The sequence below is a fragment of the Osmerus eperlanus genome, chromosome 8 (assembly GCF_963692335.1).
Source record: "Osmerus eperlanus chromosome 8, fOsmEpe2.1, whole genome shotgun sequence".
Classification (NCBI taxonomy): domain Eukaryota; kingdom Metazoa; phylum Chordata; class Actinopteri; order Osmeriformes; family Osmeridae; genus Osmerus; species Osmerus eperlanus.
In genome coordinates, this window is record NC_085025.1 from 1,216,536 (window position 1) to 1,279,544 (window position 63,009).

The following is a 63,009-nucleotide window of genomic DNA, read 5'->3' on the forward strand; positions in this document are numbered from 1 at the left end:
CTTGAAGGTCTCGATGAAGCAGCTGGTGAAGTCCTGCTCCTCGGACTGGAACACGAAGCTCTGGTTCCTCAGCTTCTGGCAGAAGTTCAGGATCCAGGTCTGCGAGGCGGGGCTGGCGATGTTGAAGCCGCCGTCCAGGACCAGCCTGCCCTTGTTCTTGGGGTTCAGAGGGTCTCCGTTGTCCACAGGCGTCACGCCCCAGATGATGGTGATGGGCATGTGCAGGTCTTCCCCGTGGTGGACTCTCTCGAACATGAAGAGCTTCTTGAACTCAGCATCGTAGCGCTCAAAGGGGTGCGAGGACCTGAACACCTGGAACTCGGACAGCTCCAGCGAGGGCAGCTTCATCTTGGGGTCGACGCACACCACGTAGGCCCCCCCCACAGTGAAGGCCAGGAACCAGAAGAGCCACAGGTAGCGCAACTTGATGACAATGCACGGCAGCACCTTCTCGAAGAAGATCCGCGAGGCTTCGGACATGGTGAACAGGCAGCTGCTGGCCCGCTGGCAGAGCCCGTACCACAGGGAGTGGGTGGTCAGCGCCCCCTGTTGGGGGGGCTGGGAGCAGGGGAACAGGCTGGGGATGTAGCGCTCGTGGAGAACCACCACGGCGGGCAGCCAGGTGACCATCAGGATGTAGTTGACCAGGATTGCGGTGCCGGCGTAGACGCCGAAACAGCGGATGGCGGTGATGTTGCTGACGTAGTTGGCATAGAAGGCGGCGGCCGTGGTGAAGCTGGTGACGAACATGGAGAGGGCGGCGTGCTGGAGGGTGATGCTCACCGTCTCCGACAGCTCCTGGTTGGGCTTGTCGCATTTGGTGTAGTTCCAGATGTCGCAGAGGACGAAGGCGTCGTCCGCGCCGATCCCCACCAGGATGATCAGGGCCGTCAGGTTCATGAAGGGGAAGAACTCAAAGTCGAACACCATCCGGTACAGGAAGTAGGACACGATGAGGGAGCTGATGATGGCGATCATCGTCATGAAGGTGATGAAGACCGAGCGAGTGTACACGCACATGACCACCAGGACGATGACGATGGCGATGGCCGGATACACTGTGTCCGTCAGCAGGTAGTCCTGGAACAGGTCGTGTTTGATCCCAAACTCAATCCCTGTGACTGTGGTGACGCCATCCGAGGCGTTCCACTTCTCAAAGTTGTCCAGGTAGATCTTCATCATGGTCTCTCCCTTCTCCGTGGGAGAGAACAGCATGCTGTACTTGAGGAGGGGGGGCGCGTACTCCGCGGCCTTGGGGCTCAGGAAGTCCTTGTCGACCAGGAAGTGGAGGATCTGGTACACGGCGTTGAACTTGGTGCACTTCCTTGGGACGTTGGCACATTTGAGCTGGTCCTTCCTGCGGGTGGTGGCGTCCCAGCAGTCTGGGCCCAGCGTGGCGTTGTGGTAGAACTTGGAACAGGAGCGCAGGATCTTCAGGGTGTGGGAAACGTCGCGCTCCGTGATCTTCTGGCACGAGGACTTGTTGGTGAGGACGGCCACGTAGTTCCCCAGGGTCCAGCTGGGACAGCAGGATGCGTCGCTAGTGCGCTGGCACAGGCTCCAGTACTGGGGGTGGGAGCGCACCTGGGGGGGGGGGGGGGGCGGAGCAGGTCAGGTGAACTCATTAACTCATTATCCCTCATCATCATCATCATCAACATTCTTCTCATGTTCTCAATACATTTTATTAGATTATATTCAGGCTGCTGCTGCAAATCACAACCTGTTCTTAATTCACCAAGACAATAATGACAAGTAATTATACATTCCTAATTGACTTAAAACAAATCATTTGAGGCTACTAGTGTAAATTATGCTATAATCCCTACCCGTGTGTTGTCCAGATTGCACATTGACTTGATGGCTTGTATGTTCCACAGATTCTTCCCCTCCGTAGAGCTGAACACCAGCCTGGAATACCTGTCACCTGCAGACAGGGAAAACATAAACACAGTGAGGAAGTTGGAGAGGAGAGGGGGGGGGGGAGTGGAGAGAGAGAATGGGAGGAAAGGAGGGGAGGAGGGGGGGCTTGTACCTGGAACGTCACAGAAGAAGCTGTCTTTGCTGAAGTCCCACTCTGCCTGTCTTTTATCTCGGTCAAAGTGGTCCTCCGCCCAGCGGTCCTCCTGGTGACTGGGACCACACACACCATGAGCATGAATATATATACACATATATACAATTAATACATATATACCAACATACATATATATTGATATAAGTTAGTCTGCTCAAGGCACAAATTATCATTGGAAATGTTTATGCTAAAAACAAGGAGCCTACAAATGGTTCCCAATCAGGGGAGTAATGACTAATGACTATGAGTAATCATTGTATTATCGTTAAGATGATAACCAGACCAGAGAAACAGTTCTCAGGGAGGGAGGAGGAAAGGAGGGGTGGGAAGTTGGATGGGAGGAGGGAGGGTGGGAGTGAGCAGGAAGGGAGGGAGTGAGGAGGAAGGGAGGAGGAAGGGAGGAGGGTGGGAGTGAGGAGGAAGGAAGGGAGGAGGGAGAGACGATAAGGAGGAGTGCAGACAGGTCTTCAGAGGAAGCACATCCTCTACCAGAGACAGACAGGAAGCTGGTTTTTGTCAGAGGGCGTGGCCAGGGCGGTGACTGGCTGCTAGCATCCTCCCCCTCCCCTCCCTCCCCCTCCCTCCCTCCCCCTCCCTCCCTCCCTCCCTCCCTCCCCCCCCCTCCCTCCTTCCCCCTCCCTCCCCCCCCTCCCTCCTTCCCCCTCCCTCCCTCATCTAGCCCACGCTCTGAGCAACCATACACACATCCCTCATCTGGGACTAGATAAGGCTTGGCCTGCTTGTGAGTGTGTGTGTGTGTGTGAGAGTGTGTACGTGTGTGAGAGTGGCCGCGTGTGTGAGAGAGTGTGTGTGTGTGTGTTCACCTCTTGGCCTGCTCGTCAGCATATTTGAAGGGGTAGTTGGCCAGGGTGGCCTTGTAGCCAGTGTTCTTCACCATGTTGTTCCATGTGACCAGACGCTGGCCAATGGCAGTGCCTCTGGGCTCGAACCCCTAGACAACACACACATCAATAATTTTTCACAACAGACACACACACTCTCTCACTCACACATACAGGAAAGGTGGACATTCTCACCAGTAAGGGGTCAGAAAAGTCTGGCAGATCTGGGACCAGAACTCCCACCAGGGCACACACCACGATCAACACTGTACACACCCCCAGCACCACTACCGGCCAATCAGCTATCAGCTCTGCATAGCTGGGGAGGGAGGGAGGGAGGACAAGACACTAGTCAATCACACTGTCAATCAAACAAATCTACTGCTATAAGCCTGTACATTCATAACAATAAGTAATACAGTACACTGAATATAAATAATGATGAATTTATTAGAGCTGACCCACGGTAGTCAGGGGGGGGTTACTGTATTGTTACTGGGATATACATGTGTAAAGTGTTAGTGGCTCTCCAACTAGAAACAACAGCTAGGCCTGTTAGCATGCTGTTAGCATGTAGCAGCCCCAGGTGCTGGCCGGGGTGTTGATCTACTGAGGCCCCCGGGTGCCATGGTTATTATCCTGCTGGGGCTTGAGACGACACAAACACGTTCGAGCAGCAGAGAGGATTGTGGGAGTTTGGGGAAGGAGACATTCTCCACATTGGTAACTATGGTGACTCAGTGGAGAGGAATGACTCATCTGCTGGTGTCTGACAGACATGGGGAGGAGGAGGGGGAGGGGGGGGGAGGAGGAGGGGGAGGGGGGAGGAAGAGGAGGAGGGGGGAGGAAGAGGAGGAGGGGGGGGAGAGGGGGAGGAGGGGAGAGTATACACACAGAGTACACACACAGAGATAATGATTGTCAGATCTTACCTTTTGGGAAAGCGGAAAGGCCTTGCAGGGCTGAAAAACAGAAAGAAATCAATCAGGTTTACATTTACAAGTCAAAACCAGAGATTGGACCCCATCCCGTATCCGTGGGTAACCATGCGAGGAGAACATGTTTTTTCATTAAATCTTTCTTTCCTTTCTTCGTAAGTGGTTGTAAAAGCACACCATACAGAACCATCTATAACCATCACCACATAGAACCATCACCATACAGAACCATCTATAACCATCACCACATAGAACCATCACCATACAGAACCATCTAGAACAACCCAGTCCTGCTGGAGTCTGGAGAAATACATGAGTATCTCCAGTTGGTACATGCAGTTACATCAGTCTGATAACATGAGTATCTCCAGTTGGTACATGCAGTTACATCAGTCTGATAACATGAGTATCTCCAGTTGGTACATGCAGTTACATCAGTCTGATAACATGAGTATCTCCAGTTGGTACATGCAGTTACATCAGTCTGATAACATGAGTATCTCCAGTTGGTACATGCAGTTACATCAGTCTGATAACATGCTCCTATCTGCACAATCCACACCAAGGATGCTGTTTGATACGGTGGCCCTGAAGTGCAAATCACACCCACTAACATGAGTGCATCCCCCAAATGAAAACAATCCCCCTAAATACGAGTCAACTCCCCCCAAATAGGATGACGTGCTCACCTCCCCCAATACAAGGACACGCTCCCCCAAATGGGAAACAACATTACATTAACTCAAAAACACATTATATTAACTCAAAACGGAAAGGGTAGGTACAACACTTCGTCGCTGAATGGATGCAGTAACTAACAAGAAATAGATCGACAGAAGTACAAAATGCAATAGCCTGACAGAGTTACGTGCACCAGGACATTTCTTTCGCTATCGAAGCATGTAGCAAGTAGTAGGCTACTTATGCAAAAGTATAAATTGCATGTTAAACGTCAAAATCGATAGCGAAACAACCATCCTGGTCCACGTAACTCTGTCATTACCATGAAGTTGATCGTTTTGGTTGGAATAAAAGAAGAAACATTGTGTTAACAATTCAGAGTCATGACTTGCACTACACTTTATTTTAATCATGGACATTCCTATGAAATAATCTTAGATATGCTGTTAACGTTTCACAACATTAAAATAAGTAGCCTATGCGCACGCTAAAAACACAGTTAAAGGAAGTAGGACTTTTCAGAAAAAGAAAAAAAAAGTCCACAACAGAAGAACGAAATGCCACAATGACAGAGGATGACCAGGATAATTGTTTGGCTATCGATTTTGACGTTTAACACGCAATATATACTTTTGCATAAGTAGCCTACTATTTGCTACATGCTTCGATAGCCAAACAAATGTCCTGCACGTAACTCTGTCAGGCTATTGCATTTTGTACTTCTGTCGATCAATTTCTTGTTAGTTACTGCATCCATTCAGCGACGAAGTGTTGAACCTACCCTTTCCGTTTTGAGTTAATGTAATGTAGAGAGTCAGGTGAGTGGGAGTCAGGTGGCTGAGTGGTTAGGGAAGCGGGCTAGTAATCAGAAGGTTGCCAGTTCGATTCCCGGCCGTGCCAAATGACGTTGTGTCCTTGGGCAAGGCACTTCACCCTACTTGCCTCGGGGGAATGTCCCTGTACTTACTGTAAGTCACTCTGGATAAGAGTGTCCGCTAAATGACAAAATGTAATGTGTTTTTGAGTTAATGTAATGTCGTTTCCCATTTGGGGGAGCGTGTCCTTGTATTGGGGGGAGGTGAGAAAGTCATCCTATTTGGGGGAAGTTGAATCGTATTTGGGGGGAGTGTTTTCATTTGGGGGGATGCACTCATGTTAGTGGGTGTGATTTGCACTTCAGGGCCACCGTAGTTTGAGGCTGGGCACCAAACAACAAGGAAGTCAGGAAAGCCAAACAGGAAGTGAGCTCAAAGGCCCCCTCTACCACAGCCAATCAGGATGGACATCTCGCCTGTGATTGGAGCAATATGCCAGAGGAGGGCCAAAAGGTCATCTGTGCCCCCTCCCACCCCCCCCACCCCCCCCCCTTAAAAGGGAATCCGTGGAATGCCGTAATTGGGTGTGCTCAAGCCTTCGGCGAGAGCACACCACCTTTGTTCTCTCACATATATATTATTATTATTCTTTTTGCCCCCCTAAAACTCAGTCAATATTTGGCCTACATAGACAACCTAGGTGTCAAAAGTTTCGTCTTGGTAGCGATTGAGTTGCTTCTATTGGGATTTACGTTCCGTTGCATGGTTTAGGCTCAAGTTACGTTTTTGTGGCGAAAAGTGAAGCTAACGTGGCTAATTTGCTAGCCACAGTCACTGACGTTACTAACGTCACTAACGTCAGGAAAACACGCGTGACTACCTTTGGCAGAACATTCGTTTCGCATCTGTTAACTTGGGGGATAGCTAGGCTAACTATAGCTTTACTGCAAGGCAGCTGCAGAAACGCCACAATCAAAGAGGCCAGGGTGATAACTATTTACTCATTTTACTTTGTGATATGACACACAATTGTGATGTGTAATGTACAATATAAACTGATATTAAGGAAGTACATCTACTTTCGGAAACAGTAGTCTACTATTTCACTAAAGTATTAGCATCATGACATTAGCCTGTGTTGCCCGGGCAACACATACTACAGTGGTCTATGATGTAGCTATCTGTTTTCAATCGTTAAAATAAACATTCCTCACATATACATTTTCGTTGTAGGATTTATTCTGACATTAGTAAACGATTTGTTGGTGAAATTACCATTACCTGTGGTTTCAAACCAGTGTACTGTAGCTCACTGCAACGCTGTAGCCTACGCGAGACACTACACAAACATCTACACAACTGTTTAGGAAGTCAAACGGCGACAGAACATGTTCGGCACTCCCCTTACTTAAATCAAAAGTCTATCTAACTACTAACCTGAACTTCATTGCCACAGCCTAAACGTTGTCAATCTGTTCATGAAAATAATTAATTTCAGCCTAAACCGTACAACGGAACGTTAAATCCAATTCAACCAACGCAATCGCTACCAAGACGAACACAGCAGTAGACTAGTACTGTACCGTAGTAGTACAATTTACCGGGGCAGCTTCTCCACACAGGGCTATATCGCATTTTGCGTTGTTACTGACAATGATCGCTACCAGTGAGCTTTTTATGAATGAGCGAGTTTTGGGGGGCATATTTTCAGTTAGCAGATGGTACTGTTTGAATCGCGATTCCATCTTCTACTGCCGGGTAACGTCGTAGAATAATCTTCAAAGGGGTTCTTTATTAATGAATGAATGCAATGAGTAGGCTAAATGCCTGAAAATATCACGAGAAGGGAAAAACTTAAAATGACGTTTAAGTCATAGAGATTAGGTCAATTTTTACACCGGTCTGCCAAATGTATTCGTTTTGATTCAACGATGAGGCAGCCTCTTGCAGGGGAAATGAGAAGACATCTATTTCATTCTACACTTCACTCGTATTTTCAGTTGTAAATGAGCAGCAAAAAAAAATGCTTTTAAATCTATGTAATCTTTATAAATAATAAGTATGCATTTTTATATAAAATATACAGAAATATCAGTTGTAAAAATGTCATTCAAAAACGGACCCCTGTGCAACCGACGCAAGCAAGCACACCCTACAATTTCCCCAGAAATTGTACCCTCTCTAGTTAGAAGTTGCCACGGCAACGAAAGGCGCACACGAACAGAACCCATGCGACTGGAATGCTGATTTCTCCGGCCATGTTGACCAGATGTTGGGCCGCCGTGAGTCTTAAAAAAATGTGTGTACACAGAGACGCACGGCAGGGCTCATTAACACACCCGGAGACATAAGATGGAACAGTCGTAAACATGAACCTGAGATTCACCCTTTCATATCCGTTTGGCTCCTGCGCACCAACACTGACTGATGGAAAACACATTGGGTCATTATTTCTCTCCCTCTGTCTCTTCCTTTAACCAGGTATCGGTAGCCAAGGAAAAACTCCGTAAATTGATTTATGTCTGTTTTCTATTGCGTTTCCTTGTAAGGGGCGCGAGCGGAGGAATTTTGCTCGGAGACACGGTCCAACGTAAAGCCGCAGTTACAGAAAACGGTTGGACTGGATTCACGACACGTCTAGATTCTCTCTCACGTCAGAACAGAAGAAACTGACCATGTCTGCTTGCAGTGTTCTAGTATGTGATTATATTTTATAAATGCTGCTCAATCAGACAGAACGTGATTTGCGATGCACTCCCCGCTGGGTTCAGTGCAGAATATCTGAGGAGAAAAGAAAGGAACAATGCGGGTACTCGTCAGGTGACGTTATCCTCGACGGCTAAAAGTCGTTGTGAAATAACGGTTTTCACAGAGGAATGGTGCCGTTATCGCGTTGTGTCTGAAAGGGCCTTAAAGCTGAAATACGGTCCGCACTTTCAGAAACATCTGTTTTTATATTACGCAAAAGCACACAAACAATTTGATGTTCCAACATCATGCTCCCTGGAACTAGGCCACTGTACTTCACAAACCAAAAATTATTTCTGGTGAAACCATTATTGTCTACCAGAGAATGTGTACCAAATAGCCTACATGACAAGTACACTTGGAATACATAAACAAGCCGTCTTTGTTTTCAGCTAGAGCTGGTCTGTCAGTAGCAGGGTAGTAGGATGAAACAGTAATGTCCTTGAAGGAGGCAGACCGGGGAAGGAGGGCCAGAAGGCTCTGAGTGTGCATAGATCTGGGGGAGGGGAGGAGAGGAAGAGGGGAGGAAGAGGGAGGGTGTGTGAGCTGTGTTGACTGATGATCACACAATTTTCTAAATACAGCAGAACGACAACCAACAGAGTCAAGTTTCCTCCGCCTCCCTCCCTCCCTAACCTCCCCCTCCCTCCCTAACCTCCCTGCCCCTAGTCTCTGACCCCCCTCCGGACGTCCCTAGCTAAACTCACCACAGCTACAAGTGTCTGTTGGCTGTTATTCTGCTTGCTGTGGGGAGTCTCTGGATCGCTGGGTTAATGAGCAGCACAAACAGAGGAGCGGGCCAGCACACGCCATGGTCACACTGGAGGAGAGGGGGGAGGGGGGGAGGTCAGGAGTCAACGCGGGGGGGAAACTGCTAACAGATGCAGAGATATTCCTGGAATAAGGCGTTTGGAGTCGAGGCAGGAGCAATTACTGTCATCCCCGTCTGAACCCCTCCTGTGATGCAGCCAGGAACATTGCACACAATCAGACGCTCAGCCGAGCACACAGACCCTCTGACTGGAGCAGTCTGCTCAACTCAGACCAGGCCAACCCAGACTCAGACCATGGCCCTAGACTCAGACCATGGCCCTAGACTCAGACCATGGCCCTAGACTCAGACCATGGCCCTAGACCCAGATGAGGCCCCAGACCATGGCAATTTACAGGATATCACTTCTTACAAGCTTGTGACGTTGCTGAGTAAAACAGACTGGGTCTCTTAAAGATCCGCTTTAACAGGGAGCAGAGAGGACCAGTCCAAACTTAGACAAGATAAGCTCATACCATAGCTAACTCTGTCTGCAGGGGCATACTCCAAGCAGGTGTGTGAGAGAAAGAGAGAGGGAGGGGGGGTGTGTGGGAGAGAGAGGGAGACAGAGAGAGGGAAGGTGTGTGAGAGAGACAAAGAGAGTGTGTGTCTGAGAGAGAGAGAGAGAGAGAGAGAGAGGGTGTGTGTGTGTGAGAGAGAGAGAGAGAGGGGGGGGGTGTGTGTGAGAGAGAGAGAGAGAGCGAGCGAGCGAGCGAGCGAGAGCGCGAGAGAGAGAGAGAGAGAGGGGGGGGTATGGACAGCTACATCCTCCTGTTGGTCCAGACCCTGAGCTGCCATCTCCACATTCCTGCTGGTGAAAAACGACGGCGGACGGATTCCACACACACAGGCCGCATTTCAACACTGTAGCCGATAGTTACAAGCTGTCCCGGAGATGTCTTTATTATGGGATGGCCCTCTCCCTCTCCCAGCCTGCAGCAGGCAGCTGAACCCTGCCTGGCGAGTGAGGGGCTGTACAGTCGGCGGCGCTGGGATGCCAGGGGGATCAACTCCACCAGACATCTGTCAGCTACGCAGGATCAGGGTGCGTGTGTATGTGTGTATATATATATATATATATATATATAAAATAAAAAGTTTTATGGAGTGATAGTTACTATATAAAGCTGTCTAGCCAGCCAGCCAGCCAGTCAGTCAGCCAGCCATCCATACAGCCAGTCAGCCAGTCATCCATACAGTCTGTCAGCCAGCCATACAGTCAGCCAACCAGCCATCCATACAGTCAGTCAGTGAGCCAGTCAGCCATCCATAGTCAGTCAGTCAGTTAGCCATCCATACAGTCAGTCAGTGAGTCAGCCATCCATACAGTCAGTGAGTCAGCCAGTCAGCCATCCATACAGTCAGTGGGTCAGCCAGTCAGTCAGCCTGCTCCTGGCCAGCTGAAGCCCCTGCAGCCTGACAGAGGAAGAACCTGATGTGAGGTTATGACAGCGTGCTGCTCAGCCCAGCTTTGATCCTGCGCTCCAGGAGAGAGAGGCTTTCATCTGCCTGCTTGCACGGCCAGACGCTAGTCACAGTTTGGCTCCTCACCTCACATTCTCTCCTCTACCTCTCTCCTCCTCCCCCACCTCTCCCCTCCTTCCCCCTCTTAAAGTGCTAGTGAAACCAAGGAACCTCACCTGTTGAAATGTTTGCAGTTTAACAAGGTGTAACTCAGATCATTAAGTTAGTTTTCTACTGTAAAAGTGTGTGTAGAATCAACAGCAGCTTCTTCCAGTGCAGTTTAAGAGGCCCAGGTCGCCACCTTCTCTTCCAAATTAACTTACAGAGCAGCCATGTCCTCTGGGGCCTATTCCTCACCTTTTACAACCAGCAGAGGAGTCTCCCAGTGTCTCTCTCCCTCTCCCTCTATACATCTCTCTGCAACTCGCTCTCCCTTTCCCTCTCTCTATTTGTCTCTACAGCTCTTTCTTCCTCTCTCTCACCCTGCTCAAAGGGTCAACCCAGCCCAGCTCCAGTCAGGACACAGTGGGCGTTGCACACTTGTTATTCTTGATAACGCGCAAATCCTCGTCAAACTGCCCCCCTGAGAGCCACCGCCCCGGGGGGACCAGGCCGCTGGCGTGGTCGTGTGACAACGCAGCCCAAGCAAAACATTCCACACTTAAAGATCTGGATATATCATCAGATCATGATCAAAGTTGAACGTATCTAAACACATCTGTACGTAGAGTCAGTCAGACAAAGTGTTGTGTTTTCTTGAGTGTTCAGCTCCGGGCCATGTGAACCACCTGCCTCTCCTTCCAAACAGAGAGAAAAAAGAAAATCCAACTTGTCAGATTCAAAGCAGCGTGCAATAATAAGAGTGGACCTTTCTTTAGAGAGGAGGAATGCCTGCTATCTGAGGATCCATTGAAACCAATCCAAACCTGCGGCAGTCTAAACCAACAGGAATGCAGAGGCAGGGGAGGCAGGACAGGCAGGACAGGCAGGAGAGGCAGGGGAGGCAGGACAGGCAGGACAGGCAGGAGAGGCAGGGGAGGCAGGAGAGGCAGGACAGGCAGGAGAGGCAGGACAGGCAGGAGAGGCAGGAGAGGCAGGGGAGGCAGGAGAGGCAGGAGAGGCAGGACAGGCAGGAGAGGCAGGGGCCTGAGTCTGGTCTCCAAGCGAGAGCTGTGTGAGGAGGCCAGGTTTCCACGCTGCCCTGAGCCCAAACCCCTGAGGGTCCTGTGAGGTTGGGGAACCGTGCCGTCTCTGCCCCAGGCTGGCGCACGGTCTAGCGCCTGGGTCCTTGTTCTGGGTCTAGGGCCTGGGTCCTTGTTCTGGGTCTAGGGCCTGGGTCCTTGTTCTAGGCCCTGGGTCCTTGTTCTGGGTCTAGGGTGGGTCTGCCCCATGCTGTAACCTGCTCAGGTACATACAGGTAGAACCTATTGTGTCACCTGCTCAGGTAGATCAGATTTGTGTTCCTTCTTTCTTTTCTACCTTTCTCACCTAGAGCCAGGAATACACACACACAATGATTAAACACACACACACACACACACACACTTATGCAGACATACACTCACACACACACAATCTATGGTCACACACACACACACACACACGTGTGTGTAGTCCTAGCTGGTGAAGCTGACCCCAGGACTGTGACCTGCCCCCAGAGCTCAGCTGCTGACCCACAGTCAGGAGGAAATATGAAGCATCATCTTATCTTCCATACGTTTTCCTTTAGCACTGTTTTGATGTCTCTACCAGACAGAGGCAGGACACAGAGAGAGATACCAGACAGAGGCAGGAACACACAGAGATACCAGACAGAGGCAGGAAAACAGAGCGAGATACCAGACAGAGGCAGGAACACAGAGAGAGATACCAGACAGAGGCAGGAACACAGAGAGAGATACCAGACAGAGGCAGGAACACAGAGCGAGATACCAGACAGAGGCAGGAACACAGAGAGAGATAACAGACAGAGGCAGGAACACAGAGAGAGATACCAGACAGAGGCAGGAACACAGAGAGATACCAGACAGAGGCAGGAACACAGAGAGAGATAACAGACAGAGGCAGGAACACAGAGAGAGATACCAGACAGAGGCAGGAACACAGAGAGTAACCAGACAGAGGCAGGAACACAGAGAGAGATACCAGACAGAGGCAGGAACACAGAGAGAGATACCAGACAGAGGCAGGAACACAGAGAGAGATACCAGACAGAGGCAGGACACAGAGCGAGATACCAGACAGAGGCAGGACACAGAGAGAGATACCAGACAGAGGCAGGAACACAGAGAGATACCAGACAGAGGCAGGAACACAGAGAGAGATACCAGACAGAGGCAGGAACACAGAGAGAGATACCAGACAGAGGCAGGAACACAGAGAGAGATACCAGACAGAGGCAGGACACAGAGCGAGATACCAGACAGAGGCAGGACACGGAGAGAGATACCAGACAGAGGCAGGAACACAGAGAGAGATACCAGACAGAGGCAGGACACAGAGCGAGATACCAGACAAAGGCAGGACACAGAGCGAGATACCAGACAGAGGCAGGAACACACAGAGAGATACCAGACAGAGGCAGGAACACAGAGCGAGATACCAGACAGAGGCAGGACACAGAGAGAGATACCAGACAGAGGCAGGACACAGAGAGAGATACCAGACAGAGGCAGGACACAGAGATACCAGACAGAGGCAGGAACACAGAGAGATACCAGACAGAGGCAGGAACACAGAGAGAGATACCAGAGAGAGGCAGGACACAGAGCGAGATAACAGAGAGGCAGGAACACAGAGAGAGATACCAGACAGAGGCAGGAACACAGAGAGAGATCTGTCCTCAGCCTTTTACTACATCGTAGTAAAAGGCTTTTACTACATCGTAGTAAAAGGAAGAGGTTTAGCCTCTTCACTGTTCTGAGAGTCAAATATTTGGACTGAACCCCAAAATGGTCTGTTATTGCATCATTTTAAAAAATGATGCAAAAGAGCGTGAAAATCTGCGGTAAAAAAACAATCACAACCACAGAGAGCTAATGTTACATGAGGGGGGGGGGGCATATTGTGTGTATGTCTACATATAGTGTATATATGTATGTCGGTGTGTGTTCGCGAGTGGATACGTGTGTGTGAGTGTGTCTAAAGGAAAGCGTAACAGCCGAGGAGGCGAGCGCTGCGATCATGCCAGTAATCCCTGCCCTAATCTCCAGGATCACAGCCTTGCTGGGATCAAAACTGATATTTGACACAATCTTGTCTGACTTAGTTCCTTCAAATTACCAGGGCATTAACCCCACCTCCCCCCACCTCCCCCAGATCCAGTAGTTCGGACACGGTGGCACTGCAGTCACCATGCCAACCAACCCCCTTCCAGGAGAGGAGAGGGGAGGAAAGGAGGAGAGGGGAGGAGGAGAGGGGGAGAGGGGAGGAGAGGAAAGGGGAGGAGGAGAGGGAGGAGGAGAGGGAGGAGGAGAGGGGAAACAGAATCGTGGTCTCTGGTTCAGACAAGAGACGTATGTCTGGTAGCAAACAGAGATGATCCTCCCTTTTATCTGTCCATCTGAGGCTGTCCAGACACACAATACCAGCAGGAGGCCAGGGGGATGGGAGAGAGGCCAGGGAGAGGCCAGGGGGCTGAGGGAGAGGCCAGGGGGCTGGGAGAGAGGCCAGGGGGCTGGGAGAGAGGCCAGGGGGCTGGGAGAGAGGCCAGGGAGAGGCCAGGGGGCTGGGAGAGAGGCCAGGGAGAGGCCAGGGGGCTGGGAGAGAGGCCAGGTAGACGCCAGGGCGCTGGGAGAGAGGCCAGGGAGAGGCCAGGGGGCTGGGAGAGAGACCAGAGAGAGGCCGGGGTTAGGGTCAGACTCAGAGCTGGGGTACACGGTCTGTAATTGAAACCTGTCATCGGTGAACAAGAGCGACCTGTTTACTAAACAAGAGAGCGTTCTACAGGAGAGCCCACATCTGCTCCTTGTTCCCACCAGGAGGAGGAGGGGGAGGAGGAGGAGGGGAGGGGGGAGGGGGAGGAGGAGGAGGGGAGGGGGGAGGAGGAGGAGGGGAGGGGGGAGGGGGAGGAGGAGGAGGGGAGGGGGGAGGAGGAGGAGGGGAGGGGGAAGGAGGAGGAGGGGAGGGGGAAGGAGGAGGGGGGGGGGATCTCTGATCTAATGGGTGCAATGCTATCCCGCTCTCTCTCCTCTCCTCTATCCAACCAGCTACAGAGAGACTCTAGGTAACATGTCTGTGTCTGTGCGTGTGTTGGCAGTGCACCCTTCAGATCTGGCTACACAGATCTCTCCCCCACACTCACAGGGCAACACGGGATGTAGATGGAAAATTTCCATGTGAAGAACATCAGCAAAAATATCCAGATCGACCACAGTGCAACCACTCACAACCAGGAGGACGGACTGACACCAGGAAATAATTACCACCGCAAACATGACTTTTTTTCACTCTCTTTTTGCTTGCTCACTGAATCCCTGTGGAGATCATAAATAGAGGATTACGCAAATGATTATGCAGAGGATTTAACGGGTCCAGTTTCAGTTGAGGAGCCGTGCTGTGGTCTGGTGGTCCCACAGAAAAGTCCTTGCTAAATATGGCTCCCTTGAAAAAACTGTTTGCCAACAAATGAGTTCAATACCGCCGTCCCAAGTTTACTGGAGAACACGTGTGTGTGTGTATAGGTGTGTTCATGTATATGTGTGTAAGTGTGTGTATGTGAAAGAGAGAGAGAGAAACGCCTCCATGTGGTTTAATTAAAGGGCTCCAGCTATCAGCTCATGTGTTTGTGGACCAACATCCTTGGAGCCACTGAACACTGCAGCCACTAGGAGAGAAGAGCTGTCTGGGGCTGGGGGCTGGAGGCTGGGACCTGCATACATGTAGGAATTTGGCCCTGAGTATTGAAACTCTTCCCTGAGGGACCCGTCCAGCCTCCCTCCCTCTCTCCCTCTCTCCCTCCCTCCCTCCCTCTCTCCCTCCCAGCAAGACAGCCAGACAGCAGCAGAGATGATCTAGTCTGTCTGGCAGGCCTGTCTCCATGTTGATAATGTCTGTATTGTGTTTGCCCAGGAAGAGGACAGAGCGCTCATCAAACCATCACCACCTCTCACAGGAGCCCCATTCCCTGGAGAAGGCCAGGGGGAGGAGAGGAGGCCAGGGGGAGGGGAGGGGGAGAGGCCAGGAGGAGGAGAGGAGGCCAGGGGGAGGAGAGGGGGAGGAGAGGAGAGCAGCCCAGGGGGAGGAGAGGAGGCCAGGGGGAGGAGAGCAGGCCAGGGTGAGGAGAGGAGAGGGGGAGAGGCCAAGGGGAGGAGAGGGGGAGAGGCCAGGGGAGGAGAGGAGCTCCTCAGTGGTAGAGCAGTGGTCTACCACTGAGCTATACCCATCCCCATGCTCTACCACTGAGCTATACCCATCTCCTAAATGCATCAGGGATCGTGTAGCAACACGTATGCCAATGAAGAGAGCCTTGTTATAAAACTACTGTAGCCAGTAAATGTAGACATGCGTTCAGAATGTGCTGCATGTCTTGAACAGAAGGTTGGCATCATCTAGAGAGCAGCCCAGCCTCAGGCCAGGGTGATGGCTGGGGGAGGGGTGTGTTTGTGTGTGTGTGTGTGTGTGTGTGTGTGTGTATGAAAGGGGCTCTGTTGGAGCAGCAGGTGAACTGGCCTCTGTCTAGAGAGGGGCAGACTGCAGGGAACAGCTCTCTCAACGACACACAGGGGCACACACACACACAGGGTTATAGACATGGCAGCATACACACATACAGAGACGTATACAGACAGACAGGTAGACAGGCAGACAGGTTAAAGGACAGACATCAGTGAACTGTGTTACCTGATCCCAGCTCCGTGGTTCTGCAGGTGCTCCTGCCACTGATGCTGGAGACACAGCGAGGGGGGCGGAGTCGCCTGCACACAACAGGCACAGGGGGAGGGGCCAGGGTGGAGGGCGGGGCCAGGGTGGAGGGCGGGGCCAGGGTGGAGGGAGGGGCCAGGGTGGAGGGAGGGGCCAGGGTGGAGGGCGGGGCCAGGGGGTCCGGGGGCGTGGCCGTGGAAGACGAGACACTCCTGCTGGTTGCCGTGGCAGCAGAGAGGGGGGTGGAAGGGGCAGTGGTGACGGCAGGGGGGAGGGAGAGGAGGGGGGGAGGAGGAGGAGGAAGGGGGGAGGAGCTTGGCAAGCCTCTGAGAGTCAGCGAGGTGGGGGGCGGGTGTTGAGGAGGAGGCAGGAGGCCGGAGGGAACCGTTGTGTTTGAGCCCTCCGTTCTGGCTCCCTCGGGCCCGGCAGAGGAGCTCTCTGGCTGGGCTGGACGACGGCGGCTCCTGGGTCCAGGAGCTGCAGGGAGCCTCGCCCTGCTCCTCACCCCCCACCAGCAGGCCTCCACTGGGGGCGTCGGGGCTGGGGGAGGCTCTCAGGGGGTGGGGGAGCCCTCCATTGCTGAGGGTCAGGGGGTCGCCGCTGGGGTCGCTCAGGGCCATGGTCGTCTCCCGGCAACTAGCCTAGCGCCGAGTTGGCCACTCCTCTGAGAGGGAGAGAGAGAGCGGAGAGAGGGAGAGATAGAGAGAGAGAGCAGAGTGAGGGAGAGATAGAGAGAGAGAGCGGAGAGAGACGTTTTAGCTCAGCCATATTGACATTTTGTTGAACATTGACTCTATTCACAGAGCTGGTAGCTGGGCTGGGAAAGAAGAGCGAGGGAGAAATCTGACTCCACTTAGAGGGAGAGGTGAGAAGGAGGAGGAAGACATTACACTGAGTGAAAATCAGCTTCTCACAGAAGGCCTCAGGTGTAGCCATAGCTATACCTGAGAAGTTATACCTGAGACAGGTAGAACTTGTCTCAGGTAGAACCTCGATCTTCTCAGAAAGCTAGCTGAGTGATCTAGAGCAGAGCCAAGGGAGACTGTGGTCTTGCCACAATATGCTCAACATGATTCAAAAGCGGTGCATTGTGTTTCAAAGGTAATGGAGGGGTGTGTGTATGTGTGTGTGTGGGGGGGTGATGTTGGCACGGCGCCCGTACCTCGCCCCCACACCCTAGAACACAACTGTCCAGGTGTGAAGCCAGCTGGATGAGTAATACTTCACCTGGAGATTGCCCTGCACCGAACTCAGACAGAATCACACATCCTCGACGGAGAAACCATTCTTTGGAAGTTTTACACAGGGTGGAGGGTGTGTGTGTGACAGTGTGTGTGACAGTGTGTGTGTGTGTGTGTTAGAGCATGTGACAGGTGGGTTCTGGGATGCCTCAACATGACTGAGGGGGAAACATGAGAATGACAGCTAGGATCAGGGCAGAGAGAGAGAGTGTGTGTGTGTGTGTGTACACGCATGTGTGTGTGTACATCAGAATGTGTGTGAGTGGCGCAGTGTGAAGGGGACAGACAGACCACTGTGGAAAGAATTCCTCAGTATATCACACTGGACAAGGTCCAAAAAACAGACATTCAAGGGACAATAAACTGACAAGCTTACTTAAATGTAGACTTTTATCTTAAGATTCAAATGTAAAAAGTAAAGCTATACACATCTGTCTATCCACATCTATTGATATTCACCGTTGCTCCTTGGGCCAGAAGAATTCTGTGAAAGGCTATGTATGTGTGTATCTGAGTGTGTGTGTAGGGTGTGTGTTTGTGTATCTGTAAGTGTGTGTGTGCTCTGACCATGAGCCCTTACAAGTAGGTGAGACTTCTAGGGCATCTGCTCCAACACAAGAACCCTTCAGACAGACAACATCACCAACACTGTCTCACCAACTGATCATGAGGCCGGCTGAGAGGGACTCGAGTTTGGAGAAATGGATGCATCTGTCTGCACCCCTCCTCTCTCTCTCTTTTATGTCAAGTTGGTGATTATGGGGTAAGGCCCTTGGAAACTAGCAGGTACACGACAGAAGGTGAGCTACGCCAGCCCTTTAATTAAAGCTAATAGACCGTCATTATGAGGACTCTGTCAAGACGTTTAATAACTGTCGAGTGCCGACTAATAACAGAATTTCTGCTGTCAGTCGCCGAAGCTCAACCGAACGCCTTTGAGAAATGACTGACTGGATTGTCTAAAACGTTCAAAATCCTTCACAGGTTATTTGAGGGCCTACTGACAAGTCTGACATCGCCGACCTCATTTTCACAGCTGGGGTTTGACATACCAACACGACGCTGTTTAGCCCAGGGCTGTGCTGTTTTAAGCTAAAACGGGTAAATGACAGAGTCCGTCGCTCTAATCATCGTGTGTTCCTCGCACCGTGAACACGCTCTTCCAGCTGAGATAGAGAAAGGCATCAAACGCAACTTTTCCTTACATACGGAAGTACATTAACGAACAATAACAATTTAGAATAACATCCGTTAGATTATTATTTTTTCATCCTAAAGTGTTTTTTCAAACTAAATAGTTATATTTGTTAAGTTATAAACAGAATTTGCATACTATCTTCGCATTTAAAAAAGAATTGGAAGAAAATATTTCCCATTCCTCAAAATGTAGGCTATGCATGTTTAACTCATCCACAATTGTGCAAACCCATATATTTAGGCTACTCCAGGCCAGGGAAGAACAGCCTACTTTTGATTAAAAGGAATGGATAATGTAAAATCGGCCAAAGGGTAGGCTAATCAAATAAAATTGTAAGAATTAGGGTCATCCCATTTCCATAAACCATTTTCTTTTTAGCGGGTCTTCCTGTTGATAATCCGTAAGAACGGAGAAGCAGTTTTTGTCACATCATATCACTAATCTGAATTCTCAGTATCGCAAAGCAGGGAGCCAAAAATCCCATTAGTCCACAACACAGTTACAGCTTCATTTACCTAGATTTCAAAAGATCAAGGATCTACAGTTGCCGAAGAAATAAAAAGTAGCCTATAGGCTATAGTCCGTATACGGACAAAAACTCTCACAGGTTTAAAAAATACTTACCGGGTTGTTGAATACTGATAGTCTTGCTTTAAGCAGTTGCCGCGTGTATCCACAACATAGGTGAACCGAAAACGGTTTCCGTTTAGAATATCCACAACAAAATTACTCCGAAATGGAGCAACAGGTCGCGACAATCGCAGGTCGTTTCTCACGGGGAACGGACGGCGAGAATGATAAACACATGCGCCGTGTCTCGGGCTCAGGAAGACGGTGGGCTGGAACTGCGCACGAGCTCAGCGATAGGACGGTCCCGGTGCTCCAAGCCTCTCTGATTTAACCCGCTCGCTGCCTGTATCTAGTTCACAACAGCTGGACGAGGGTCCGCTTACAGCGCAACCGGTCTCCACGTTTAAGGCACAGCCTCTTGTACAAGACCAAGCTCAAACTCGCTCAGACGAAGGAGGCTACAGGACACCTCCGGGTTCTTGCTTTGGTGGGATTCACAATGTAGACTCGTACATTATTTAGCTAGTTAAATATGTATGTTAATAGCTAGAGAATGTAATTATTTACACTGTAAAAACACTTTATATTTAATCAGTAGTTAAAAGTCTTAAACTGACCTGTGAAATCAGATACAATCAACAACGATGCAATCATGAAATCACAAAAATGATTGCTCGCTACACAGGGATCAATGAGAAGTTATGCTTTGGACTTACTCCAACAGCCATAACCAGTATGTTCCCCGCCCATGTCATGCCTGCATGTTCTACTCCAAATTAAAGATTACAGTCCAGATGTATTAAACAGCTTTAGTTGCTGTAACCTCTTAAAATACTCTCTCGCTTGAGAACTCCCCACCCTGCTCTACAAACCCCTTGAAATAACTTTGGGTTTAGCGGTCTCATTCGGAGCTCAAAGCGGACCTTTCCCATGCGGATAAAACTCAACCCAACCAACTCTTTAGCCTCACAGTTAGACGTTTATGATTAGAATTACATCTACATGAAGCGATTAAGAAAACGTGATAAAAAAATATAAACTACGGAAAGCGGGGACGAAACGGGGGGAAGGAAGAAGCACAATATATATATATATATATATTTTTTTATAAATCTTCCTAGATTTGGCTTCCACCGCACTTAGCGCAATCAGCGGGGGAGACGCCTTATCACGGTGCATGATGGGAAGACGGAGGACCCTATACCTGGCTTTAATTTGAGCTGTCGGCCAGCATCAGGACACGGCTCATATACCATAATAATCTGCAGTGGTGAGGCTGGCTCCAGGAAGGGAGATGGTTAATGGCTATTTAGCTTAATAGCTACCATTGTAGTGTCCAGCACAGGTCAACTGCTAGAATCAATTCCATGGAACCAATGTACGTTTGGCTAATAGTTAATGTATGTTATGGTAACAGTAAGAGAGAGTTAATAGTTAAGGTGTGTTATGGTAGCGGTCTGTCCCACATTCCCTCAGGTCTGCATTACAATGTAACAGTTTCAAGGGGTTAGTGTAGAGAGCCTCCTTCTAAAGCCCTGAGACAGAGAGAGGCAGGAGGGATGGAGGGGGAAGAAAGGAGGGAGAGGGAGGAAGAGAAGAGCGAGAGGGAGAGAGGGTGAGAGAGAGAAAGAGAGAGAGGGTGAGGGAGGAAGAGAAGAGCGAGAGAGGGTGAGAGAGAGAAAGAGAGGGTGAGGGAGGGTGATCTGATGTGAGGAGGCTGAACGGAGGCTAGGCGGGCCAGAGGAGGCCAACATGAAGTGGTCAGGTAACCCTGGACCCCCGTTGGGCTCTGCAGGGGGGGCAGTGGAGGAGGGGACAGGGGGAGACTGACCGGAGAGAAGGGGAAGGAAGGAGAGGTGGGGGAGGAGGGGGGCCCCCCTCCCGGGACCAGGCTCTGGAGCTGCTGTGCTTCTGTGTGTCTGGCTTTGGGAAGCAGGGAAACCTGAGCCTCTCACACCTCCGCAGCGAGGACAGACACCCCCCAGACATTAGCCTCCCTCGGAGGCACACACGGGGCTGGCATTGAGGCTGGCTGGGACTGGGGTTGAGGCTGGCTGGGACTGGGGTTGAGGCCGAGGCCAGGGCCGAGAGTTCTCAGGGGAGGCTAGGGTTTAAGGGCCCGGGGCCTCAAGGATCATGAAAGAGACAAGATGAAGCAGATCTGGGAGTCCATCAGAGAGGTGGAGGAGTCTGGTCGAACCTTCATGACTTTAACCACGTTTATCTGAGAGAATTCGAGAATGGAGTGAAGGAAGCTGAAGACTGAAAACTCAGACGGGAGATTCATGACTGAAGAGTGTATTACATTTACATTTTAGTCATTTAGCAGACGCTCTTATCCAGAGCGACTTACAGTAAGTACATTCCCCCGAGGCAAGTAGGGTGAAGTGCCTTGCCCAAGGACACAGCGTCAGTTGGCATGACCGGGAATCGAACTGGCAACCTTCGGATTACTAGCCCGATTCCCTCACCACTCAGCCACCTGACTCTTCCACTTAAGTGTGGTATTAAGTGTGGTGTGTTTGTATGTGAGAGAGAGAGAAAGAGAGAGGGGGGGGGACATGTCTTTGAGGAAACGTTTGTTCATCAGGTTGGCTGAGTCTCTGAGGTATGGACATGGACACACACACATGGACACACACACATGGACACACACACACATGGACACACACACACACACACACAGAATCCCCAGTCAGTCATCCTCCTCTCCCTTGCTCAGCAAACAGGAGTAGGAAGGGGCAGTTTTGTTCTGGGACGGGGGTGTTAAATACCTCCAGTCTGACTCCACGAAGAGAAACCAGCAGGAATACCCTCATGCTACATCTTTTGTTTTAAGATATATATATATTTTGGCTGTATTCTTCATGATTTACTGGACAGTTAACATTTGTTTTAAGTGTGACAGGAAAGGGAGAAAGGGGAGGAATACATGCAGACAAGGGGCTGGATTTGAACCCAGGCCTCTGAGGTAAGGCCAGGACCAGGACCAGAACTGGACTAAACCAGGACCAGCCCCCTCCAGGAGCACACATCACCTCCAACCAGACCTCTGTACCTTCATCCTGGGTCTGCTCACTCATCAACCTGAGGGCCAGATGAGAGAGAGGAGGGTGTGTGAGTGTGTGTGTGTGTGTGTGTGTGTGTGTGTTTGCCAGTTGGGTCTAATCCCTACCAAGCAGCTGCCAGGGAACAGAGGAAGCAGAAAAAAAACTTGCTGACATTTTAACACAATGAACGTTTCACGTCTCTCTTATAACCCTCCATCTCTCACTCACTCACTCACTCTCTCTCACTCCCTCCCTGCCTCACTCCCTCACACCCTCACACACACACACACAACCCCCCCTCCTTTTCTCTCACTTGCTTTCTTCACGTAAAGTGCAGGCCAAGTTATTGGATCTGTTCACGGCTAAGTAATAATACTAATATACACCTTAAGCCCGATATAGAACAGTGCATTAGTCCTGCTCTGTGTGAGTGAGTAATGGCCAAGTCTAGCAAAGAGACCATTCTCCACACTCCTTCTCTAAGCTCCTGGCAGCTAACCAGCTAGCCAGATACAGTACGCTGTTAGAGAGAAGCCGCTTTTTTCTCGTCTGTGTAGAGAATCACGTCCAGTGTCAAAGGCTGTTCTCATTACAGTTTTACAGGCACTCCAGCACAGCCCCCTGCTCTTTGCTGCTGGATCCGGGCCGAGACGTTGTTTAGCATTCTTTCCAAAATAAACCCCGGCTTTTCACAGGTGAGTGTCTTAAGTGGAACCAAACTAGAGTCAGTTGAGGCCTGAGGGATGAAATACTCGTTCTCTCTCTCCTCCCCCCTTGTCTCCCCTTGTAGTTCTGAGTAGCCATTAGACGTGCCGCGGATCTGAATCCAAAGGGTTTTTCTCTAACGCTATGAGCGCAACTAGTCGAAAACTCTCATAACTTTTTATAAAGACGCTGGTCTCGTCACTGTCGCTCCTTTTCAGCTAGCTAGCTAGCAACTCAAAAGTCAGATAGTTGAAAACGTCAGTTGATGATTAGATATTAGCTGAAGTTAAATGAGAAGAAAAAAATATAGTTTTAAGCTATTTCCTAGCCTGCTGGCTCATCTGCCAAGACCAGCGGAAGAAGCTCCGCAGCGTCCAGCCAGCGGGTTCTGACTGCGAAAAACTCTACATGTATGGCCACACGCCCTGGGAGACGGACAGTAACCATACTGTATCCCCCCCCCCCCCTCTATCTAGTAGTATATATATGATTCTACTGATGTACTAGTGTTCAGAGAGTGTCCAGAAAGACTGACGGTGATCTCCCAGAGTCATTTGTCTTTGGCAAGAAGTGTGTGTGAGCATGTGTGAGCGCGTGTGTGCCTGCGAGTGCGTGTGTGTGCATGTGTATGTGTGAGTGCACGTGTGTGTGTGAGCATGTGTGTGCGTCAGGTGTGTGTGTGCATGTGTGTGTAAGGTGTGCAGTACCAGCAGAGAGAGCAGTATCACTGACACCAGCGGGGGTTATGATAAATGGCTGCTTTGACAAACTGCTTTTATAAACACTGTCATGAGCAGTTCCGTCATTCACACTGCCATGATACTGCGGGTGTGTCTGTGTGTGTGTGTCTGTTTGAAGGCTAGGATGTTCAGTGTGTGTGTGTGTGTGTGTGTGTGTTTGATGAGGTTTGAAGAAGGCTAGGATGTACAGTGTGTGTGTGTGTGTTTGATGAGGTTTGAAGAAGGCTAGGATGTACAGTGTGTGTGTGTGTGTGTTTGAAGAAGGCTAGGATGTACAGTGTGTGTGTGTGTTAGAAGAACAAGGGATGGGAAAACATGTCAGAGTATCGATGTCTGGAAAGGTAAACATAAAGGACAGGGGCAGACAGGGAATGACGGCGGAAGCTTCTCCCGACATCTCTCCATTTGTCCCCCTTTTTTCTGGTTCCTTTCTTCTTTCTTTTCCTTTGTCCCATTCTCTCTCTCTCTCTCTCTCTCTCTCTCTCTCTCTCTCTCTCTCTCTCTCTCAGACACCCAGCCTCTCTCTCTCTCAGACACCCATCCTCTCTCTCTCTCTCTCTCTCTCTCTCTCTCTCTCTCTCAGACACCCAGCCTCTCTCTCTCTCTCTCTCTCTCTCCCAGCCCGTCAAAGAACGCATCGATATCTCCTCTCCTCCAATCCATCTCTCCTCTACCATCTCTCATCTCTCCTCTACCATCTCTCATCTCTCCTGTCCCATCTCTCATCTCTCCTGTCCCATCTCTCTCTCCTCCTTCCATCTCTCCTCCTTCCATCTCTCCTCTCCTCCTTCCATCCCTCCTCTCCTCCTTCCATCTCTCCTCTCCTCCTTCCATCCCTCCTCTCCTCCTTCCATCTCTCCTCTCTCCTGGGAGTAGGGTGAAGTGACACCCTGGGTTTATGAGGGTGTGTGTGTGTACAGGGGGCATGTATATGCATCCTTATAGGGGTGAAGGGCTGTTAGCAATTTTTTCTCTTTTTCTTTCCAAGAGAAAACAAGATGTTATTTTTATGACTAAAAGGGTGGGTGCAGCTCTTTTGGCATCAGAAACAGGCACTATTTAACATGAAACATTCATAACTGGAAAGATGTCCAGGGCCGGGCCAACGCTGACTTTATTAGACGTCTGTATATGAGTATAAATATTTATAAACAGTGAAATATGGCAATAAAACAGGGCAGGGACACTGATCTGAGACCAGCAGTTATGTAGAGAGTGTTGAGGAGGTACAGGAGACGAGTGAGAGGGCTGTACTTACATCATGATACTGGTCTGAGACCAGCAGTTATGTAGAGAGTGTTGAGGAGGTACAGGAGACCAGAGTGAGGCTCATAAAGTGACATCATGATACGGATCAACAGGTCGCCCCCGAAAGGCATCATAACGAGGGTACACTCGCTCTCTTTTATAAACTCACAGTACACACACACACACACACGTCTGTACTCTGGCTCTCTCTGAGTGCCATCTAACAGCATGTGCGCACACACACACACACACACACACACACACGACTGAAGCAGGCTCATAAAGTGCTTGCTGGCACAGTTGTGGGTCCTAACCCTTCTAGAACCTTCTGATCCTCGTACCCAGCCTGTTATGATTGCTAGGCAACACAACCAACACAGCCTGTTCAAAACTGAACCAATTAAAAGCCTGCAGAGAGAGTGAGGGAAGGGGGGGGGTAGAGGGGGTAGGGATAAAGGAAGAGAGGTATAGAGGGAGAGAGGAGGGAGGGGAGGGAGGGAGAGAGAAGGAGAGAGATGGGAGGAGAGGGAGGGAGAGAGAGAGAAGGAGAGAGGAGGGAGAGAGAGGGTTGCATGTTGGTGTCTCCTGACCTTCCTGAAGTGTGGCGATCTTCTCCACCCTCCGAGTCAGAACACGGAGATGCAGTGAGTACGGAGGGTGGTTCGGAGACCAATGCTGAATTTGACCCTTTCACAGCCTGTGTATTTCCACAGTACAACATTGTTAAGACTCATGACCTTCTAATAAAACACCCACAATTCTATCACACTTATTCCACTCAGGAACTCTCTTCTCCTAAATTGTATAAACCCTGGACGTGACTCACATGGAGGTTACTGATCGCTCATCCTCATCCTCCTCTCCTCTGTAAACGTACAAGCTACTCTGATCAGAGAGAAGTGTGTGACAGAGAGAGAGCACGTGTACTTGTCAGCCGTTCATCCCCCTAACACAATGTGTTTTTGTTGAAGCACTTTGCACCTTTAGAGGAGTAATTATGGCAGTAAATTAGAAGGCTTTACGAGATCTACTCTCTCTCTCTCTGGTCTGTCGCTCCCCATTTCACTTTCTCTCCCTCTCTCCGCCACTCCAGGGGCCCTTCTCCCCCTCTCTCTCCCCAGTCCGAGGCCTCCGTCCCTGGCCGTAAATGTCAGTCTCGCTGGGGGCGCTGGAGGAAACAAAGGGAGGCTTTAAGGCCTGGCTAACGGAACCTTTTAAGGCCTTCACACAGCAGAACCACACTCTCTCGATGGCGTTGTGATGTACTGTAGCAAGCTTTACAGCCAGATCATCTGGCATAGGAGGGGGAGGAGGAGAGGGAGAGGAGGAGGAGGAGAGGAGGAGGAGGAGAGGAGGAGGGGGAGGAGGAGAGGAGGAGGGGGAGAGGAGGAGGAGGGGGAGGAGGAGAGAGGAGGAGGAGAGAGCAGGAGTTCCAGAGCGAGGGTCCCTCTTCCTGGATATTAAATATACAGACTACATGCAGCTGAAGCAGGATCAGAGTTAAGGTGTCAGACCTACACGACCTCACTCCTCCCTCAGTGAGCACGCTGCTGTCGTCTGTCCAGGTGAGCAGACAGCAGACCTGCCTCTTTAACCTGTTTGAATCATTCATGACCAGGACTGCTTCCTGTCTGTGTGACGATGAATGTGTTAGAGGAGATGGATCCAGCTGAAACAGCATTTACATGGCTTCTAGACTCAGTTACCTCATCCAGAGCACGTGTGTGTGTGTGTGTGTGTAAAGGACACCTGAAGCCTTTCAACAATATCACACATGACATCACAACTAACAAACCTAATTGGGAAGAGTGTTATCACAACTAACACATCCTGAACTTGAAAAACTCCAGCTGACACTTAACCAGAGTCCTGGAGGAGGAGACCGTGTTACTGGGCCAGGGGACTGTTGACACACACACACAGTCATACACACACACACAGTCATACACACACACACAGTCATACACACACACACAGCCGGGGTGGGGGTGGAGGAGCTGGCACCAGGCAGCCTGGGGTGGGATAAACATCCCAGCCCCTCATTAGGATAATACCGCTGGATATGACCTCAGGACTGGTGGTGACGCCATCCACACGCCAACTACTCTGACAGCATCAAAGCTGCTCTAGGAGACAGGCCGGAAAGGTGAACGCTATAATCAAAGACCAGAGTGTCTCTCTCTCTGTCTAACTCTCTCTCTGTCTAACTGTCTGTCTGTCTGTCTAACTGTCTCTCTCTCTTTCCTACCAGGGTGAACTGGTAGCATAGCTGGTCTACTGAAGGTTTGTTGGTGACTTTTCTGGAATCCATGACTGACTAGTCTCACAGATTGGTCTTGGCTACACAGGCCTTATTAGCTTGGACAGGAAGCAGCTGTGCAGGAAGGAGAGGTGTAGTGTAGCAGCGATCCACTAGGAATCAACACCAGGCCCTGTCCTACGCTACAAAACAGACCAGCTGCTTTGCCCTCCTCACCAGCGCACACACACACACACACACACGCACACACACACAGGTCTACCTGCGTGTTCAGAGAGAGAGTGTTTACAGGACAGACGACAGACTACACCCTGACCTGGATCAGCTTCACACTGTCAACAGGTGAGGATGACAGAACTGTGGAACTGTCTCGGGTGTGTGTGTTTGTGTGGGTGTGTGTGTGTCCTACCAGTGGAATGATGCAGACCAAGGTGGAGGCGTCATTCATGCGCTCAGTTCACCTCCATCTTGACCACGAGCTGCTGTAAGAGAGACAGAGAGAGAGAGAGGTGGTCACTGTAGAGGACAGAGAGAGAGAGGTCACCATAGAGCTGTAGAGGAGACAGAGAGAGAGAGAGAGGTCACCATAGAGCTGTAGAGGAGACGGAGAGAGAGAGGTCACCATAGAGCTGTAGAGGAGACAGAGAGAGAGAGGTCACCATAGAGCTGTAGAGGAGACAGAGAGAGAGAGAGGTCACCATAGAGGTGTAGAGGAGACAGAGAGAGAGAGAGGTCACCATAGAGCTGTAGAGGAGACGGAGAGAGAGAGAGAGGTCACCATAGAGCTGTAGAGGAGACAGAGAGAGAGAGGTCACCATAGAGCTGTAGAGGAGACAGAGAGAGAGAGAGGTCACCATAGAGCTGTAGAGGAGACAGAGAGAGAGAGGTCACCATAGAGCTGTAGAGGAGACAGAGAGAGAGAGGTCACCATAGAGCTGTAGAGGAGACGGAGAGAGAGAGAGAGGTCACCATAGAGCTGTAGAGGAGACAGAGAGAGAGAGGTCACCATTGAGCTGTAGAGGAGACGGAGAGAGAGAGGTCACCATAGAGCTGTAGAGGAGACGGAGAGAGAGAGGTCACCATAGAGCTGTAGAGGAGACAGAGAGAGAGAGGTCACCATAGAGCTGTAGAGGAGACGGAGAGAGAGAGGTCACCATAGAGCTGTAGAGGAGACAGAGAGAGAGAGAGGTCACCATAGAGCTGTAGAGGAGACAGAGAGAGAGAGAGGTCACCATAGAGCTGTAGAGGAGACAGAGAGAGAGAGAGGTCACCATAGAGCTGTAGAGGAGACAGAGAGAGAGAGAGGTCACCATAGAGCTGTAGAGGAGACGGAGAGAGAGAGAGGTCACCATAGAGCTGTAGAGGAGACGGAGAGAGAGAGAGGTCACCATAGAGCTGTAGAGGAGACGGAGAGAGAGAGGTCACCATAGAGCTGTAGAGGAGACGGAGAGAGAGAGAGAGGTCACCATAGAGCTGTAGAGGAGACGGAGAGAGAGAGAGAGAGGTCACCATAGAGCTGTAGAGGAGACGGAGAGAGAGAGAGAGGTCACCATAGAGCTGTAGAGGAGACGGAGAGAGAGAGAGGTCACCATAGAGCTGTAGAGGAGACGGAGAGAGAGAGAGGTCACCATAGAGCTGTAGAGGAGACAGAGAGAGAGAGGTCACCATAGAGCTGTAGAGGACAGAGAGAGAGAGGTCACCATAGAGCTGTAGAGGAGACAGAGAGAGAGAGAGGTCACCATAGAGCTGTAGAGGAGACAGAGAGAGAGAGAGGTCACCATAGAGCTGTAGAGGAGACAGAGAGAGAGAGAGGTCACCATAGAGCTGTAGAGGAGACAGAGAGAGAGAGAGGTCACCATAGAGCTGTAGAGGAGACGGAGAGAGAGAGAGGTCACCATAGAGCTGTAGAGGAGACGGAGAGAGAGAGAGGTCACCATAGAGCTGTAGAGGAGACGGAGAGAGAGAGGTCACCATAGAGCTGTAGAGGAGATGGAGAGAGAGAGAGAGGTCACCATAGAGCTGTAGAGGAGACGGAGAGAGAGAGAGAGAGGTCACCATAGAGCTGTAGAGGAGACGGAGAGAGAGAGAGGTCACCATAGAGCTGTAGAGGAGACAGAGAGAGAGAGAGGTCACCATAGAGCTGTAGAGGAGACGGAGAGAGAGAGGTCACCATAGAGCTGTAGAGGAGACGGAGAGAGAGAGAGAGAGGTCACCATAGAGCTGTAGAGGAGACGGAGAGAGAGAGAGGTCACTATAGAGCTGTAGAGGACAGAGAGAGAGAGAGAGAGAGGTCACCATAGAGCTGTAGAGGAGACGGAGAGAGAGAGAGGTCACTATAGAGCTGTAGAGGACAGAGAGAGAGAGGTCACCATAGAGCTGTAGAGGAGACAGAGAGAGAGAGAGAGGTCACCATAGAGCTGTAGAGGAGACGGAGAGAGAGAGGTCACCATAGAGCTGTAGAGGAGACAGAGAGAGGTCACCATAGAGCTGTAGAGGAGACAGAGAGAGAGAGAGGTCACCATAGAGCTGTAGAGGAGACGGAGAGAGAGAGGTCACCATAGAGCTGTAGAGGAGACGGAGAGAGAGAGGTCACCATAGAGCTGTAGAGGAGACGGAGAGAGAGAGGTCACCATAGAGCTGTAGAGGAGACGGAGAGAGAGAGAGAGAGGTCACCATAGAGCTGTAGAGGAGACGGAGAGAGAGAGGTCACCATGAAGCTGTAGAGGAGACGGAGAGAGAGAGAGGTCACCATAGAGCTGTAGAGGAGACGGAGAGAGAGAGAGAGGTCACCATAGAGCTGTAGAGGAGACGGAGAGAGAGAGGTCACCATAGAGCTGTAGAGGAGACGGAGAGAGAGAGGTCACCATAGAGCTGTAGAGGAGACAGAGAGAGAGAGAGAGGTCACCATAGAGCTGTAGAGGAGACAGAGAGAGAGAGGTCACCATAGAGGTGTAGAGGAGACAGAGAGAGAGAGAGGTCACCATAGAGCTGTAGAGGAGACGGAGAGAGAGAGGTCACCATAGAGCTGTAGAGGAGACGGAGAGAGAGAGAGAGAGAGGTCACCATAGAGCTGTAGAGGAGACAGAGAGAGAGAGGTCACCATAGAGCTGTAGAGGAGACAGAGAGAGAGAGGTCACCATAGAGCTGTAGAGGAGACAGAGAGAGAGAGAGGTCACCATAGAGCTGTAGAGGAGACGGAGAGAGAGAGAGAGAGGTCACCATAGAGCTGTAGAGGAGACGGAGAGAGAGAGAGAGGTCACCATAGAGCTGTAGAGGAGACAGAGAGAGAGAGGTCACCATAGAGCTGTAGAGGAGACGGAGAGAGAGAGAGAGAGGTCACCATAGAGCTGTAGAGGAGACAGAGAGAGAGAGGTCACCATAGAGCTGTAGAGGAGACGGAGAGAGAGAGGTCACCATAAAGCTGTAGAGGAGACAGAGAGAGAGAGAGAGGTCACCATAGAGCTGTAGAGGAGACGGAGAGAGAGAGGTCACCATAGAGCTGTAGAGGAGACAGAGAGAGAGAGGTCACCATAGAGCTGTAGAGGAGACGGAGAGAGAGAGAGGTCACCATAGAGCTGTAGAGGAGACAGAGAGAGAGAGGTCACCATAGAGCTGTAGAGGAGACGGAGAGAGAGAGGTCACCATAGAGCTGTTGTTCCAGAGGGAGACATGAGAGCTGTCTGGCATCCTCATTAGGACTCTACGCAGAGCCAGGCAGCTGTGTGTGTGTGTGTGTGTGAGTGAGTGTGTGTTGATATACTGGACCCCTCGGCTGTTTGAACCTGATTCTGTGGATGTGTGTTTTATGGCTCCCCAAGCTGGGCTGACTGGCTCCAGAGGTAGGTACCGCTCAGTGGTTAGAGCATTTCACTGCGGATCAGGGGGTCACAGGTTCAAATCCCCACCCCCCGAACGTCACTTTGGATAAAAGCGTCTGCTGAAAAAAAACACGTTCTCCTTATTGCGATGAAGAAGAACCCTGGCTGCAGCAGGTAGGCAGGCTTCACATGATCTCATGCCACTCAGAGAAAACATCACAAGAGAAGGAACCACTCAAGCCTTTTTCATCTCAGACTGAACATGATTCAAAACATCTCAATGATTCTAGCAGGAGCTGGCTGAAAAACAAGCCTGGACGAAAATTATATTAATTGAGGGAGAGAGGAGGGGAAGGAGGAGAGGGGGAGGGGAGGTGGGAGAGGAGGGGAGAGGGGAGGTGGGAGAGGAGGGGAGGGGAGAGGGGGAGGATGTGACACACTTCCTGGAGGTTTCCATAGGAGCTCCTCTCATGACCGCCGGGTTAACCCCGCCCCCAGCTGTGAGGTCATAGCGGCCCCCTTCCCCTCGTTAATAAGGTCAACGGAGGAGGAGAGAGGGAGAGGAGGACAAGAGAGAGGCGGGGAGGAGAGGAGGAGAGGAGGAGGACAAGAGAGAGGCGGGGAGGAGAGGAGGAAAGGAGGAGAGGAGAAGTGGAGGAGGGGAGAGGAGGACAGAAAGAAAGGAGAGGACAGGAGGGGAGGAGGGCCCAGGTTCAGATCCCCCCTGTGTGTCTCTGAAGATGAAAGCATCTGCTAAGTGAATAATGATCTTTATTATTATTAAGTCCCCTCACACTTACTGTACAAGTCTCTGTTCCAGCCTTTAGGCCAGAGTCCTCAGCCTCAGACCTAGTCATAGGCCCCCTGTCCTACCCTGCTCATATCCAGCCTCAGGCCTCAGGCCTCAGGCCTCAGCCCTCAGCCCTCAGGCCTCAGGCCTCAGGCCTCAGGCCTCAGGCCTCAGGCCGCAGCCCTCAGCCCTCAGCCCTCAGCATGGATCAGAGCCAATTACTGCAATGAGCCTGGCCTTCAGTCACACTCTGATCCCAGACAGGTCACTCCTACCCAGGAGACCAGATCCCAACCAGGGAGACCTCCTGCTCTCACACCTTCAGAGGGAGGGAGGGAGGGAGGGAGGGGGGAGAGAGAGGGAGGGAGGGAGGGAGGGAGGGAAAAACGGTTGTAATTCTCTGTAGATTAAGCAAATCAAGTCATCATGATGGCTATTGGTCTACTGGGAAGCTAGCAGTCTCTCCTCCCCCCTCCTCTCCTCCCCCTCCAGAGAGCAGGTCTGGAGGGTTAGTGACAGGGCCCTAGTGTCTGTCTAACATTCTGTTTGCTTTCCACATGACAATACGAGGACAGGAATGTAGGCTATGTGGAGGTGTGTGTGTGTGTGATAGTGTGTGTGATATTGTGTGTGTGTGTGTGTGTAGGAGGAGCACAGAACAAGAGATGGCATGAGAACCCTTTCAATAACTTGTGAATCAGACGAGCTGCTTACATCCGCTGGTCTCCAACAGCCTGAATAGATACTAAGATTAAAAAACGCTGCTTTTTGTGTCAGGATGCCCCCCTGCCCCCCCCCCACCCCCCCCCCCCCCCCCACCCCACCACCCCCCCCCACCCCGTTTCTCCGGTTGTTGTTTGTGCTCGGGAGCCCGGTGTTCCCGTGGAAACCTCTCTCCACGGTAACGGATCAGAGAAACGTTTCCTTTCAGGCAGGAGGACTGTGAGAGCGCTCTGCTACAACACCAGCTAGACACCAACACTGCTGCCTGGTGAGTGCGTGTGTTCACTACAGGAGCCATGCTGTCATGACCCTCCCCCCCCCCCCCCCAGAGACCAGGCTGGATGTGCATGCCAGGGAAACTCAAGTCGAAATACGAACACATGAAAGAGCACTTAAGGATGCCTTTTCCTGAAGTGCTTAACAGCCAAGGACAGGACTGGAGGGGTGGAGGGGGAGGGATAGAGGAGGGTGGAGGGGTGGAGGAGGGTTTTGGGTTATGGAGGAGGGTGGAGGGGGAGGGATGGAGGAGGGTGGAGGGGTGGAGGAGGGTGTTGGGTTATGGAGGAGGGTGGAGGGGGAGGGATGGAGGAGGGTGGAGGAGGAGGAATGGAGGAGGGTGGAGGGGGAGGGATGGAGGAGGGTGGAGGGGGAGGGATGGAGGAGGGTGGAGGGGGAGGGATGGAGGAGGGTGGAGGAGGAGGAATGGAGGAGGGTGGAGGGGGAGGAATGGAGGAGGGTGGAGGGGTGGAGCAGCTCAGAAAGGAGCTACTGCCATACCTGGCCAACTGCCAAGAGGAATCTCTCTCCCTGCCTCCCCCTCCCTCCCCCTCTCTCCCCCTCTCTCCCCCTCTCTCTCCCCCCTCTCTCCCCCTCTCTCCCCCTCTCTCCCCCTCTTGTTTCAGCTGTCTACGTTCTTGGCAGATATGTAAATGGATTCTGAAAGTCAGGGATCAGGTGACCTGGGATATCACCATGGGGATCTATGAGAGCTGGGAGGAGGAGGGGGGATGCCCGTAGGGGTGCAGAAGGGTGTGTGTGTGTGTAGGGGTATGAGAGTGTGTGTGTGTGTAGGGGTATGAGAGTGTGTGTGTGTGTAGGGGTATGAGAGTGTGTGTGTGTGTAGGGGTATGAGAGTGTGTGTGTGTGTAGGGGTATGAGAGTGTGTGTGTGTGTGTGTGTGTGTGTGTGTGTGTGTGTGTGTGTGTGTGTGTAGGGGTACGGGAGGGTGTGTGTGTGTGTGGGTGTGTAGGGGTACGGGAGGGTGTGTGTGTGTAGGGGTACGGGAGGGTGTGTGTGTGTGTGGGTGTGTGTGTGTGTAGGGGTACGGGAGGGTGTGTGTGTGTGTGTGGGTGTGTAGGGGTACGGGAGGGTGTGTGTGTGTGTGTGGGTGTGTAGGGGTACGGGAGGGTGTGTGTGTGTGTGTGGGTGTGTAGGGGTACGGGAGGGTGTGTGTGTGTGGGTGTGTGTAGGGGTACGGGAGGGTGTGTGTGTTCCTGTGTGCACATGCCCTGGTGCTGTTTGTGTTCCCAGGCGAGAGGGACAAAGCACTTCCAGGTCATCCTCCACCCTGACCTTTCATTACCACAGGTCAGAGGTCACACACACATACACCCTCGATCTATAATACACTCACACACAAGAGAAAGAGTGAGAGACAGAGACACGCAGAGAGAGAGACACGCAGAGAGAGAGAGAGAGAGAGAGAGAGAGAGAGAGAGAGAGAGAGAGAGAGAGAGAGAGAGAGAGAGAGAGAGAGAGAGATGGTGTATTTGACTAGAGCTTCTCAACCTCTCCCATCCCTCACTTTCAAACGCCCACTCTCCCCTCTTAATGTGACACCCCAGCAGGGACGTAAATCAAACACGCACTCAAACAAACACGCACACACACAGCCAGCCAGAGAAAATCAATGACAGATCAGCACCCTGGATCAAGTTTAGAGGCCTGAGTGGCTGTTCCCCTGCTCCTGTGAGGTGAGAAGTTTGTGTTTGGCAGAGGCCTGTGTATGTTATAACACCACATTTATATTCAGTGTTTCCCAAAGAATGTGATTATATTAGTGGCGGTAGGCAGGGGTGGAGCCAGCCCAAACCCATGTCCTAATATCTAGATGAGATAGAGTGTAGATACAGACTTTAACAAGTAATGTGAACGCGCCTCATGTGTGAGAAATTATTTTTGGAGCTTTACGTAATATAAACGTTACGTTGGACTCTTTTTGCTATATATGGAATTATGATAATGATTGTTAATAAACTCTGGATTGATTCTCCTGCCGATTCTCGGAAAAAGACGTTCGTCCAGGGCATTAATTCAGAGCGTTCACGGAGAGGGGGCTATTATGGATGCAAATCAGTGACAATGTTTAGAATATTAAAATACATTGAATACTTAATATTGAAATTGAATTGAAACACCACCAAATGTGTTGGTTTTGAATTCACCTGTTTAAAATTTAAATATGAATTTATTTCAATATTTAAAAAAAATCTGATTCAACAATTCAAGGTTTGGACATTCAGGTTGCTCACATTTAAACAGTAAAATTCAGATCCTTCCCCCCCCAAAAAACACATTCAAGCTTCAGAACTAAATTCAGGCTACTCGATTTGAATGTTGTGATTCAGATCCCAAAAGATTTCTAGGGTCCAACTGCAGACCTCTCTCCTCCGGTCTGAGGCAAGCAATAACTTGGTCTCCCAGAAGTTGCCATTTGAATTTTTTTGTCTCAAATTTTGTTGCAAGATTCTGTTGTAGCGAGAGAGAGAACGCTTTATTTTTTTTGTTGCGGTTCATTTTTAATTGTGGCGGCCTTCTCAAATAATTCAATGCATGGGAAACACTGATATTTACAGTTAGGTCCATAAGTATTTGGACATTGACACAATTTTAATCATTTTGGCTCTGTATACCACCACAATGGATTTGAAATGAAACAATCAAGATGTGCTTTAAGTGCAGACTTTCAGCTTTAATTTCAGGGTATTTACATCCAAATCAGGTGAACGGTGTAGGAATTACAATACATTTTATATGTGGCCCCCCCCTTTTTTAAGGGACCAAAAGTAATTGGACAATTGGCTGCTCAGCTGTTCCATGGCCAGGTGTATGTTATTCCCTCATGGGAGTTCGTTATTTCATTGACAAGGAGCAGATAAAAGGTCTAGAGTTCATTTCAAGTATGGTATTTGTGTTTGGAATCTGTTGCTGTCAACTCTCAATATGAAGTCCAAAGAGCTGTCACCATCAGTGAAGCAAGCCATCGTTAGGCTGAAAAATCTAAACAAACCTATCAGAGAGATAGCAAAAACATTAGGTGTGGCTCAATCAACTGTTTGGTACATTCTTAAAAAGAAAGAACGCACTGGTGAGCTCAGCAACACCAAAAGACCCGGAAGACCACGGAAAACAACTGTGGTGGATGACAGAAGAATTCTTTCCCTGGTGAAGAAAAACCCCTTCACAACAGTTGGCCAGATCAAGAACACTCTCCAGGAGATAGGCGTATCTGTGTCAAAGTCAAAAATTAAGAGAAGACTTCACCAGAGTAAATACAGAGGGTTCACCACAAGATGTAAACCATTGGTGAGTCTCAAAAACAGGAAGACCAGATTAGAGTTTGCCAAAAAACATCTAAAAGAGCCTGTACAGTTCTGGAACAACATCCTATGGACAGATGAGACCAAGATCAACTTGTACCAGAATGATGGGAAGAGAAGAGTATGGAGAAGGGAAGGAACTGCTCATGATCCAAAGCATACCACCTCATCAGTGAAGCATGGTGGAGGTAGTGTTATGGCGTGGGCATGTATGGCTGCCAATGGAACTGGTTCCCTTGTATTTATCGATGATGTGACTGCTGACAAAAGCAGTAGGATGAATTCTGAAGTGTTTCTGGCAATATTATCTGCTCAGATTCAGCCAAATGCTTCAGAACTCATAGGACGGCGCTTCACAGTGCAGATGGACAATGACCCGAAGCATACTGCGAAAGCAACCAAAGACTTTTTAAGGCAAAGAAGTGGAATGTTCTGCAATGGCCAAGTCAATCACCTGACCTAAATCCAATTGAGCATGCATTTCACTTGCTAAAGACAAAACTGAAGGGAAAATGCCCCAAGAACAAGCAGGAACTGAAGACAGTTGCAGTAGAGGCCTGGCAGAGCATCACCAGGGACGAAACCCAGCGTCTGGTGATGTCTATGTCTACTTCAGGCTGTCATTGACTGCAAAGGATTTGCAACCAAGTATTAAAAGTGACAATTAGATTTATGATTATGTTAGTTTGTCCAATTATTTTTGGTCCCTTAAAAGGGGGGGGGGGGCACATATAAAATGTATTGTAATTCCTACACCGTTCACCTGATTTGGATGTAAATACCCTGAAATTAAAGCTGAAAGTCTGCACTTAAAGCACATCTTGATTGTTTCATTTCAAATCCATTGTGGTGGTATACAGAGCCAAAATGATGAAAATTGTGTCAATGTCCAAATACTTATGGACCTAACTGTATGTATAAACATACACACAAACGCACTGCAGGCTGGTCCACTGCTTGATCCTTGGTTGTGTTCCTCCTTCTATATTTCCTTCCTCATATCATCTACTCACAAGCTCTCCTCATCCTCTTCCCTTCAACACTCCTCTATCCCTCCTTTCCTATTCCTTTCTTCACCCTTTCTGCGTATTCCCTCATTCCTCCTCCATCTCTCCTCCCTCTCTCCTCCCTCTCTCCTGTATCAGGGTCATGTGAAAATTCCCAATTACTAAAAACCCAAGAGGCGCGCACGGTTGGACATGAACTGGGAATATGCAAAACATAGAACCCAGCAGACCTGTTAACGAGGGCCGCTAACGAGGGCCGCTAACGAGGGGCCACTCTGAGTGTGATTGAGTGCGTCAGCAGGTCGTCAGCAGGTCGTAAAAGCCCTGCTCAAGATCAACGTCATTATGAGAACTCTAAACACACCACCTTCTGGACAACACAAGCCCGCCTGGGGAGAGAGGAGGGGGGGGGGGAGGAGGGGGGGGGGGGCGGGAGAAGGGGAAGAGGAGGAGGGGGGGGGGGGAGCAGAAGACGGAGAGGAGGGGAGGAGGAAGTAAGGGAGAGAGAGAGAAAGCCAGTCCCAGCTGCCCTGGTCGTACTGATTTCTCCAGAAACACCTGGGGGGGGGGGGTGTCACAGAGGCCCTGTTCCTGGCCCCCGACTGAGGATGCACCCCATAAATCCACTCTGATTGGTTACAGTAGCACGGCTAAGGGCCACTTAAATCAAACCAGGAAGGGGAAGTAGCTTTGACCTTGAAGCTTTGGAAATGTGATTGAACAGATCATTACACCAACAGAGCTGCTCGTGTTTCTGAGGGGGAAGGAGAGGGGGGGCACAAAACAACAGTGATTGTTTTGTGTTAAAGAATTAGAGAGACTTGTTCATTTATTTTCTATAACAACAGGAATGTCATGAAACCAAAATATTGACCATGCAGGCCTTCAAACTGGTTAACCAACAACAACAACAGCACGCTACATCTGTAGAGATATGAGAATGATAATAATGTATTTATGTATCTCCTGTATAACTAGTGATGAGGACTAGGGGTCTTTCCAAGGCCCAACATGACGATGGGTTGCCGTGGCAGTGATAACCTGGAGCCCTCGTCAAGGACATCAGAGAGACTGCCCCTCACCATGACCTCCCTTCCTCTCACACACACACACACACACCCCTCTCTCTCATGCACACACACACACACCCCTCTCTCTCATGCGCACACACACACACACACCTCTCTCTTACGCACACACACACACACACACACCCCTCTCTCTCACGCACACACACCTCTCTCTCACGCACACACACACACACCTCTCTCTCACGCACACACACACACCCATGCTGCAGGATGACTCTTGAGGTGGTTCTGTGAGATAGCTCACGTCCACTCTGGCAAGGGCGATCAACGTATCATGGGAGAGAGTGAGGTAAGCTACAGCCGTACTTCCAAGTGTGTGTGTGTGTGTGTGTCCACATGTGTGGGTGCACTTGTGTGAGTGCGTGTGCATTTGTGAGAGGGTGCGTGTGTGAGTATGTGTGAGTGTATTCGGGTGTGCACTTGTGAGAGAGTGTGCGTGACTGAATCTGGGTGTGCACTTGTGAGTGTGTGGGTGAGTACGTGAGTGTGTGTGTGTGTCTGAGCGTGTGTTGAGGGTTTAGGTTGGTTGAGGGGCAGTTCTATGGGCATATGTGAAGCCCTCTGTGACATGCTTGCGTGTAAAAAGGGCTATACAAATACATTTGATTTGTAGTCAGTGTGGGTACAGAGCTAGAGAGACCTCATGTTCTGAAGGAGAAATCAAACGACTCAACTGGTCTCTCAAGAGGCAGGAAACACACGGCAAGGAACAAAGGATGAGAACGACAAGACGAGGGAGGGATTTACATTTCATTTAGTCATTTAGCAGACGCTCTTATCCAGAGCGACTTACAGTAAGTACAGGGACATTCCCCCCGAGGCAAGTAGGGTGAAGTGCCTTGCCCAAGGACACAACGCCATTTTTGCACGGCCAGGAATCGAACCAGCAACCTTCTGATTAATAGCCCGCTTCTTTAACCGCTCAGCCATCTGACCCCATTGGAGGATTTGGAGGAGGAGGGAGAGAGAGAGAGAGGGTGGGGAAGAAAGAGAGGGGGGAGGGAGAGAGAGGGTGGGGTGGAGTAAGAGAGAGAGAGGGAGGAGACAGGATGTTGAGGGGAGGAGGGGGAGACAGACAGCTCAGGTAGTAGAAGCCAGACTCTTCAGCCTCATCAAGCCCCAGGCAGAGCAGAGCCATGAGCTGGAGCCCAGACTCTCATTAGTGGAAACCCCCGTCAGAGGGGCTGGTCAGGCCACAAACCCCCTGCTTCAGTACAGACACCCAGCCCAGCGCCGGGCCCTGGGCCTGGCCATCGTCTGGTCAGCCACTCCCCTGAACCATCCCTGAACCATCCTTGAACCATCCCTGAACCATCCTTGATCCATCCCCTCTCCTCCTCTCCTCCTCTCTCCTCTCCCCTGTCCTGCTCCTCCACAACAGAACCAAGTTGGTTTATCATTGTGCTTAAACCAGAGAGCTTTGATGTCGCTGTTCGCCTCACTCCTTCCTTCCTTCCTCTCCACACAGCGGTCAGGGAGCCAACGCCGCTCAGAGGAATGTACGGTTGGAATCTAACCATCATTTGCAAGAAAAACTTATAAAGTCTCAGATAGTAGTGGATACAGTAGTGAAATGAAACATTTAAACCCACAACCAAACCTAATCCTAGAGGCCAGCAAAAGCATTGGCGAGCACTATCAAAACCAGTATCCCTCTGGGACATAGAGAGGATGAGAGAGAGGGAGGAGAGAGAGAGAGAGGGAGGGAGGATGGAGGATGAGAGGAGGGAGGGAGGGAGGGAGGGAGGGAGGGAGGGAGGGAGGGAGGGAGGGAGGGAGGGAGGGAGGGAGGGAGGGAGGAGGATGAGAGGAAGGATGTTAAAGCGATTGCTTGGCAGGTCTCTGCAGCCTCTGAGACCAATTTATAGATGGACTCAGACTTCACAAAGGTCTTCACCGAAACAGAAGTACTGGATTAGATGGCCCCACCCCACCCCCCTCTTCAGCATGGTGACCCAATCAGAAGACCCACAGGGGTCTGGCCATTGGACTCTTTCCAAATCCCTCTCTCTCTCCCTCCCTCTCTCTCTCTCTCTCTCTCTCCCTCTCTCCGTGTCCCTTTCTGGTTTGTGTCAGTCTAATGAACAGTTTCTTAACTGTTCCGAGCCATGCAGAAGGAACTCTGGGAAGATTTACACACATGGGGGGGGACCTACTCCTCAACCTTCAGCCAGAGAGCGAATAAGGCATTTCTCTCTTATTGAATTAAAGTACAGACTCTTGGACGCCTTTCAGTGGAACTGTGGGGGACAGGAGGGCTGGCCTTCCTCCTTCACGGCCTCGTCTGCAGAGTGAGGGATGAGGGTAGCGAGAGAGAGAGAGAAAGAGAGAGAAAGAGAAAGAGAGAGAGAGAAAGAAAGAGAGAGAAGGAAAGAGCAGTTTCATAGAGGTCAGCAACTGGAGAGGGAGCGAGGGAGGGAATAAGAGAGAGAGGGGAAAAAAGAGAGGATGGGACAAAGGAAAAGAAAGAAGAAAAGAAGCAGAAAAAAGGGGGACAAATGGAGAGCGTGTGAAGTTGAGAAGAGAGACCAGAGAGAGACCAGAGAGAGACCAGAGAGAGACCAGAGAGAGACCAGGGAGAGACCAGGGAGAGACCAGAGAGAGACCAGAGAGAGACCAGAGCGAGACCAGAGAGAGACCAGGGAGAGACCAGGGAGAGACCAGGGAGAGACCAGGGAGAGACCAGAAAGGCCAGGGAGAGACCAGAGGCAGACCAGAGAAAGGCCTGGCTGTGTGTGGAGGGGACGCCAGGGATGATATGCAGAAAATCTGACCTTGACTCTGTTACTGAGCACCTGTTAATGACATACTGCAGCTGCCCTGTGGGGGGGGGGGGGGGGGGGGGGGGGGTACCAGGCAGCTTGTGAGGTTGAAGCCTCAGATTGTTCTAGAAGGTGGAGATGAGGAGGGCCAGTACACCTGAGACTTCTGACCACTTGTTCACCGTATAAACCTTCTCACCAAAAATGATGGAGGCGGTAAAATGACATTATTTCCTCTCAAAATCAAACCCAAGCAGGTAATACAAATAGGATTTCTGTGTGGTGGCTCTTGTAAACTCCCAAAAGCTACAAACGGCCCGACGGCCCTGAAACTGAGAAGCCGGTTGTTGACAGCTCCAGAGTTACATTGTCCATGTGTGGATCGTTACTCAACATGGACTAACAGGGAGGCCCGAGGGAGGGTCTCTCCCGGGCCTCCCCCGGGCCTCTCCCGGGCCTCCCACGGGCCTCCCCACGGGCCTCCCCACGGGCCTCCCCACGGGCCTCCCACGGGCCTCCCACGGGCCTCCCACGGGCCTCCACTAATGGGCTGCGGGGGAACAGCACCACAGAGAAACATTTCCACGTTCCACTGTCTGAAAGGAGAGGGAGATGAACGAGTAGAAGCAGAGAGAGGAAGAGAAGCAATGGTAGAAGGGGCGAGCAAAGGAGAAGGAGGCAGGAGGGACAGAGAGTAAGAGAGAAGGAAATACTAGAGGGAGACATTTTGCATTGCGGTATGTTGTACCACGATGTACTGCTCCAGCCCTGCTCCAGGTTAGAGGACTTCACCTGCTCCAGGTTAGAGGACTTCACTTCACCTGAACGTGATGAGGTTTCTCTGCAGGTGATGCAGAGAAACCGTCCGTCTCTTCATAAACGGAGTGACAAAGTACAGTTGAGTTCTGGATTTTAATAAGTATTTATCAATCTGCAGATTGGGAGAGAAAACCAGACCTCTAACAATAAAATGACAACACGACACCAGGCTTAGGTCTCAATCATGTCTCTCTCAGCTCTGAAAGCTGGAGGACCATCTTTTATAGGGCACAAGAATGTAAACATAGATAGTGACAGTCAGGCAGTAATGACGTTACAACAGTCTCAGAGGAAGAGATTCACAGCTCCCAACACATGACCACTCAGACTAGAGAGATCATAGTTGGCGCTCTCCTTGTAGTCATGACAAGGAACGTTTACCCAGTACTTTCTCCTGACCCCGAACATCTATTAACCCTGACACATAGACACAATATACTCTTATTAATAGCAAGCTTACATGAGAACATACTAACTAGTATCCATTGACTAGTTCTATTGATTAGTGAATAATGTAAGCACACAGGAAATCCCAATTTCTTCCACAAAAAGCAGGGTCCCTGTTTGGACTGTGTGACTGGTTCTTCCTCTGTCATATTCATGGAGATATTTAAGCATAAAAGCAGTAAAAATGTAATGTTGGGCACTTATCCAATAAAACTACTGACTCACTGACCAGGAAGAAGAGTGTGTATTACAGTCGTGATGATCTGGGAGGATAGTGTGGCTGAAACACATGCCTCACAATCCTCCCAGTCCAGGACGTCGTCTCCAGAGAAGCGGACCTTCAAGGAAATAACTGGAGATAAGACTCATGTGCTGGACGTATTTCACGTAAACGAAAACCTGCAGAGGTTCAAAGACATTTCCCATCTGTCAGGTCTGTCTTTGAGGTTGGTTCACCTGAACCACATTACCCCCCCTTTCTGTCTCCATCTCTCTCTCTCCCTCCCTCCCTCTCTTTCCCAGAAAAAACCATGAAGGGTGATTCTTTGTAGCAATGGTCAATTTAAAAGTCAGATTGCCATATATTACAATAAAGTTCCCTGACATCTCTATTGACTCCAGTCCACTTTTCTTTTCTTTTTTGGGGCAGGGGGTGGAATAAACCAGTGGAACTAATACACAACACCTGTTTCTCCTCAGCCCCCCCCCAGTATATCAACTACACTAACAGTGACAGCTGCAGCAGCGACGGAGATAGGCTGGCCGGGCCGGGTCGGGCCTGGCCTGGCCCGGCCCGGGTGAAAGACAGACACACACTGTTCCTCTGGCCTGGTCTGACAAGCCCAGGTCAAATAGCTGAGAGCAGAGTGTAATGTTGAAGCCTGTAATATTTCACATATGACTTGTGAGGAGCACCATGCACTATCGATTACTCCCATCTCAGGCTCCGGATCCTGGGGGAGGGGTGGAGGGGCACAGGGTGGGGGAGCCTGGCTTTAATTACAGAACCCAACAATCTACTGATAGGATTGGGGGAGGATGGAGGGATTGAGAGATGGCACGAGACAAACCCAGCTAAGGCAGGCTAGGGAATAGCCAGGCCCAGACAGGACATGTCTCCAGGATAGAGCTGCACACAGACAGGACATGTCTCCAGGATAGAGCTGCACACAGACAGGACATGTCTCCAGGATAGAGCTGCACACAGACAGGACATGTCTCCAGGATAGAGCTGCACAAAGACAGGACATGTCTCCAGGATAGAGCTGCACACAGACAGGACATGTCTCCAGGATAGAGCTGCACACAGACAGGACATGTCTCCAGGATAGAGCTGCACACAGACAGGACATGTCTCCAGGATAGAGCTGCACACAGACAGGACATGTCTCCAGGATAGAGCTGCACACAGACAGGACATGTCTCCAGGATAGAGCTGCACACAGACAGGACATGTCTCCAGGATAGAGCTGCACACAGACAGGACATGTCTCCAGGATAGAGCTGCACACAGACAGGACATGTCTCCAGGATAGAGCTGCACACAGACAGGACATGTCTCCAGGATAGAGCTGCACACAGACAGGACATGTCTCCAGGATAGAGCTGCACACAGACAGGACATGTCTCCAGGATAGAGCTGCACACAGACAGGACATGTCTCCAGGATAGAGCTGCACACAGACAGGACATGTCTCCAGGATAGAGCTGCACACAGACAGGACATGTCTCCAGGATAGAGCTGCACACAGACAGGACATGTCTCCAGGATAGAGCTGCACACAGACAGGACATGTCTCCAGGATATAGCTGCACACAGACAGGACATGTCTCCAGGATAGAGCTGCACACAGACAGGACATGTCTCCAGGATAGAGCTGCACACAGACAGGACATGTCTCCAGGATAGAGCTGCACACAGACAGGACATGTCTCCAGGATAGAGCTGCACACAGACAGGACATGTCTCCAGGATAGAGCTGCACACAGACAGGACATGTCTCCAGGATAGAGCTGCACACAGACAGGACATGTCTCCAGGATAGAGCTGCACACAGACAGGAAACAGGAAACAGGGGCCCCGGGTCCAGGCCTTTAAGCTCAGATTAATTTAAGCTAAGCTAGTACACGGGTCATACACAAGCTAGGGTAGTACACAGAACAGGAGCAAGTACACCCAGACCAGATACAAGGTGAAGTTTAAACAAAGCTTTCACCATAGAGATCTTCGAGAGAGTGATTCACACAAGATAACGCCCCTGTCAGGGGACATTTGAAAGACGCCACTTTCTGAAATAATTAGGCCTGTCTGGGGTGTGTGTGTCTGGGGTGTGGGTGTCTGGGGTGTGGGTGTGTGTGTGTGTGGGGTGTGGGTCTGTGTGTGTGTGTGGGGTGTGGGTCTGTGTGTGTGTGTGGGGTGTGGGTCTGTGTGTGTGTGGGGTGTGGGTCTGTGTGTGTGTGGGGTGTGGGTCTGTGTGTGTGTGGGGTGTGGGTCTGTGTGTGGGGTGTGGGTCTGTGTGTGTGTGGGGTGTGGGTCTGTGTGTGTGTGGGGGGTGGGTCTGTGTGTGTGTGGGGTGTGGGTCTGTGTGTGTGTGGGGTGTGGGTCTGTGTGTGTGTGGGGTGTGGGTCTGTGTGTGTGTGGGGTGTGGGTCTGTGTGTGTGTGGGGTGTGGGTCTGTGTGTGTGGGGGGTGTGGGTCTGTGTGTGTGTGGGGTGTGGGTCTGTGTGTGTGGGGGGTGTGGGTCTGTGTGTGTGGGGGGTGTGGGTCTGTGTGTGTGTGGGGTGTGGGTCTGTGTGTGTGGGGGGTGTGGGTCTGTGTGTGTGTGGGGTGTGGGTCTGTGTGTGTGTGGGGTGTGGGTCTGTGTGTGTGTGGGGTGTGGGTCTGTGTGTGTGTGGGGTGTGGGTCTGTGTGTGTGTGGGGTGTGGGTCTGTGTGTGTGTGGGGTGTGGGTCTGTGTGTGTGTGGGGTGTGGGTCTGTGTGTGTGTGGGGTGTGGGTCTGTGTGTGTGTGGGGTGTGGGTCTGTGTGTGTGTGGGGTGTGGGTCTGTGTGTGTGTGGGGTGTGGGTCTGTGTGTGTGTGGGGTGTGGGTCTGTGTGTGTGTGGGGTGTGGGTCTGTGTGTGTGTGGGGTGTGGGTCTGTGTGTGTGTGGGGTGTGGGTCTGTGTGTGTGTGGGGTGTGGGTCTGTGTGTGTGTGGGGTGTGGGTCTGTGTGTGTGTGGGGTGTGGGTCTGTGTGTGTGTGGGGTGTGGGTCTGTGTGTGTGTGGGGTGTGGGTCTGTGTGTGTGTGGGGTGTGGGTCTGTGTGTGTGTGGGGTGTGGGTCTGTGTGTGTGTGGGGTGTGGGTCTGTGTGTGTGTGGGGTGTGGGTCTGTGTGTGTGTGGGGTGTGGGTCTGTGTGTGTGTGGGGTGTGGGTCTGTGTGTGTGTGGGGTGTGGGTCTGTGTGTGTGTGGGGTGTGGGTCTGTGTGTGTGTGGGGTGTGGGTCTGTGTGTGTGTGGGGTGTGGGTCTGTGTGTGTGTGGGGTGTGGGTCTGTGTGTGTGTGGGGTGTGGGTCTGTGTGTGTGTGGGGTGTGGGTCTGTGTGTGTGTGGGGTGTGGGTCTGTGTGTGTGTGGGGTGTGGGTCTGTGTGTGTGTGGGGTGTGGGTCTGTGTGTGATGGGGGGGGGGGGGTCATATACCTCGGGCCAGATTTGATTGAGGGATTCAATTATCTGGAAGCAGAGGATGTCAGAGCAGCTGACGACACTCGTCCTCCAAATGATCCACTGAGGAGGACGCTGCTGTTAAAACTGGCGGGAGTCAGGTGGCTGAGCGGTTAGGGAGTCGGGCTAGTAATCTGAAGGTTGCCAGTTCGATTCCCGGCCGTGCAAAATGACGTTGTGTCTTTGGGCAAGGCACTTCACCCTACTTGCCTTGGGGGAAATGTCCCTGTACTTACTGTAAGTCGCTCTGGATAAGAGCGTCTGCTAAATGACTAAATGTATGTATAAATGTAATGTAACTGGCAGCAGCAACAAACAAACAAACAAAAAAATATATATATAAAATAAAAAGAATCTGCCTGTAACCTATTCTTCGTTTTGCCAGTTTCAAGCTTCAGATTAGGCTTAGTTAGAGAGACACCGAGAGTCAGAGAGAGAAAGAGCGAGAAAAGGAGTTAGTGAGAGAGAGAGAGAAATAGAGAGACTTAGACAGTCTCAGTGTGTTGGGCCTCAGTCACTCAGGCCTGTTAAACTCACAAGAGGAATTTAGAGTCAAGGCCACAGTCCACAAAGACAGCAGCTGTGTGCTACAACGTCTCCCTTTAACCACGACTGGTCTTCAGCACATCTCAATCACATAGCAGGTCTTCAGCACATCTCAATCACATAGCAGGTCTTCAGCACATCTCAATCACATAGCAGGTCTTCAGCACATCTCAATCACATAGCAGGTCTTCAGCACATCTCAATCACATAGCAGGTCTTCAGCACATCTCAATCACATAGCAGGTCTCCTGAACTAGTGACAGCACTGACAGCTACAGCCAAGAGATTTTCAGTTAAATGTATGTAAAATATATGTCATATAGAACGCACACTATGCTAGCACTGATTCAATGTCCGGAACTAAGTAAATTCGGCTGTACCTTTAATCGAACCTGTTCAAAGTCAAATAAATAAATACAAATACTAAATGTTTACAAAGACATTATAGGAAAGGTGTCCTCCATCCTCTTGGGTTTGAACACCTGGGCACTCCTGGCATATTCCTGTGAGGAGTTCTCAGAGGAACTGCTTCACTCTGAAACATTGTGAAGCTCCACCAAGCCATCAGGCTGCCACTCTTGCTTAAACAAGTAGCCCTAGTCCCAACACTGAACAGTCTGGAGTAAATATCTCTACGTTCATCCGAACTGCAGATTCTTTTTGCATCCCCCTTCTCTCTATAAACTTGTGGCTGGACACATCTGTTTTTCTATGTTTATTTTTATCTTGTTGGTTCAGATAACTTAGTGTTCATGAGGAACAAATCTGAAAAAAGCATTTATTGCTTGAGGTTTCCTTTGCCAAAAATATTTACAAGCTCAAGAAAAGTCCAGTTTTTTCTCTTTCTAAATGAAATATGAAATCTTTGGATTTTAGGACAAAGTAAGAATTTGACCACCACCTTCTGGACACAGACAGAACTGCATCCAGCATTGAGACCGCTAAACTCCATCAACTGTAAGAAGTAGGCTATGGTGTATGTAATCCACATGTAGCATCCATGTATAAAACACACAACCACCATCGACTGTGTGAGTTCTAAGAGATCACGACTATCCTGGATGTTCTACATGCAAGACAGAGGAGGAGGAGGAAGAGGAGGAGGTGAAGGAGGAGGTGAAGGAGGAAGATAATAAGGGGGATAGGTGGAGTAAAATACTTAATAGGTAGGCTACTTACAGTGAATTCTCAGACCATGGCAGAATGTAGCCTAATCTCAGATATTTTAGGCCTAAATGATCTCATTCCATTGGCTTCCAGAATCTCTGATAAAAAAACATGACCTTGACAAGGAGTATTTCTGATCACGGACTATTCTAGAAGACAGTGTTTCTAAGCCTGTGAATATATGGTTTATTAACCAAAAATTGGTGGATAGAGCAAGTCCGGATGATATGAATAGGAGAGGATCATTTACATTTAGTCATTTAGCAGACGCTCTTATCCAGAACGACTTACAGTAAGTACAGGGACATTCCCCCGAAGCAAGTAGGGTGAAGTGCCTTGCCCAAGGACACAATGTCATTTGGCACGGCCGGGAATCGAACTGGCAACCTTCAGATTACTAGCCCGCTTCCCTAACCGCTCAGCCGCTCAGCCACCTGACTCCCTTCTCCATCATCTGTACTCTCAATTGTTTGAAACCAAATGAAACAAGTTCAAAAGGGAAACACAGGTGCTGAGCCCTGTATTGTATCATTAGACTTGTTCCACTCCAACAATTTTTCTTCCCCATCTCCTCATAATGTTCAGACAGAAATGTGTAATCGCTCTCTAGGGGAGCCTAGATTATCAAGCATGATCGGAAACAAAAATGTACAGCGTTTATTTGGCAGGCGCTTTCATCCAAAGCAATTTACAAGGGGAGGCGGGGAGGGGGATTTGGACCTGCAACTTCTTGATCTGCAGTCGGATACTCTAACCACTGAGCTGATAGTAGGGGGTTTCTACCTGTAGATGCTTCTTCCACCCACTAATTAAAACACTTAGCTAGCTCACTGTTTGTCGCGGTTACATGATGCTAAGTAAGTAAGACGTGGATTAGAGAGTTAGGTTAATACCAGAAAGGAACACTTTCAACAACAAGACCAGTACAGGCTCCCTCGTAGCACTGACCTGCAATTAACAATGACAAGCTGTGTTTACACTGGAAGCTAAGCACCAGCAGAAATACCAGAGCCCACTAACCCCACAGGCCAAAGCCCTCACTATTGATCACTCCTGTTTGTCATGCTGCTGCTGGATAAGGCTCTGGCTAGTCCAACCATCCCAACAGCTCATCTTTTCCTGTCCCACTCATCAAAGAACATCTGGTTAAATTAACACCTCTTGCTAATCACACACACACAAACATACTATCTACTTAATGAGAAACTGCATGGGCGAACAAGAATAACAGCTTCCATCAGCCTAGGATCTTGAAAGGACACTTAGGTTACGCCAGATGAAACTTGAAATTGCTTGTTTCCTGAGAGTACGCAAGCAACTTGAGCAGAATTTTATGTCAACATTCCTATCACCAAATAGTTCCCACTGACGTATCAATCACCAGCCCAATCCTTTATGAACCGCTGGTGATATCTGGACATTTACATTTAGTCATTTAGCAGATGCTCTTATCCAGAGCGACTTACAGTAAGTACAGGGACATTCCCCCGAGGCAAGTAGGGCGAAGTGCCTTGCCCAAGGACACAACGTCATTTGGCACGGCCGGGAATCAACCGGCAACCTTCTGATTAACAGCCCGATTCCCTAACCGCTCAGCCATCTGACCAGGACCCATAAAACGGATATATGAACAACGTTTATGGGGGTGAAGATATTACTCGTACAGTACCTGACAAAAACTACTATGACACTGCAATGCGTTTGCTGTGGTCAGCTGTTGAAAAGAACATCTGGACCGTTTCCAAACACACCGGGCACACGAAGCCAGCTAGTCCCAGACTGAGGCACGGTGAACGACCATCCATGACCATGGACATCATGACGAGCAACGTTCTGAAGTCGGTATACTATGTGGGCTAGCTAAACAAGCTAACTACGGCGCTTTTCCGTTTGTGATACTATTGGCTCATACTTGCCTGATTGTCTTTGCAGCCTTTTGAAACAGACCCGAATGTTTCCATCTAGATCATAGGGCCCGTTGAGGACAGATTTCTAGTTAAACTAACACTGTGGCTACACATGTTCTGTTTGACCAGCGAATGTTGTCCACTGGCTGCACATGCTAATATTACAAACAGACTACAAGATAACACACTTTCTAGATAGTCTATTTATTTGATCAATATATGGGGGTAACTTTAGAGCATTGTAAAACATTCTGATATCACATTGTGGAAATATTTCTTACTTTGTGGTTTATCCCGAAGAAGAGATCAATGTTTGTGCAAGTAAATCAGCGCGTTCTCCGTTGTTTGGAACAAGGAATTCCACAGGAAGGGACTCCTATGGCGTCGGTGGTGGGAGGGCTCCGGTATCACATAGCAACGTGTACTGGGAAAGGAACGACTGCGCTGCCCGTGGACTGCATTCCCGAGAGGATGGTCCAAAAGAGATGCGGAGATGCTCAAATCAATTAGAATAACAAATATACTATAAAAATTTGAATGTAAATACATGAATGAGAAAGAACGTTTTTTTCACTCTTCTACTTTTTTACGTTATTGAACTGTGAGAAAGGTACACTGCAAACATAAATGGCCCTAGTACATTAATAGAAATTTAGGACAGCCAACCTAGTGAGGAATGATGTTGTCCGGGTTCATGGGACAAAAACCTGGGACCGGACAGAAAATACGGATATGACGCAGCACAATCTTGGGGCGTGCGTATGACGTTGAACATTTAAATTGATTATCATTGGTTTAGACGTTTCCACACATTTAGACCCGCGTATTATGAAAATTAAACGCTGTTCTTGATGAGCCATGAAACGAAGCAGTTATCTGATAAGATATTGCTGACCCAAGGTTGTTTTCCTTGAGACAGGGCCGGCGCAAGCACCTTCCCCTCCCTAAGCAAGATGTTTCAACAGCACCATCCCCCCCCTCTTCATAGCAAACGCCGGCCCTGCCTTGAGGCTTTAGATTGGATCAAGATGCCAACGTATGGGCATCTGTGAAGCCCTCTTTGACTTAAAAGGGCTACACAAATCAACATGTTTGATTTAATGTGAACGTTGTAATTTTCAACGTCTGAATCCAGCACAGGTCCAATACAATTAAAGGTTATGAAAGGTGTTATAAAGACTTCAGGAGGAGTTTGTTTGTCTGTGTTTGATGGTGCAAATCACTCCACTCTTAGGCCTCAGTGTGCCTGTGTCGGCGATGTCGAAGGACTGTCCGGGCAGCAGGCTGAAGTCAAACCTCTGGAGCAGTTTGGCCATCACAACCTTGGCCTCCATCTGCAGGCACAAACACACATTCACTTTAAGAGATCAAGAGACCTTATCAGTGTGTGTGTGTGTGTGAGTGAGAGAGAGAGTGCAGTGTGTGTGAGAGAGAGCGAGCGAGAGAGTGCAGTGTGTGTGAGAGAGAGCGAGCGAGAGAGTGCAGTGTGTGTGTGTGTGTGTGAGAGAGAGTGAAGTGTGTGTGTGAGAAAGAGAGAGTGCATTGTGTGTGAGAGAGAGCGAGCGAGAGAGTGCAGTGTGTGTGTGTGTGTGTGTGTGAGAGAGAGAGAGTGAAGTGTGTGTGTGTGTGTGTGAGAGAGAGCGAGAGAGAGAGTGCAGTGTGTGTGTGTGTGTGTGTGTCCCCATGTCCACACCTGTGCAAAGTTTTGTCCCAGGCAAGATCGTGGTCCTAGGGCAAAAGGATAGTAGCAGTAGTAGGGCCTAGGAGAAAAATGTAACATCAAAACATTGTTACTTTCTTGTTAGCGGCATTGTAGTCACCTCACATGCAGGATAGGGAATGTTCCAGATGGGCCACATACTTGGCAGCATCAGGGTGAAACCTATCTGGGTCAAAAGTCAGCGGGTCCTTGAAGAATTTATCCAGCCTTCCAGTGACATAGGAATTGAACTGAAACAAAACATGTTCGATACCCCCAGGGGATCAATTTGGCTGAGATTCAATGTGGTTTTATGTTTATCTACCATTTGTAAGCAGTACTGCTTGTAGTTGTAATCCTTTGGTCTTGCTCCTCTTGACAGTTTCCTAACGACCTATCATAAATCATTTAGACTTATCATAAATCATCTAGACCTATCATAAATCATTTAGACTTATAATAAATCATCTAGACCTATCATAAATCATTTAGACTTATAATAAATCATCTAGACCTATCATAAATCATTTAGACTTATAATAAATCATCTAGACCTATCATAAATCATTTAGACTTATAATAAATCATCTAGACCTATCATAAATCATTTAGACTTATAATAAATCATCTAGACCTATCATAAATCATCTAGACTTATAATAAATCATCTAGACCTATCATAAATCATCTAGACCTATCATAAATCATCTAGACCTATAATAAATCATCTAGACCTATCATAAATCATCTAGACCTATCATAAATCATCTAGACCTATCATAAATCATCTAGACCTATCATAAATCATTTAGACCTATCATAAATCATCTAGACCTATCATAAATCATCTAGACCTATCATAAATCATTTAGACCTATCATAAATCATCTAGACCTATCATAAATCATTTAGACTTATAATAAATCATCTAAACCTATACTAAATAAATAAGTTTTCATCCAATGTAAGTTACACTATGGGCTTCATGTAGACAATATATACAGTAGTAGGGCCTATCGAAGCCTTAGATAAATAAGTCACACTCCTATATTCTTATTGACAATACACTGTATATAATATAAATAATTGAATAATACTTAATAACTCACCTAAGAACTAACAATAAATTACTACTAAGAACAACAACCAAGTATAACCTAGGCCTGTCTGTTTAGTGGACATGATTCAAGCCAGCGTTGTGTAGATATGGCTGCAGAGTTCTGTAGATATGGATGTAGCTTACAAAGCAAGCGACTCCTCCTGGTATCCGGACACCGCTGATGACCGTGTCGTCCGCCAGCCAGCGAGACGTGGACGGAGCTGTGGGGTACAACCTCAGGGTCTCCTTCAACACCTGAGAGATCAAAGAACACATACAAATCTGTTTAGAATCTGACCAACTACTACTTAAATTAAACTATACAATTAATCTATTTCTCTCTCACCCTATAGGGAGGCAGGGGTGCAGGTTTCATTATGAGGGACAAGTCTTTTGGAAAACGGCAAATCTGTTTGAGCCACAACTTTACCTTCAGGAACTTTGTCCCCTTTTACAGGCGTTTGAAAATCGTACCTGTGAAAGGTAACCCATTTTCCCCAGATCATCGTAGCTGATCTCCTGGTTCATCCCAAGAACCTCATCCACCTCTCTCGTCACCCTGGAGAACATAAACATGTATAATGAATATAAGATGAATACAATTAAGATACATAGAAATGTACTGATGTTTGTAGATTTAGGGGATGTACACATGTAGTCCATATGCAGTGTCACATGTTCAGTCTATCTGCACTGTTTTGCTCACTTTGCTAATATATCTGGTAGTCGTGCCAGTTCCATAATAGCAAAAGCAAGTTGATTTGCTGTTGTTTCTTGTCCTATAAAGAGGAAAAGGACATACATGCAGCACCAGTACAACTTACAAATTATAATTCAGAAACTAAAACATCAGTCTATAAACTGTGTAGAAGGGTTTCCTATAAAGTCTCCCACCTGCGATGAAAAACGTCACAAAGTTGTCCAACATCAGTTCCTCATCCTCTTTATCCATGAGTTCCTCTAAAGTGATCAATATCAATATATCACAATAAATCCTTTGCACATAATAAACACACATTTTCAAATCATTTTGGGAGAAAATGGTATTGTTAATGTCATGTTAACTGGTTTGTGGAACCTTTGTTGGCTGTTTTGATGATCTGAGTGAGGATGTCTTTAGGAACATCTTCTCCTCTCTGGATCGCCTCCCTCCTCTCGTTAATCCACTCAGCACCTGTGTTCCTCAGCAGCAGAGCTGCCTCCTTCACTTCACGGATGAACTTCTGGTTCTTTGGCATGTACTGGAAAAGTTGGAAGTGTAACCGAGGTGAATTGGTCAAACTCACCTCAGTAGAAATGGCAAACATCCGAACCATCAAAGAGCTAACTTTACGGTGGCGTAGCTGGTTAAAACGATGTTTGTAAAGGTTGGAAAAAAAACTTTTATTTTTCTAAACTTTTTTATATGACAGAAAAAAGTTTAGAAAAATAAAAGGTTGAAAAAAAGTGAGTCAGGTGGCTGAGTGGTGAGGGAGTCGGACTGGTAATCTGAAGGTTGCCAGTTCGATTCCCAGCCGTGCCAAATGATGTTGTGTCCTTGGGCAAGGCACTTCACCCTACTTGCCTCGGGGGGAATGTCCCTGTACTTACTGTAAGTCGCTCTGTATAAGAGCGTCTGATAAATGACTAAATGTAAAATGTAAATGTAAAAAAAGCTGAAATGGTTGAAAAGAAAAGATACACTGTTTTATGCTTTTCTGTTCTCCTCATCTCCTATAACTATGTGTGGGGAAGAAGGTTAGAAAGGTTGAAAAAAGGTACGTTATGCACGAGACAAAGGGAGTTAGCTATAGAGCTCAAAACCGAATCAATACTTTTTGTTATTATATATCGGCCACCCAAGCACTCGCCAATATTCATACAAGAATTCTCTGAACTATTATCACTATGTGTCACTAGATATGACAAAGTAGTTTTAAACTGAGTCTTAAATATCCAAGTAAATAAAAAAGCAGACCCAAGAACTATTGAGCTCTTAAATCTCCTTGACAGTTTCAATCTAACTCAACACATAACAGACCCAACACACCGGCACGGAAACACACTAGATCTAGTGATAACAACTGGACTAAATATCAATAATATTTCAATAACTGATCTACCCCTCTCAGACCATCATTATATACTTTTTAATGTGGAAATTATCCTAACAAAAACCAAAAAAGAATTCTTAGTCCATAGAAGATATTTAGACAATACAGCTATGATGACATGTTCTGAACAATTTGCTCTATATGAGCCGACTAACCATGATTGCTCTCTGAATGAAATGGTAGAGAACCTCAATGATGCACTATTATCTGTGTTAGACTCTGTTGCACCACTGAAAACCAAAAAGAAGTGCACAAGCAGAACCTCCCCATGGCTGAGAAATAAAAATGTTAGTGAAACGAAAAGAAAATGCCGTGCAGCAGAGAGAAAATGGAGGAAAACAAAGATCACTATCCACTACAATATCTACAAAGATACACTAACCACCTATAACAAAACCATCCGTCTAGCAAGGAGAGAATATTTCTCCAACATTATTACAGAAAATGCCAGAAATTCCAGAGTTCTTTTCTCCACCATTGACCAGCTGCTAAACACTGTCCCTGCCCCACCTCCATCCTCAGCAGTTAAATGTGAAGAGCTTGCTTTGTTCTTCAAGAACAAAATAACTTTGATCAGAGCGAGTATTATTAATAGTGGGGTCGAAACTGACATCAGTAGATTCTGCAACATAACCATGAGCACATTTACCTGTATCACACTTAGTGAACTTTCCAAAATTGTCAGCGAATCTAACTCCACAACCTCAGATATTGATCCTATACCCACAACATTCTTTAAGCGAGTGTTTGATAGTGTCTCAGGTCCGGTGCTAGAGATTATAAACACATCCCTTAGAACTGGCGTCTTCCCAGATGCCTTCAAAACAGCTGTTGTAAAGCCCCTATTAAAGAAACCCAAATTGGATAACAGTCTACTTGCAAATTACAGACCAATATCAAACCTTCCATTTATTAGTAAAGTACTGGAAAAGATAGTTTTAGTCCAATTAAATTCTTTTCTTGAAGAAAATAACATCCTGGAAGTCTCGCAGTCAGGTTTCAGGAAATATCACAGTACTGAAACTGCTCTCACCAAAATAATTAGCGACCTCAGACTAAACTCTGATGCAAATAAAGTCTCTATCCTTATCCTGTTAGATCTCAGTGCAGCATTTGATACAATTGATCACGACATCCTAATCAATAGACTGGAAAAGCTTATTGGGTTCACGGATAGTGTATTGAACTGGCTGAAATCATATATCACAGGAAGGAAGTTTTATGTTAGTTTAGGTGACCATAGGTCCAAGAAACATGAGAACTGCTACGGGGTTGCTCAAGGAAGCTGCTTAGGTCCATTACTTTTTTCTCTTTATATGTTACCACTCGGCGACATAATCAGAGAAAATAACATAGATTTCCATAGCTATGCGGATGACACACAACTATATATATCCACTGAACCCAACGATGCAACGGCCATCAATTCCATTACCAACTGCCTGTTGGCAATAAACAAATGGATGAATGATAACTTTCTTAAATTAAATGAAGACAAAACCGAAGTCCTACTATGTGGCCCCAAATCCAAAAGAGAGATGCTTATTAAGAATCTTGGAGGCTTAACCCCCTGTCTTAAACCAGAGGTGACGAGTCTCGGTGTAATCCTGGACTCAGATTTGAATTTCAACTCTCACATTAATAAAGTGACCAAAACAGCTTTCTTTCACCTGAGGAATATAGCAAAGGTACGACCATTCATAAACCAAAATGATGCAGAGAAGTTAATTCATGCTTTTATATCCAGCCGGCTGGACTACTGTAACGCACTTTTCACTGGTCTTCCCAAGAAAACCACTGAAAGACTACAGCTCATTCAAAATTCTGCAGCTAGATTATTAACCAAAACTAAAAGGAGAGAACACATTAGTCCTGTCCTAGCTACTTTACACTGGCTCCCTGTTACCTTCAGAATTGACTTTAAGGTCCTTTTCCTCACATACAAAGCTCTACACGGACAAGGACCTAGCTACATTGCTAACTCCTTTATAAACTACACACCAGCTAGAACACTGCGATCATCAAATGCAGGCCTATTAGAGGTCACCAGAAGCAGTCATAAGAAGATTGGTGATTCGGCCTTTGTCAATTACGCCCCAAAACTATGGAACAAATTACCCATAAATATTAGGGAAGCAAACACTCTAGACATTTTTAAAAGACATCTAAAAACCTACCTTTTTACTGAAGCATTTAAGTAATTTTATCTCAAAAGGGTTTTCCTACTTTTTAAAGTTGTTTTCTCTCTTGAACAGAGATGTTATTGGGATTTTTATTTTTGTTTGAATTGTTTATCACTTGTATTATTGTTTTTATTGATTTTATTGATTTTATGTAAAGCACCTTGAACTACAATTCTTGTATGAAATGTGCTATATAAATAAAGACTTACTTACTTACTTAGCGATGTCAACATGACTGAGAATAGAGACATTGTCAGAGTCCACACTTTTTGACTTTAACTTGAGTGAAAAGTGTCGTCAACACTTCAACTTTTGCCAGTCTTTTTAAACTTTTACTTGAGTGAAGGATGTGTGAATTTTTGCCAACTCTGCCTGTTACATCGTTAGAAATTTGCATGATAATCTGTATCATGGCTGGCTGGTTTTACCTGGAAGGTAAGATCCATCGAACTATACACCATTCCTTTCAGACACAACAGTATGGCGTTAGGGAAAGGGGAGTCCTTCTGCTTTAGCAAATCCAGATCCACTCCAAATGCCACCTGCAATTGACAACATAAATGATGGGGTTAATCGTGATTGGTCGAATGCGCTGGGCAGAAAACCATTGACTGGCTAACATTAGTGCCGTACAAATCTTGAATTTATACGTCTCGATGTTTGTTCCATTATGATTCTTATGTGACAAGAATGTTGAACCCAGCTCAATTCTACGTTGAATCTAAGATCAATAAAGGAAGGACACATCAGTTGATTACTATTATCTGATAGTGACCTGCCCTAACTCAACCTAACCTTAGCGATGACATCCAGAGTGACACAGTTGACCAGTTGGTGCATGTTGGCATCTGTGTTGCTGTCTGCCAGCTCTCCAAGTTTGTCCATCAGTCGCTCTGCCCTCTCGTTGAACTGACCCATGAGGCCCCTCAGGTACCTGACAGAGACAAGGAGCGAAGATGTCGTAGGCTTGAAATGTACACGAGGACCTCCATTTTTGTAGTTTTTTTTTCTGTGTCAGCTGGAGGTGAAGCTTACAAGCTGCTGAAAGCAGGGTCCATGATACGGCGTTGCTTGTACCACTGTTCATGACTCTGGGCCGTGACTAGGCCGTTTCCTAGCAACCTGGATGGGAGTAAAGAGAGGAAACAAAAGATGAAAAAGAATTTGAATTTTTGTCCTCAGAGTAATTCAGAGGTGTAGGTGTTTTCAAATGTGGTTGGGACAGACTTTTTCTATTTATAACTGAGGATGTGGTGATTAAATATATATTATAGAATAATATTTTTCAAGGAAATCAAAACAACCATGACAACCCCAACCACCACAGTGCTCATAATGTATAATAAATAACTGGCTCAGTAGAAAGATTACATATTACTTGTCGAACATTGCAGCTTTATTTAGGAGGCTCTCACCTTTGTCCAAACAAGCTAAATAGACGTTTGTAGACCATTTCATCTTTGGGGTACTTGGAAGACATCAGGATATCCTGTGAAGACAATACAAATTGTGTGTTTAAATTACGGTAGAATACGGGGGACATAAGAAAAAATTGGTGGGCGGACTGTGGTTTTATCCGTTTTTTCATCCACTGTTCTTGCAGTTCTACTGTTAGCTTAGTTAGCCACCTTGCAAACGATGCTCTTCAGAACCTTGATCTTCTGCTGTACTTTCTGCACCATTTGTACATAAACTGGGATACAAAATGTGTCTGCTAAATGAGGAAAATGTAAATGTAACAAGGATAAGGATAACTGCAGTCAAACGCAGCAGAACGTTTGCACTTATTACACAACAATAAAAGAACGTTTTGGGCAGGCTTATATTTTACTTTTGTGGCCTCTGGGCAAGACACAAGAAGGAAAACAGCATGCAGGCCATTTAACCGGTACACAGGTCCATATTCTTCAGCCCTGTTGGAGACAGCATTGTCAGTTTGCTCAGGGCTAATTCACAGAAAACAAGAGAGGAACGTATGAGGTAATCTTAGGAGAACGTTAAAGATGATGGTCACAGCACACAGCAGCAGATAGCGCATCTCACCATTGGAGGAACACATCGTGTATAACTCGATCTTCACGCATCGCCCTGAGGAAATGGGATGTGTGTCCAAATAGAAAACTGGAGGAAGAAATACAAGGTTGTTGTGTTGAACCTGTGTGCGGCAATACACCTCTACGAACATCCACGTTATCAACCCCTCCAGGAAAATGGCATAATGACAAAAACGTCCAACCTAAAACCACTGAATGGGTATTTTTTAAATGGGGATGTAATGTAATGTAATGGACATTATGAGTTTCTGTGTGGACAAGTCAGACTTCGAGGTTGAGTCTCAACAGCCTTGCTGAGTCATAACATCTGGGAATGCCAACAAACCAATGTTGGTCTTAGTTTGATTGCAGGGAACTGAAGCACATAATCTAAGCAAAGTATACAAAGAATGAATACAAAGTCAAGATTCCAATAGATAAATACGTCTCAGAACAGATGAATACGTCTAAGATAAGATCAATATTGTAGCTCGTTCGTGAGGCCCCCCTTAAGGACTACTCACCTCGCTCGTGGCGGCCCAGGTATATGATCGTATTTCCAGTGTATGTACTTAATATACAAACAATAACCGACAAATGTGACACAACATAAAACAATAATGTATACAAGAACGTAAAAGGAGAAACTTGCTAAATAAATGAAGAATGCCATGTTCTCGAAAGCTGTGTACTATATCGCTCTTCTTGTGAAACGAAATTTTCCTTTTTATGCCTAATTAGATTATGCCTAATGTATTTTTGGTCAACTTTTAAACTTCTCTGGATCGCAATGCAACTTCTGGGGTGAGCGAAACCAACAACAGGAACGTTTTTTTCTGCGCATGACCCAGTTTGAGCCATTGTTCAGTGTAGTGATGGGCATTCCGGCTCTTTTTCGTGAGCCGGCTCGTATGGCTCAGCTCACCAAAAAGAGCCGGCTCTTTTGGCTCCCGAACGGCTCTTTAAAAAATACATGTTTCAACTATGAATTTGACTATGATGGGTGTGAAAACAATTTGAATTAAATTATGAAATGAAATCATACTCGACCGTAACCACATATCTTTAAAAATGCATTGATTTGTCATGGCTCTCCTCTTGAGTTTTGACTACTCTCTGACTGTGTGTGAGTTGGCTCGGCCCTCCCTCATGCAGGATTGACAGTAACAGAATGTGAGGATGATCGTGTGCGCCTTTAAGCCTACAAGTATTTTTTTGTTGTTCTTTGAATTAGTCAATTATTTTAAATACAATTAAAATTCATTATTTCATAATCATTTAGTTTTTATAGGCTGTATTAATCTATTAAAAATAGAGTCGGCTCTTCAGATATGCGAGCCAGCTCCCGACGTTCACCTTCAAGAGCCGGCTCTTAGAGCCGGATCGTTCGCGAACGACCCATCACTAGTTCAGTGGTCTGAGTAGCTATACCAGTTATAAATCAGTAGTCAGAGTTCTTCGGGAGCCTATGACCTTAAGGAATTTATTTTTCTTTCTTTCTTAGGCCTACGGATAATGGTTTATTTGTTGATCCAATTAACTTAAGATTCAGGCCCATAAAAATCTATTTCACCTAAACGTTTTGTACACACTTCCTGTTCAATGTGACTAAAAAACTAAAACTATTGTACGAATAACATGATTCGAAACAAATCTTTTTGAAATGTCGAAAAAGTATAGAAACTCAAGGTTGTCTACCATGAGGCTTTAGATTAATTGGCAAAAACATAATAAGTGGAAGATAGTATATATTTTAAGTTGAGCGATTGACCCTAAACCATCAACAGTTTGTTGTTGGGTTCATGTTCATTTTTTACAGTATATCATTCATATTTTCACAGCATGATTTACATTTACATGTATTCATTTAGCAGACGCATTTATCCAAATCGACTTCCAAGAGAGAGCTTTACAAAGTGCATAGGTCACTGATCATAACAACAAGATAGCCACAAAAACATTGCGAGTAGCCAAAACATGAAGCACACATTATGAACAACCAAAGTAAGTGCCAAAGGGAAGAACCATAAGAGCATGTAGTTAAACAAGTTACAATTAAACAACATGAACCGCTATAAGTGCAAGTGTACCTGTGAATTAAAAAAATATATATATATGATAGATATGGTTAGAGAAATGACATCAATATTATGATCAAATTATAGACACACATTTTGTCAACGTTTATTAAAAGGTGTTATTAAATACTTCAGGAGGAGATCGTCTACATTTAGTCATTTAGCAGGCGCTCTTATCCAGAGCGATGTTTGTCTGTGTTTGATGGTGCAAATCACTCCACTCTTAGGCCTCAGTGTCCCTGCGTCGGCGATGTCGAAGGACTGTCCGGGCAGCAGGCTGAAGTCATACCTCTGGAGCAGTTTGGCCATCACAACCTTGGCCTCCATCTACACGCACAAACACAGATTCACTTTAAGAGATCAAGAGACCTTATCAGTGTGTGTGTATGTGAGTGTGAGTGTGAGTGTGTGCGTGTGCGTGTGTGTGTGGGTGTGAGTGTGAGTGTGAGTGTGTGTGTGTGTGTGTGTGAGTGTGAGAGAGAGAGACTATCATAAATAAATAAGTCTTCATCCAATATAAGCTTCATGTAGACGATATATACAGTAGTACGGCCTATCGAAGCCTTCGATAAATAAGTCATACTCCTATATTGTTATCGACAATACACTCTATATAATATAAATAATTGAATAATACTTAATAACTCACCTAAGAACTAACAATAAATTACTACTAAGAACAACAACTAAGTATAACCTAGGCCCGTCTGTTTAGTGGACATGATTCAAGCCAGCCTTGTCTAGATATGGCTGCAGCGTTGTGTAGATATTACATTACATTTACGCATTTAGCAGATGCTTTAATCCAAAGCGACTTCCAAGAGAGAGCTTTACAAAAGAGCATAGGTCACTGATCATAACAACGAGATAGCCCCAAACATTGCGAGCAGCCAAAACATGAAGCATACATTGTGAAAAAAACAAATAAGTGCCAAAGGGAAGAACCATAAGAGCATGCAGTTAAACAAGTTACAATTAAACAACATGAAACTCAAAAAGTGCAAGAGTGTACCTGTAGAAAAACAATCAACAGTAAAATATTTCACAGTGAGTACAAGAATTTAAAACCGTTACAACTAACCAACAAGAGCAACAAGTCTCTCAATAAGAGTCATTGTGATCCTTGAGGAAACTAACATCAGGTCCAGCCAATCATTCCTAAGTACTGTTGTACTCCCGGAACAAGTGCGTGTGAGCCTTTTCTTGAAGGTGGGGAGACAGTCAGTGTCTCTGATGGAGGTGGGGAGTTGATTCCACCATTGGGGGGCCAGACAGGAGAAGAGCTTGTGTTGGGACCGAGCGCTCTTGAGCGGTGGGACCACCAGGCGGTTGTCAGAAGAAGACCGTAGGTGACGGGTGGGGGTGTAAGGCTACAGGAGAGACTTGATGTAGGCAGGTGCAGTCCCGTTCACCGCTCGGAAGGTCAGTACCAGGGTCTTGAATCTGATACGGGCTGTGATGGATAGCCAGTGGAGGGAGATGAGGACAGGGTGACATGGGAGCGTCTGGGGAGATTAAAGACCAGGGGGGCTGCTGCATTCTGAATCCCCTGGAGGGGGCGGGTTGCGCATGCTGGGAGACCGGCGAGCAGCGAGTTGCAGTAGTCCAACTTTGAGAGGACAAGTGCTTGGACTAGCAGCTGGGTGGAATGCTCAGACAGGTATCTCCTGATCTTCCGGATTTTGTAGAGGGTGAATCTACACAATGTGGATGTAGCTTACAAAGCAAGCGACTCCTCCTGGTATCCGGACACCGCTGATGACCGTGTCGTCTGCCAGCCAGCGAGACGTGGACGGAGCCGTGGGGTACAACCTCAGGGTCTCCTTCAACACCTGAGAGATCACCACACACAAAAAACAGATAGAAATCGGTTTAGAAACTGACCGAATATTACTTATATATTACTATAAAATTACACACGCATACAGTTGTTATTAAGAACATTATATTTAGCAGCTGCATTTTCCGTTATTTACATTTACATTTAGTCATTTAGCAGACGCTCTTATCCAGAGCGACTTACAGTAAGTACAGGGACATTCTCCCCGAGGCAAGTAGGGTGAAGTGCCTTGCCCAAGGACACAACGTCATTTTGCACGGCCAGGAATTGAACCAACAACCTTCTGATTAATAGCCCGACTCCCTAGCCGCTCAACCATCTGACTCCCTATTATTAAAAAAGCTGTTACACCGACAGTTAAAA

At 48.1% G+C, this 63,009-nt stretch overlaps 2 protein-coding genes and 1 long non-coding RNA gene across 4 annotated transcripts in view; all 3 read right to left on the reverse strand.

Moving 5' to 3' along the window:
* disp1 (dispatched homolog 1 (Drosophila)) overlaps positions 1–16,858 on the reverse strand; it is a 19,183-nt gene extending 2,325 nt beyond the window's left edge. The window contains exons 1-8 of the mRNA XM_062468039.1: positions 16,563–16,858; positions 16,218–16,358; positions 3,852–3,881; positions 3,115–3,238; positions 2,902–3,029; positions 2,036–2,133; positions 1,830–1,927; positions 1–1,584 (exon numbers count right to left, since the gene is read on the reverse strand). The exon at positions 1–1,584 is cut by the window's left edge and continues 2,325 nt beyond it. Coding sequence (XP_062324023.1) covers positions 1–1,584; positions 1,830–1,927; positions 2,036–2,133; positions 2,902–3,029; positions 3,115–3,238; positions 3,852–3,881; positions 16,218–16,358; positions 16,563–16,858 — 2,499 coding nt within the window. The remainder of the gene's footprint in view (positions 1,585–1,829; positions 1,928–2,035; positions 2,134–2,901; positions 3,030–3,114; positions 3,239–3,851; positions 3,882–16,217; positions 16,359–16,562) is intronic.
* Positions 16,859–27,659: 10,801 nt separating this feature from the next.
* LOC134024526 (uncharacterized) lies at positions 27,660–50,594 on the reverse strand. Its single transcript, XR_009930895.1, has 3 exons — positions 50,288–50,594; positions 49,903–50,117; positions 27,660–27,732 (listed from the first exon to the last, which is right to left on the reverse strand). It is a non-coding gene; the product is annotated as an uncharacterized LOC134024526 (long non-coding RNA).
* A 15-nt stretch (positions 50,595–50,609) lies between these two features.
* Positions 50,610–59,454, reverse strand: LOC134024525 (cholesterol 24-hydroxylase-like). 2 transcript variants are annotated; one of them, XM_062467001.1, is made up of 15 exons: positions 59,253–59,454; positions 58,739–58,816; positions 58,527–58,608; positions 58,111–58,184; positions 57,731–57,817; positions 57,491–57,629; positions 57,124–57,237; positions 53,498–53,660; positions 53,314–53,379; positions 53,126–53,198; positions 52,894–52,978; positions 52,564–52,674; positions 51,483–51,571; positions 51,315–51,381; positions 50,610–50,955 (listed from the first exon to the last, which is right to left on the reverse strand). In XM_062467001.1, the coding sequence occupies exons 1-15, from the start codon at positions 59,399–59,401 to the stop codon at positions 50,803–50,805; spliced, it is 1,530 nt and encodes a 509-aa protein (XP_062322985.1). In that variant the 5' UTR covers positions 59,402–59,454; the 3' UTR covers positions 50,610–50,802. The 2 variants fall into 2 exon arrangements, with proteins under 2 accessions (XP_062322985.1, XP_062322986.1); XM_062467002.1 differs by lacking the exon at positions 59,253–59,454 and having other exon boundaries at positions 50,611–50,955; positions 58,739–58,860.
* Positions 59,455–63,009: the final 3,555 nt, after the last annotated feature.

Bases quoted from the DNA above. Each gene is read 5' to 3' on its own strand.
- LOC134024525 (XM_062467001.1), bottom strand. From the start codon at position 59,401: ATGGCATTCTTCATTTATTTAGCAAGTTTCTCCTTTTACGTTCTTGTA. The intron at 57,818-58,110 runs GTGAGAGCCTCC...ACTCCCATCCAG, and splicing joins TTTAGCTTGTTTGGACAAAG to GTTGCTAGGAAACGGCCTAG. The intron at 57,238-57,490 runs GTTAGGTTGAGT...TGTCAATTGCAG, and splicing joins CTCTGGATGTCATCGCTAAG to GTGGCATTTGGAGTGGATCT.